Below are 72,089 nucleotides of genomic sequence, written 5' to 3' on the forward strand. Positions count from 1 at the left end.
TTTGTACTTTACTAATAAATTATGGGATCGTATAAATGTAACCAAAAGAGGTTAATGTGTATGGAAGATGGTGATGAAATGTCCTTAAAGATGAGATTGATTTGAAATTGTCCTTAGTATTATATTGATTTAAAGTGTATTGTAAATGATTGAATATGTACCAAATGTTGGGATTCCCTTGTGCTTTCCCTCTCAATTATTCCCAAATTTGTTATAATAAAATAATTTTTGAATAAGATACGGGATTATGTTCTAAGATCTTATTCTCTTGTAAATGATAATTAATTAGGTTTAAATATAGAGGCGTTGGTGGCCGGAAACTAAACTGAAAAATCGATCCTTATACAATGTTTTTAACCGGAAAGATATTTAGCCAAACTATTAACATATTACTCATTGTTGAACTTTACTCTTCATTGTCCCCCCATTAAAAAATTGCCTAGAAAATTGCAATGATATTAAATTACATTATACCCTTATTATATATTCTTTATGTCTGAATTTTTCCGTCACGTTGATTTTTCACGTAATTTTAAGAAATTTTTTTATAATATATATATGATGCAAAATAATTAAAATGATCATTTACTCATTAAAACTTTAACTTTTATTTTTATTTTTAAAAAAACAAGGAAAAAAATATAATTTTTAATAGTTATTAAAACTTTCAAATTAATTTGAATAAGATAATTTAAAAAACAAGATTACAAATTTAGTAAGACAATTATAACAACAACAACAACAAAACCCAATTCCCATATGCACTGGGGTAAGGGGGAGGTAGGGTAGTAGGTTGCCCCCAACGCCAGGTTGAGAGTAATTTTCGTGGAAGACCTCCGGCAGTCAGAAAATTAAAAATATAGATAAAATACAATGCATGTATAAATAAATACATAAATACATAGTTGAACAGTATTCATATGCAGTCATTAATATCATTAATATCATATGCGCGTCTGTAATGGGAAGTAATCCCTACAAATAAATCCCTAGGAAAAAATCTCTGCATATAGACAGAAACGTAAGACCTGGCTAAATTTAAAAGTGAAGAGAATGATACACAGAAGTCAACGATAGGAAGCCCAGTTCTAAGCCTTCATAAATACCGATAACAAAAATGTATAAAAAGTAGAAGTCATGGAAATTACTACAAAGACATTAAAAAAAGACAGAGATGATACACCCTATAGATGTGACCCACACTACTCGACTACCCTAGTCTTAAGTCTCCATACTTTGCTATCAGAGGTCATGTCCTCGGTAAGGGCTAAATCCATCAAATCAGATCTCAAGCAGTCTTCCCACTTCTGCCTTGGTCGTCCTCTCCTTCTGGCACCGTCGACTGTAATCGACTCTACCCTCCTGACCGCATCCGACGGTAGTCGCCTAAGGACATGCCCAAACCACCGTAGTCTTCCCTCCCTCAATTTTTTCGAAAACAGGCACCACCCCCAAGGACATCCGAATAGCAGAGTTTGTTGCCATATCCCACAGAGTCCTACCACATGTCCATCGAAGCATTCTCATTTCTGCGGCCTCTATCCTCCTTACGTGATCCTTCTTGATTGCACAACATTCTGATCCATACAACATCGCTGGTCTTATTGTCGTTCTATAAAATTTTCCCTTAAGTTTTAGAGGCACCTTCTTGTCACATAAAACTCCAGTAGCAGCCCTCCACTTTAGCCATCCCGCCTTTATACGGTGTGTAACGTCATCATCTACACCCCCATCTTTATGTATCATAGACCCTAGGTACTTGAAACAATCCTTTGAGGGGAGAACGTGTCCTTCTATGCATACTTCTACATCTTCATCGTTTTGGTCCCCACTGAAGTTTGAACATAAATACTCTGTCTTTTCAATATTGATCCTTAGACCTTTTTCTTCCAAAGCAGTCTTTCAGGTAGCCAGTCTACTATTCAACTCAGATTTTGTTTCAGCAACTAGGATAATGTCGTCAGCGAAAAGCATACACCATGGAACACTGTCTGGTGTCGCACAATAGATGTCGTCCATAATCATGGCAAAGATGTAAGGGCTAAGAGCCGACCCCTGGTGGAGTCCGATTTCAACCGGTAATGCCTCGGTATCGCCAACTGTAGTCCTGACGTATGTAGTAGATCTACATTACATATCACGAATCGCCCGGATATAAGCAGTTGGGATCCGTCTCGTTTCCAAAGTCTTCCAGATCGTATCGCGAGGAACGTTATCATAAGCCTTCTCAAGGTCAATGAATGCCATGTGAAGATCTCTAGACTTTTCCCTATATTTCTCCGTAAGCCGTCGAAGTAGATGAATCGCCTCCGTGGTAGACCTGCCTGGTATGAAGCCAAATTGGTTTTCCGAAACCATAGTAACTTGTCTCAACCTAGCCTCTATCACACTTTCCCATAGCTTCATGGTATGGCTGAGTAGTTTAATACCTCTGTAGTTATCACAACGTTGGGGATCTCCTTTATTCTTATAGATTGGTATCACCGTAGACTCTCTCCACTCCTCTGGCATCTTGGCAGTCTCTAAAATAATATTGAAGATGTTGGTCAACCACTTAACTCCCTCTTCTCCTAGGGCCAACCACACAGTGATAGGAATTTGATCAGGACCGAAAACTTTGTCCCTACCCATCTTTCTAAGAGCCATTTTGACTTCCTCAAACCCAATCCTTCTTGTAGGGCAGTCATTGGCCGTAGTATGATGGTCGGCTGACCCATCAACGGTACTATCTCTACAGGGAGAGGCACCATCATTAAATAAGCCAAAGAAGTAACTACCCCAAACCCTCTTAATATCATGATCTTTCGCTAAAAGAACACCATTATTGTCCTTAATAAACCTAATGCTACCTAGATCCTTTTTCATATTCTCCCTAGATTTTGCAAGCCTGGAGATGTCGTTTTGTCCTTCCTTGGTGTCTAATCTCTTGTACATTTCCGCGTATGCCTTATCCTTTGCTTTAGCCACCGTTTTCTTGGCTTCCCTCTTTGTCTCCTTGTATCTTTGTTTAGCTCTCGACCTTTCTTCGTTGTCATTGCATTGTAGAAACTCCTTGAAGTAAGTTTTTTTGTCTTAACCTTAGTTTGGACTTCGTCGTTCCACCACCACGATTCTTTATGTTCCTTGGCCTTCCATGTCGACAACCCCGGGGTGTTTTTGCCCACCTCTCTAATGGAATTTGCCATATTTTTCCATAACAAATCTGCATTATTTGTAACTTGATTATTTACTATTATTGTTCTGTTAATTGTAAGCTTTAGTAGGCTCAAATCCAAAGCTTGGAATCATGCCAAATCTGAAGCTCCAGGTTCCCGTGTCATCATTGCTGCACGAGCTCACTCATTCGTTGCCGTTACAACATCACAAATATATATATTTTTTATTAATATAGGGATTTTAGGTGATAATATTCAGAGACGAAATAATCTCGAATTAAAAATTATACTTTTAAATTTTGAGTTTAAATACCTAATAAGTGATTATATTTTTTTAATAAAAAATTAAATATTATGTTCCCTACCAATATTTAATTTTGGCTCCATCCCTAGTAGTATATATTTAAAATGTTTTTTTAATAAAAATTTCAATATTATGTTCCCTACCAATATTTAATTTTGGCTCCATCCCTAGTAGTATCTATTTAAAATATTTTAAATCATTTCACAAAGAGCGCTCAAGTACTCTATAATCGGTGCTTAAACCCAAAACTTCTGTCGGAACCATCTTTCGGTTGGGCCCAGAATTGGGCTTCGACTTAGGAAAATGGGTTAGAGTCGCCACAAACCATTTTAAAACGAATTTAGGTAGGTCGGACACCATCTTACTTGATCTGCGTTGTACCAGAAATATATCGGGTTCGGGAGTCGGTTACGATCAAGGAGTGATTAGCACCCTTTAACCGCCCTTTCAGTACCAATTAATTTGTCGGTTGTCTTGATTGCGAAAAATTAAAAATTTAAATTACCCGATTCAAATTACTCACCTTTGATTGTTTGGAATTCTTCTTAAAAGTCCAAAAAAATGTTAGGAAAAAATAAATAATAAAATAATAAATCAAGGGAAAGAAAGAAAAAGTAAAAAGGAAAAAAGAATTTAATAAAAAATTAAAGAAAGAAAATAATGAGGAAAACAAAAAAAAAGTATAAATCAAAAGAGTAAATCAAAAGAACAAAAAAAGAAAAAAGAAAAAAATATAAAAAAGAAAAAAATATAAAAAATAATATAATAATAATAACAAAATAAATCAAATAGATAAGTATAATAATAATAATAATAATGAAAAAAATAAAATAAAAGAAAAAAGTTTAACTATTAAAAAATAAAAAATGAAAAAATATCACGAAAATAAGTAATAATAAAAATAAATAAATAAATAAATAAACAATGATTAAAATGTGAACATATTAAATTTGAAATCCACATTGAAATGCTGCAAATTAAACTCAATGACGAAAATATAAATACTACAAAATATGAGGATCGCCGATGAGGTTTTACCCATGATATTTGGAGGACTAAGGCGATAATTTACCCAAAGACAACCTTCACGTGGGATTTGCTTTACTTTCACGCAACATTTTCAATTCATTTGCCAAAAAAAACTCATATTGCTTATGGATATTGTTGGATATTTCGATACACAGTACTCCTAGGGATCTTACCAAGAAGAGCGGTTCGAGGCCTGGTAACTTGTAAGAGGATTTTAGGAAAGGATATTATGACAGCAATTAGGAGGCCAATCTCGACAGATTGAAAGATGACTCCAAGAAAGGCTCTCAGACCTTCAAAAAAGGCAAGGTCTTTGCACCGATAAAGGCTATGGCCAAGTATTCGACAGAAAAAGGAGTAAGCTTTCTTCAAATAATTTCTCGTTTTTCCTCCTTTTTTGAATGATTTTCGAATGAGGTCTCTCTATTTTTCTTCGAAAATACCCCTTTTCGTATGTAACTTCTATATTTCTCTCAGATTTTTCCTCGAACAAATCTCTCCTTTCCAGTCCCCCCTTTTGCGTTGGGTTTACAAGTAATTTATAGTTAAAAAATGGCTATTATTATAGGTTGAATCTGTGTAAAACTTGGTTTGGTTGTGGTTGCTTAAAGTTCTCTTAACACACATCTTGTTGTGTTTGTTGAAACAAGCAAGATGGTTGGCGTGCTTGTGGCGTGGAGCGTGTTCGGCGGGGCTATTTCAAACCATAACCCGTTCAGATTCGGGCTGCTCCAATGGGTTCGTGCGGGTCTGGGTCACTGCTGTTGCAGCTCTAGCGGGTCTTGGATGCTCCAAGTGGTTTGGGTTTCTGCTGGGACATTGGGTTTCGTATGTAAATGTTTGGGCCTGCAAGTGTAATAATAAATAAATATATACGTTAAATAAACATAAACATATATATATATATATATATATATATATATATATATATTATAAATATGAGAATGGGACGAAATTAGGTGTCTACAACTGCTCATCTTTGTCATTTTTCATGGAATGAAAAATAGGACAAAGACAAAAGGACACAAATTTCATTCGGTGGAGTTGAAAATTGATTATGATATTTCAATTAAGAATAACTCTCTATCGATTTGAGCTATGGATGGCTCCTCCGTCGCGAAGTCGAGTCCATCTTGAAATGATATGGAATTAAAACTTGGTTTAAAAATTCGACTGGAAATTAATTCCTTGACTCCACCATGTGGTTGATAAGTCATCGAGCTGAATGGAATCGAACTCGAAAGATCTTTGGTGTTTGAAGAGTAACATTTTCAGAGGTTTTTTTTCAAGAGAAACTGTCTCAAGGTAGGCAAAATTTTGTTTCAAGAGAAACATATTCAAAGATTGGTGTTTCAAGGGAAACTGTCTCAAAAGAGACAAAATTTGTTTCAGGAGAAACTGTCTCAAGAGTGACAAAACTTTGTTTTGAGTAAATTAGTCTCAAGCGAGACGACCCCTTGTTTCGAGAGAAACAATCTCAAAGGCGATCGATAATATGCTTGTTCTTGCATGTTAAAGAAATCCTTTCAGAAGCTCTAATCGTTGACTTAAGGAAGTCAAATCTGTGGATAACATGTTTTTTGTGACACTAAATCACTTCATCGGGCACGATATCCTTCTTCGTGAAGTTGAAATCGTGGATGGCTCATTCGCTGTGAAATTGAGCTTTTAATTGGACGTCCTTCGTTGTGAACTTAAAATCCACACTTGTAAATTACATCTCTTTCGAGTTCAATATCTTTCGCTGTGAAGTTGAAATTGACTATAGCATGATTCTACAAAATTATGCACATATGCGATGCTATGGATGCAATGCTCTTATGTATGCCTAAAATGTATATGCGAAATATGCTAGGGTTTGGAGAGAAATATCAATCTCTGGTTGTCAGTCTTGATGACTCTTGATTCTGGAATCTTGAATTTCTGATTCTTGATCTTGGATTCTTCAACATGATTAAATCTGATGTACAGAATGTTGATCTATGAAGGGAATAATTGCGTAAGCAGTCTTCATTTTATCCCTGACCCAGTTTGTCTTCATTTCCACCAGGGTGTACTCTCAACCCAAGACAATTCATTTTCCTTCCCCTATCAAATTTTGCCCCAAAAATGGCTTCCTTTGCCTCTATTTCGATCTTGAGATCCGGAGAGATATTTGTTGAATTCCAAGATATGCTTCCAGAGAACTTATCTTGTTTGAAAATGCTTTTCTTCCTTTGAATTTTCAAAATTTTGAAAAATATCAAAAGGAATTTTGAAAAATATTATCTCCTTCTAGGTTTCACAATTGAAGGAAATCATAAAATAGGAGTTCATTGGATGTCAAAAGAATCAAATTCTCTTTTAAACTTTGATAGTTGTAAATCTTTGACAAATATCAAGATCGAAAAGTTGGTTTAGAGGTGGGCTACCTAAATCCTAAGGTTTGTTTCCTCAATTCGATCATGGCTCGCCCCTCTTTCTTAGTTTGATATTTTAATCGGAGGCGAACAAAATGATACAACTAGAAAAATCAATGGCTAGACCTTTCAGAACACTTCTGTTTCAGTTCTATGAAATATTTCATTTGTTCAAGCTTCGTAGGCTCCTCTAACAAATGCAGTACAGAAATATCGGTCTAAAAATGAAATTCCCTAATGCTCATGTGAAATTGACTATAACAGGTGTTTCTTAACTCTCTTAGTCCATGTTTTACCAAAACTCCTTATTTAATTTGCCATTGTATGGCTAGCTAGATCCATAAAGCTGGGGCATTTTAACCAATTGCTCTAGAGGGACAACTTAATATAATTGTATAGATATTATAATCACTTTTCCATAAAGTTGGGGCGTTTAACCAATTGCTCTAGAGGGACAACTCAAGCTTTATTGTACATTATAATCACCTTTATCAGGCTAGCTGAATCTTATCCATAAAGTCGGGGCATTTAACCAATTGCTTTAGAGGGACATCTTAAGCTTTATTGTGTATATATATGTATATGTATATGTATATAAAATTATAATGTGGGTATACGGATTCAATTTCTTAAGTTTGTTAAAAAGAACCTGTTATAGTCTAGGTGTTTTTGAAAGTCAAGGAATCTCATCTTTAGAGTTCAATTTCCAGACAACTGACCTAAACTAGATTTGCTTACTCGACTATTCCATCTGTGAAAATCATTATCATCACTGAACATCATAAACAAATGTATAAACCAAATAGTTTTGCCATCTCATATGCTAGTTGTCCCATTCTGTTCGCTCCTAACACATACCTGAATACCGAACCTTTGATTGGTTATACATGCGAGGAGAGGGCTAGCTGGGTTCCTGTAAGAGAATGGTATGTATTCTAGTGTATGTTCTGGATCAAAAGTGGTTCTTGTTCTGTAGGGTTCAATCTTTTCATTCGTCAAAAATTTAAAACCTCAATTATTAAATTTTTTTAATTAAGGTTATATTTAAGGAATTCAAGATTAAAATTTACTCATTTCCTCAGAAGGAAACATTTTATTTAAAATGTTTAAACGTCAAGAGACTTAAAAACATTCAAACATAAGAAGTATGAAAAGAAGAAAAAAACAAGTTCAAACAAGATGATATGCTTGAGAATGCGACAAAATTCCTGATGGATGCTCCATCAGACTCTCGATCAGAATGCCCCATTACACATTGAAAGTCAATGCCCCTGAATCGATTAGATCTTGTACCTTACTTTTCAATGCCCCACAGTTCTCAGTGATGTTCCATGAGCTCCCAATATGATAGTTGCATATGACATTAATATCATGGCCTTCAGGATATGGGTCCTCTCTAGGTTTGGACTGAACCGGAGTCACAAGATTCTTCTCAACTAGCGTTGAGAGAAACTCCTCATATGTCATTGGGATTGGACTGATGCGAATCTTTTCACGAAAGACATTATGAGGTCTAATCCTCAGATTAGTCAAGTAAGATTCCCTTTCATTCCTTGGTTCTTTCTGAGTTTGTTTAGAAGTATTGGATGGTTCAACAGTAGTGGTTTTTGAACTTGAGATCGTAACACCTTTGTTGGTGTTATAGGTGTTGACATTGTTGATCTCTCTCTCTTTGTTCATCATGGGAGTATTTTTTACTGGATTCATCTCCCTCAATTTTTTCTTGATTTATGGCCAACTCGATCATCTCACCAGCCATAACTAGATCTGAGAAACTTCCCGATGTGATTGCCACCAGGTGCTCGAAGTAATGTGCCTTCAGGGTTTGTACAAACAGCTTCCGGGTTTCTTTCTCATCTAAGGGAGGATGAACTTGTACAGCCAAATCCCTAAATTTCTGTGCATATTGTCTGAAAGTCTCGTTATGCTTGTTTTCCATGCTTTGTAACATAACTCGATCTGGCCTCATGTCATTAATGTTCTTGTACTGTTCTAGAAATTACTTGGCTAAGTCCTTCCAATTCTTGATATGGGATCGGCTTAGCTGGTTGTACCAACGGATGGTTGAGCCTGGCAGACTCTCTTGGAAGCAGTGGATCAAGAGTTGGTCGTTTCCTCTATATCCTGTCATCTTTCGACAGAACATGGTGATGTGAGCGGAGGGACAACTATTTCCATCGAACTTCTCGAATTCAGGGACCTTGAACTTTGGTAGAAGCTCCAAATCTGAAACCAGGCTCAGCTCCATTGAATCTACTCCATAATAGTCCTGGTCCCCTTTGATCATCTTCATCTAGTCTTTTAACATCCTGATCTTTTCTTCCATCTTCTTTTCCTTATCATCCTCGACAAAATCTGGGATATGATAGTCTTATGGATGATTGTCAGTGTTGGTTGCAGAAGCTTGTATATTTTCACCAGATATGGCTTTCCCCTTGATAGCATTTGAGTCCCTTTGCAGCCCAGGTAAAATCCCTAGTGAGACAAATATTTTTGGGGTTGGTGGTATAGTTACCCCCTTCCAGTGAAACTGCCCCAGACGCGTTGGTCTGTTGTAGACCCAATAACTTGGCCAAAATTTGATCGACCAAGGACTCCTGGTTCTTTTTGATGAACTCCAGGGTACTTTGATTATTTAGAGCCATCTTATCCTCCACCTCTTTCTGCAATTTTTCCATATTCTCTTCGATTTGAATGATTCTGGCCTCCATTTGCTTCTTTTTCAAGCGGGTGTTATGCGGATGGGGTGTGTCCAACGCTTGAGGTGGTGTATCCAGTATTTGTTCCTTTTGATGAGATATTCTTTCGTTAGTTAATGCGAATGCAAAGGAATGAAAATAACAAAATGCAAAATATATCTAAATGCATGATGCATGAAATGTTCGAGGCATTGATCCAAAAAATGTGTCTGTTATTAGAAATAATCCTTATTGGGGACAAAAGTGTTACGTCTGAAGAGATAAAAACTTTTTGATGGTATAGATCCCGAATAGACTCTGACAAGTTGATTTGTCTTCCGTCTTTTTTGTCCCCGGTTTAATATCCTGTTGAACCGTTCCGGCTCCTTTGGCTAAACTTGTGCAAGTGACGAGCTGCTTGCCCCAAAAAAGGTCTCGAAGGACTGCATCTTCGACTTTTTACTTTCTGACGAGCTTGTTTCTAATGAAAGTTCCATTAGAGTCCTTCATCTGAAGTTTATCGGCTCGTTCCTTGAATTTTTCAATAAGGGTCTCCAGCTTAGCTAGGGTTTCTCCATCTTATTCTCGTAGTGTTCGAAAGGACCGTCCGGGTCAGTAACATTTTCCTCGTCTTGCCGCAGCGACCTTCGCCAGCTCAAAAAGTTAACTTTTGGTGTGCATAGTGTAAATCGCAGTCCATTCTGAGTATTCTCTTACCATAGCTGGACTTTTGAGCTTTTCATCTCTTGTATTATAACTCCTTTGTCCACTAATGCGGACTATTTACATTTAACGAACACGTTTTTGGTGGATCAACACCTCTTTCTAATGAGGCAGATGATGGAAATAAAATAAAAGATAACAAAAATGAAAATAGTTAGTGTAATAATAATCAAAATAATCATGAAAATAAAAGTCATACCCCACATGATATCTACCCCACGTGCTTATTATTCCTACCCGGACATGATCTCTATCCCGTATGCTAATTTCAAACAAATCCTAACCGTATACATTTCTAGTTCACATGCCTTGAACATAAAATAAAGCAGGAAAAAAAAACCAAGCAACCTAGGGTTTACAATGAGGTTTTGGGGTGGGCTCTAATTCCCTATACTCTCCCGATTTAGGTTCTAAAAAAGTTACTCGAGTTCTCCTTGTTGGTGGCCCATTGGGCTTGCCAAACCCTTAGTCCTAAGCCCATTACAAGCTTATGTGGACTAAGTTAAACTCGAGAAGATACATTCCCTTATGCCCATACGGAGAATAAATTCACACGAAGACATAAGGTATATGAATCCCGAAGATTACTTGCTAGGCCCATACGGATAATAAATTCCCACGAAGGTGTTGCTTTTGCCCCCACTTAAAAGGGTTTGGAGCTCGGGTATAGAGCTATAGATGACAATTTTGAAAAACTGAAATCATTGGAAAAAAAGTCAGTACAACTATTTATTTGAAAAATAATCAAAGATAAATAATTAGAATCGAATCAATAAATTAAAACTTAAATTTGTAATTTTCGCTTAAAAAGACAAGTTGAAATTAATTTTGGCCCGACTCACTTACATGTCCCCAGCGGAGTCGCCAAGCTGTCGGAACTGTCTTTCGGTTGGGCCCGGAATTGGGCTTTGACTTAGGAAAATGGGTTAGAGTCGCCACCGACCATTTTAAAACGAATTTAGGTGGGTCAGACACCATCTTACCTGATCTGCGTTGTACCATAAATATATCGGGTTCAGGAGTCGGTTACGGTCAAGGAATGATTAGCACCCTTGAACCGCCCTTTCGGTACCAATTAATTTGTCGGTTGTCTTGATTGCGAAAAATTAAAAATTTAAATCAAAATTTAAATTACCCGATTCAAATTATTCACCTTTGATTATTTGGAATTCTTCTAAAAAGTCCAAAAAAAATGTTAGGAAAAAATAAATAATAAAATAATAAATCAAGGGAAAGAAAGAAAAAGTCAAAAGGAAAAAAGAATTTAATAAAAAATTAAAGAAAGAAAAAAACGAGGAAAACAAAAAAAAGAACAAATCAAAAGAACAAAAAAAGAAAATAGAAAAAATATAAAAATATAAAAATATAAAAATATAAAATAATAATAATAATATAATAATAATAATAATAAATCAAATAGATAAGTAAAATAATAATAATAATAATGGAAAATAAATAAAAAACAAACAAACAAATAAAAGAAAAAAGGTTAACTATTGAAAAATAAAAAAAATGAAAAAATGTCACGAAAATAAGTAATAATAAAAATAAATAAATAAACAGGGATTAAAATGTGAACATATTAAATTTGGAATTCACATTGAAATGCTGCAAATTAAACTCGATGACGAAAATATAAATACTACAAAATATGAGGATCGCCGATGAGGTTTTACCCATGATATTTGGAGGACTAAAGGGAGAGTTTACCCAAAGACAACCTTCACGTGGGATTTGCTTTACTTTCACGCAACATTTTCAATTCATTTGCACAAAAAAACTCATATTGCTTCTGGATATTGTTAGATATTTCGATACACAGTACTCCTAGGGATCTTATCAAGAAGAGTGGTTCGAGGCCTGGTAACTTGTAAGAGGATTTTAGTAAAGGATATTATGACAACAATTAGGAGGCCAATCTCGACAGATTGAAAGATGACTCCAAGAAAGGCTCCCAGACCTTCAAAAAAGGCAAGGTCTTTGCACCGATAAAGGCTATGGCCAAGTATTCGATAGAAAAAGGAGTAAGCTTTCTTCAAATCCTTTCTCGTTTTTACTCCTCTTTTTGAATGATTTTAGAATGAGGTCTTTATATTTTTCTCCGAAAAATGCCCCTTTTCGTATGTAACTTCTATATTTCTCTCAGATTTTTCCTCGAACGAATCTCTCCTTTCCAGTCCCCCTTTTTTGTTGGGTTTACAAGTAATTTATAGTAAAAAAATGGATATTATTAGAGGTTGAATCCAAGTAAAATTCGGTTTGGTTGTGGTTGCTTGAAGTCCTCTTAACACATGTCTTGTTTTGTTTGTTGAAACAAGCGAGATGGCCGGCGTGCATGTGGCGTGGAGCGTGTTCGGCGGGGCTGTTGCAGAGACGGAGGCACGTCATTGTTGAGATGCTGGAAGCAAAGTGTGGGTTAGGGTTTCAAACCCTAACCCATTCAGATCCGGGCTGCTCTAATGGGTTCGCGCGGGTCCGGGTCACTGATGTTGCAGTTCCAGCGGGTCTTGGATGCTCCAAGTAGTTTGGGTTTCTGCTAGGACATTAGGTTTCGTTTGTAAATGTTTGGACCTGCAAATGTAATAATAAATAAATATATACGTTAAATAAACATAAACATATATATATATATTATAAATATGAGAATGAGACGAAATTAGGTGTCTACAACCTCTAAGAATAACAACAATTCTTTTAACCTCTAAGATCGTTTGATTCGTACAAAAATATTTAAAAAAAGACACTTATATATTATTATTAATAAAATTTTGTAAGTTGATAAATATAAAATAAAATTTCAAATGTAATCATAAAATGAATCATTAATAAATTTTTTTTTAAATTTTAAGATATACATTTACTTATCTTAAATAAATCATGGATCCATCGTCAAATTCTAGGCATTCATCATCTTCATTCACCCTTCCATCACTCAAGAACCAAATTCACTGATGTTCACCATCTTCGTCTGTTTCTCTTAAAAGAGCACCGTTGAACCTTCCGGTTCATCTCTGTCTCGAACCTTCCGGTTCACTTAAGGATTTTATAATTTCCTTTCATAAAAGATGGTTTCATAGATGATCAATTAGGGATGGTAAAAAAATTTGAATCCGACGGGGAAAATCGAAAATCGAATTAAACGGGGATGAGAAAAAATTGTTTATGCTAAATGGGGACGGGAAAAAACCGTTTATGCTAAATGGGGACAGGGATGGGTATGGTGATACCCGGCCCGATACCCGGCCCGATACCCAGCCCGATAAATATTAAAAATAATTATTATATATATAATATTAATAAATTTAAATTAAATTAAAAAATATATATAATATTTATATATTTAATTTAAATATATATATACTCGGCCCGATACCCGGCTCGATACCCGTTTAAATAACCGTTTATGCTAAACGAGGATACCCGTTTCCCCGCAGTTTTCTCCGATTACCCGATGGAGATCCCCGTTTAAATCTCCGCGATTTTTTAAGCGGGGACGGGTATGAGTTTTTTAAATGGGGACGGAGACGGGGGGACCAATACTCGGCCCGAACCCGGACCGTTGCCATTCCTATGATCAATAGTAACTAGTAAAAAGGATTAACGACGATTCAGTCCTTTTTTATATTTTTTTGATAATTTCTCAAACGATTCTTAGAAAAGTTAACGACATTATTAAATACAAACAAGTTTAATTGAATTTGATAGTTAGTAAGTAATCTTCAATCATTATAAATATAATAAAATTTGATTTAATTAATAATTATGATTTAAATAAATATCTAACTGCACACACGTACAATCATATTTAATTTATCCTAAAAGACTTCAATAAGAAGAAAAAAAAATCTATGAATGAACGAAACAAGAAAAAAGGTTTTCAAAGATCTCTCCACTCTGGTCCTTTGAACAAAAATATACAAATTTTAGACCTTAATTTTCATCTTAAAAATTGACTGAACACTTCGAGTTGGGATAAAAATGGAGATATCACATCTGCTAGGAACCGATGCATCAATCTTCAACAAATTAAACATGGTCACCTTCCCATGCATCGTTGCAACCGACGAGAAGTTGACCGAACCCGACAAAACATCCGCCCAAAACGTAGCGTTCATAATCAAACGCTCCACCTTGAAATCTGCCACCGTGCTGATATGCAGCTTCCCGCGTCTGGGAACCGACGATTGTTCGATCGGAACAGTCGCAACAACACCCCCATGATAGTTTATAAAACCCACGGTGTCCTTGAACTTGAAGCTCCGGTAAAGTTTATCGTGCTCGCATTCAGAATCATTCCCAGACTAAAATCGATGTTGTCGAAGCCTTGAGGGTAAACTGTGATTTCAGGGTTCCTTGGCTTGAAAAGAGTCAGGGCCAAAGCAGTGAAAACGACAGCAACGATGAGTATAAGAATTGCAGTCATTCCACAGCATATTTTGAGACCTCGAGAACCTCTGGCCTTGCCCATTTTTTTAGGGGGAAAAACTTTGGATTGAAGACTAAAATTTGATGAAATTATGATGATAATTACGATTCGTTTGATAAAACGGAGTTTTTAAGAGGAACAATTTAATAATAAAAAAAGGATGTGCTTGATTTGTACTGAAAGTTGAATGCTCTTTGGACTTTGGGTAGAAATCTATTTTGAATCAACTTCTTTGCTATTTGATTTGTTTCCAATTCTTCTTGTCAGTTTAATGGTATTTATAAACTGTTTTTCTTTTTTAGTTAATATTTAATAACTAGATAATCACATCATGACATCTATTAATGAGACAAATATATATACAAATTTATTTTTTTCAATTACTTTTGAGACCCGATAATTCATATTTACCTTATTAAATTTTATTAGTATTATCCCTTTTTTTATTTAGTATTATCATTTATCAAATGACAAAACAACTCAAGTGGAAAACGTATACTCAAGATGTGTTGTGTTTTTATTTAACGTCTTACTTAATATCCACTACGACTAACAGTGCCTCTGAAGGCATAGAGGCAATCCCCATTCTCAACACCATGCCACCTTAAGCTACAATTCTCGCGCATGATCCTTTGCTTGTGTATGAACAAATAATCGTCTTGGGGAAGAATTTTTCTGCTCAACAACAACTCTCTTAATTCGTTAACCGTGTCGCAATCCTTCATTTCCAACGTAATCGCGGCGGCATTCAACAGGCTCGAAGACATTTGCACCACTACGTTCAGCTTCTTCGACGGAGGGTCTTCCCTCAAACGATTCATGGTTTTCAAGAAAACAATGATTTCCGAGGATTCGGATACCCCGTATTCACTCAGGTTCCGGAAATCGTATGTCATTTCTTTTCCGGAGAAAAAGAGTAGCATTCTTTTTATCGGTGTGCCATCGATGATGTGGATTTTTTCTTTTAAGCTGCGAACCGTCTCCGTCGTATCAACTTCGATGGCGATCTGCTTAGCCAAAAATTTCACAATGATCTGCAGTTTACTGCAATGATTAAATGGTGGTGAAAGTGGTTTCATCGCGGTAAGGTTGATTTTGGTACCGTGTGTGACGATCGGATAATCCTCCATGTCTAATCCGTCGACGAGCTCCCAACCAGAGACCGAAAGTGTTTGTGATCCTACTGGAATTCTCAGGAACTGTTCTAACTTTCTTTTGATCGTTAAAACAGGTTCCTGGAAACCGATTTCCATGGCGAATTCTCGTCCCCAGGCAACAATGGTTACTCTCATTGTGCCAAATCCGAAATAAAGGAGTAGAAGAAAACTTACAGATTTCAGTACTAATCAATGCATGGAATATTTTTTTATAGAGTTTTTAGTTTATTCTTGGTTGGTTTGTGATTGGAATTTGAAATGAAAAATCATGTAAATTGGATTCAAGAATATGAGTGATGGATCACGTTTGATGAATGAGAAATCATGCAAATTGGCAATTAAAATTAAGCATGACTGATTTTGCAATTTTGACGGTTAAATGCCTGTTCATTCCTCTTACATTTTGCAACTGAGTTGAAGCATGAGTGAATAAAAAATATAAATTTTGCCAAAATAACACAAATTAAAACATAACTGTTGTTTATCGCATTTTGCAACCATAGAACAAATTTACTACAAGTTATAATTAGTTTTATGTTGGTAATTTGTATATGAATCGAACTTGAATAAATAAATTTGTGCTTGTGTTCGTTTGTTTTTTTCTCAAGGTGTTCTTATTTGGTCCGTGTTCATTTAAATTTTTAATGTCATACATATTCGTGTTTGTTTATTTATTGTTCACAAACATATTCATTCAACATTTATAAAAATGTTTATTTATACATTTATGAACATGTTCGTTTAGTGTTCACGAAAGGAGCAATTTCAAACAAAACTTTTTTTCTTTCCCGATGAACATTAGGAGCATATGTGTTTGAGTATACTAATTAAGCAGAAGGAATAGTGGAATCAATTTCTTTTTGAAATATATTCGATTAAAAAAATTTAAATTCAAATTAAATTATAAAATATATTTAAATATTTAGTAATTAATTGATTGATTTTCAAGTTCGTGTCAAGTTTCTCAATTCTATATTATATATGTATATCATATATGGAAAAAATATATATTTATATCATATATAGTTTTAGAAAATCTTTTAAATTGAAATCAAATAATATCATAATATTATAAATATTTATAATTTAATTTAAATAGAAATTCGAATAACTCTACTCAATTCGAATTTTATAAACTTGACTAAACTAAAATAATTTTAAATAAAATTTGAGTTATAAAATAAAACTCATCAACTTGACTAACTTAAATTTTTTTACTCAACGCGATTAAACTCTTACTTCTACTTATCTAATTGCAAACACCAGCATTGGATTTATGATCTTAAAGGACGATCGACAATAATTAAAAAATATACTTTAAATACATAATGTGAATACGTAATATAGTTTAGAAACATAATGTTAATTAAAAAAATTCTATTTTTTTAAAAGAGGATAAGAGATCTAAGGGTAAATTATGCATTTAATACTTAAACTATCAGTTTTGATTTTGTTTTAATACTTAAACTTTAATTTTTTTTAAATCATTCTTAAAGTTTAGTTTCTGTTTTATTTTAGTACCCATTAAAAACTTAACGTTAAATTTTGAAAAAAATTGAAAATTTATGTACTAAAACGGGACAAACTGATAGTTTATGTGCTAAATGCGTTAAGTTTTTTTAATTGTGGTATCCTAAAATGAAACAAAAATTAAACATTAGGTATGCTTTTAAAAAAATTAAAAGTTTAAGTACCAAAATATATCAAAATTAAAAGTTTAAATTCTATAACGGAGTAAAACTGATAGTATAGGTACTAAACATATAGTTTACCCAAGATCTAAAAACCAACCTTTGGAGTGTATTTCGAAAGAGCAAAACCCACACTCTGGTTCTAAGTTTCATATTTGGCATTCTCCAATCTCCATCCCTGGCCCTGCCACTCGTGTCTTTGGATCACTGCTAGTTTCAAGCTCAGACATTTTTCCTTCGATCCCACTAACTTTCAAGACATGGGTAAGATTAATTCTTTATTAACTGTCCGTTCTATTGTTAATGGTGGATGGAATCTCTCTATTTTCCACTTTTCTTTTTCTTCTCCTTTTAACACCACCGCTACTCACATTAAAGCTTTAAGCAAGGCTTCAATGCCTGTGAAGGGAAACCCTCAAAAGCATGATGGTTTTGATAATGTTAATGATGCTTTGGTTTTCTTTAATAAGATGATTGTGAAGTACCCAAAGCCTTCAATTGTGGATTTCAATAAACTATTAGCAACCGTTGTTAGATTGAAACACTATGCCGTTGTTGTTTCTACGTATAGCCAAATGGAATTGTTTGGAGTTCCTTTTGATGTTTATTCATTCAACATCCTGGTTAATTGCTTTTGTCAATTAGGTCGAATTGATTTCGGGTTGTCTGTTTTGGGGAAAATGCTGAAGTTAGGTGTTGAACCTAGTTTCGTAACCTTTTCGACTTTGATTAATGGACTTTGCAAACAAAGCAAGTTTCCTCAGGCTGTGAGTTTGTTTGATGAAATGGTTGAAAAAGGGTATCGACCCGATTTGTTCATTTACAGTACAATACTCAATGGGTTGTGTAAGATCGGCTATACCGACCGAGCTGTTTGGCTTTTAAGGATGATGGAAGAAAGAGATTTCGCACCCAATGTTGTAATATATGGCACTGTCATTGACTGTCTCTGTAAGAACGTGTTGCTGAAGAAGGCTCTCGATCTCTTCTCTGAACTGAAGGCTAAGGGACATCGACCAAATATCGCTACTTACAATTGCTTAATTCATGCTATGTGTAACTTGGGCCGGCAAAAGGAGGTAACAAGGCTTTTGAATGAAATGAGGGAGAACAATATTTCACTCAGTATTATCACATATAATACCTAGGATGATAGGATTTCTGAGGCTATGGATACCATTGACGCAATGAGGAAGCAAGACATTGAGCCTGATGTTGTCACTTATAGTATATTGGTTGATACCTATTGCAAGCGGGGAATGTTTTCTAAAGCTGAACATATTGTCAACACACTGAGAAACCAAGGCATTGAGCCTAATGTTGTTACCTATAGTGCATTGATAGATGACCATTGCTAGCCAAACGAAATGGATAAAACTAGTAGAGTATTTCAGTTTATGATCCAGAGAGGTTGTGAACCTAATATGCGGATTTACAACATCGTGATCAATGGATATTGCAAAGCTAAAAGGTTTGATGAAGCAATGTAACTCTTTCATGAAATATCTCGAACAGGTCCAACCCCGAATATTGTCACTTACAACACTCTAGTGCAAGACTTGTGTCATTTCAGGAGAGTTTCTACTGCATGTGAACTTTTAAAGGAGATGCTTGGTTCTGGAGTAGTTCCAGATCCATTGACCTATTCGATTTTGGTGGATGGCTTATTAAAAAGTGGTAAACTTAAAGAGGCCTTGAAATTATTTCAGGCAATACGGAATAGTGGGTTGGAGCTCGATATTATCTTTTATAATATCGTAATGGATGGCGTGTGCAAAGCTGGGCATATTGAATTTGAAAAGAAAATGTTTAATGAGCTGTCCGTCAATGGTTTAAAACCCACCGTGTCACGTATAATATACTGATTAATGGATTCTGTAAAGAGGGGTAACCAGATGAGGTATACCAGTTGCTTTGCTTAGGAGCACGGAAGATAATGATTGCTTGCATTGCCTAATAGCATCTTTTATAATGTGATGATCCAGGGGGTTTCCGAAACAGTTCTACCTCAAAGGCAACCCAACTCCTTGCGGAAATGGTCGGCAAGGGGTTTTTCTGCAAATTTATGGACTGCCATTGTATATGTTGATCTACTCTTACTACTTGATAAATCAATCTTGATTTAAAAGGTTGGATTGTTAGTGTAACAATCATTTGTTGTGAATGATTAGTGAGATCTATTTTCAGATTTAGTTGACGTGTACCTTAACATCAAGGTTTATTTTGTTATATTAAACTTGTATATTTTCTGCTATAATTTTTTTATCATGTTTAAATTGGACTAATTTTATACTAACTGGTGACATTACCTTGTGTTTGTTTCCAGCATCAATGCCTTGTATGGGGCTGTGGTATAAAATTCCCTTTCGGTTTTACGAGTTTAGCATGCTTTCCTTGAATTATTTTGTGTGTGTGTGTGATGATTAATGGTTTTCAAGGCAGTCAGCAAGAAATGTTTCATCTGGTGGCACTTGTGCTTCGACCAGCCTTCTACTGCATGCAACTACGGGCATAAGCATGCCAAATGCGTATAAACCAGTGCTTGTGCTTGCTTGCAAACTCAGGAGCCATGGTATCCAAGTGTGCCTGCTACATGTGAGGTTAGAGGATTGTGAAAATCTCGCAATCAATCGTACATTTTACCTGTGTATTTGCACATTGGAAGGCTTGATATCTGTGTGAATGATCACTTGCACCCATTGCTGGTGCAGATAGAACAACGCCATAACTATTATCTTTGATGATCTTGAACCAATTAAGGTTGCTGTTTTGGATCACATTCCTGCAATGTGAAAATGGGAGTGGAAGCCATCCAGAAATTCAAAGCAAGAATCTCATTCACCAGAAAACAATTGATCCACGCCATGTCCTGTTTTGAGATGAAAATTGGAGGTAAGGTACCATAAAAATTCATACTTCACCTTAAGATAGTCATCCAGAATTCTCTCATTCCCTTAAGGCATCTTTGAATTTGACAAAAGCAAAGGTAAATTTCTTGTATTTCTTTTCTACATTCAAATCAGCAACGTACACATCTAACGCAATACCATCGGCTACAAACACTCAGAAACCAATGGGTTTACTCGGACCTGACACTCCCCATCTTCTCTCTCTTAACATAACATTAGCTTCAACATTTAATCATCACATTATTATTTTCTATTCATTTTATATCATTTTGATTCATATGATAATAAATTTAACTTTCAACATTTACAAACTATGTCGATTTGATCTTGATTCTAAAAGAATTCAATAAATTCAATTCTTAACACTTGCATAATGCTTAAATTATGTATAGTTCTTTTAGAATTATTGTCAAATTGACAAAATGTGAACACTAAATTAAATTTGTTATTGCATCAATCAAAATTAGTAGGTACTAAATTGCTTCTCTCTTTTTCTGCTGGATCAATTTGCTCACTTTCAAATTAATGAGATCAAATTCCTTCTCTTTTTTAGAGGGATCATTTTTATCATTTTCCTAAATTAACTGGGTGCAGTTTACGTTAATCGTCGGAAAACAAATTGTGGATTGCTCCTTTATTGCAAATGAGCATATTGATGATTTGTCTCGAAGAAAAAGAGATGTGTTTGTATTCAAAGTCGATTTCAAAAAGGCCTATAATTTGGTGGATTGGGGATTTTTGGATCTAACTTTAAAAAAATGGATTTTGGGAAGAAATGACCGTCATAATGACCTTCTGCGGGCCAATGAAGAGTTTTGAAAAAAATGTTATAAAAATGAAAGTCCATCAAATATTTTTATGGATTAAACCACATAAAACTAAATAATTTAAATAAAATTTTGTTTTAATAAATTACCGGTTTTGGTATGCAAAATCAAAAAATGGGTTCGAGAGTCAATTACGTGTTGGAAAGGATTCACATCCAACAACGTCAAATTTTGGTACATAGTTGGTTACCCATTATTTTAAAATAAAAATTATGAATTTAAAATTTTATTTAATTTTTGACACATTATGTATGCAAGTTTGAAAAGGCCATTTATATAATTAGAAATTAATAATAATAATCCCGGACACGAGTGAAAGTCCTATCAAATAAATATTGCCTTAGTTTAGAAATCATGATGCAAGAATTTGAAAAGGATGTCGATTTATTTCGGGAGATAATAATGGTCACCCTCGAGCACAAGGGAAGGATACACTATTAAAACTATAATAAATGAAAAATACCTTTAATTTTTTAAAAATGAATTATGCAATCGAACAACCAATTTTGAACCTAATTAGGTTAATGGGTTAATTAAGGCTTCATCTAACTAAATGTTAAATTATTGATTTTAAAGGACTTAATAAAACTACTCCTAAAATTGAGGCTCTAATATTAAACCTAAAATATTTTAATATCCTCTCGGTTAAGCTAATTTAAAAAATATACAAAAAAAAAAGAAACCTAAAATTAAAGGTTTCATTGAAGTCGAGAATAAATTATTTAATTAAAGAACCTAAAGCTAAAATTGAGACTCTAAATATTACTCATATATAAATTTTAACATTTTAATCGAATAATTAAAAAAAATCCCGAACACAAGCGAAAATTACTTAAAAAAGTATCCTAATTACTAAATTCAAGTAACCTAAATTCAAGACTAAATTAAACAATAAATGGAATCATAGATTGAGGGGGGAATCTGGAAAATATAAAAAACACAAGTAAATAAATAGATACATATAAATGTCAAGGTATTAAACAAATAAGAGGAAACGAAGTAAGAAAATACAAAAAGAAAGTAAAAACATGGAAAAGAAAGTGCAACTCAAGCATATTTAGGAACAAAAGAAGTCAAATTAAAATCAAATAAATAGCCGGCTAGAATAAATTCGTAACCTTTAAGAGGAATTTACATTGAAAATGAAACAAAATGAAAAAAATGGTCTGTCAGATTTATAGAATCGAGGGATGTGGTTTTTAAAACAAAATAAATTTAAAATATGTTGAAATTAAAAGGAAAGTTTAATTTAAGAAACAAAACCCAAATCAAAGTTTAAGAAGATAAAAATAATTTAGGAATTATAACGGGTCAAATATGTATATTATAAAAAAGGTATTATGAAAAAAAATTAAATATGTATAAAAAGAAACAAAATCAAGATAAAATAAGGAAAAGTACGACAGGTTTAAAAAAAATAAAAGTGTGATCATATGAAAAGGATTAGAATGAATTTTAAATAACACTTTTAGGGGCCAAGAGAGTAAATTTACCCTACCCTTTTGTCAGGCGAGATCCAAGGGGCTCAAATGGGTCTTCGGGTCGAGTATAAAACATAAAATGTAGGAAAACAATTTCAAACCTTACTTTCTTATTTTCTCTTAACATGTTCTTCATTTCCTGAAGAACGTTCAATCGAAGTTCAAAGGGGACCTAAATTATGGTGGTACTTTGCCTCATCGTCCATCGTATATCGGCGTTGACCACTGATAACTCCGTAAAAAGGTTATATTTAGAGCCTTTTCACTTAAGTTATTTGTTGTCTTAGGGCACATTTAGGTTCATATAGATGCATTTAGGACCATGTAGTTGCATTTGGCGGATTCAAATTGTCGTGGCATTCTATTTTGCAACTGGTTCTACTTAATGGGGAATGTAGTGTTGGATGATTTTGTGTAGGTTCATGGACCCAAAGGTGAGCAAGGAGAATTGCCGTAACAATTTGGGATGATGAAGCATGGGGAGAATGCTGCGGCGGCTACGACAACATTTCTAAGCACAGGAAAAGACAAAAAAGTTTAAAATTTTTTTTATAAAAGAGCTAGCTTTCCATCCCACACGTGATTCATGTTGCCTGTCACCTAAGAGGGGACCACTGCCACCTTTTACACCCTTTTACGTGTGGGAATGTTACCTAGGGTACTAATGGAATTTTGGAACAAAACCCTAGGACATTCCCTTAGTATAAATAGAACATGATACCACAAAAATAAAAGAGTTTTTTTTGGGAAAAAGGGAGAGGTACGCAATAGTGAAAGGTAACTACAAACCTTCCATTTTCTTCCTCTTTCATATTCTTTGTGGTGACCTCTATAGCCAATCTCAAGGGAGTGGCGAGCTAAGCATCCGAGAGAAGCTAGCGTTGCTAAGGTGGTTCGAGGTGTCTCGAGGGAGCGCACAGCAGCGCGTGTGTTGGGAGTTTCGTCCACCTTTGTGCTTTCATTTCATTTTTATTTTATAAGTTGTTTTGGAACAAATTATTTCTTTGAATGATTTGTAACCCACCATTAACTAACCTTATTTGGTGTGGGTTGACTTTGGATGATTAAGTGTCTATTTTAATGGATGGTTTATGTTTTTATGTTTATTATTTGCTTTGCTCATTGTATTTATTTACTTAGGATTGTAAGAGCTATGAGAGTAGCCGTTTCTTAGGTTCACTACTTAGTTTTCGAGAGAAACTAGGTGGTTCAATACTTAGTGTTCGAGAGGAACTAGGTGAAGATCAACATGAGCAATGGGTTTTAACTACTAACTAAAACCTAATATGCCATTAGAGATACAGTTAGGATTTCAACGACTAAAAGAAGTAGTGCTTAATTGATAGGTTTAATGCCACTATTCACACCGAGAGGTATTACCGTGTCATTTTTGTCTGTTAGGTTCTTTACTAGAGATATCATATGAACACTTTTAGTAAACTTCGTCGAGCAAATAGGCCATAGAGTTTTTAACCATTCTAAAAGACAAGACTTAGGATTCCATAGTAACCCCACCAATCATTACCATTTTATCTTGTCTGTGTGAGGTTGCCAGTTATCTTATTCATTCCTGGATTATCAATTTAACATGCTTTAGCATTTTTAATTGGTTACACTTAATACATCTCAGTTTTTCATAACATTTCCATTTGCTACCTTTCCACATTACCATTGAAGTTCCATTTGCATACATTTCATCTTGCCACAACATTATCATTTGTTCATACCATTCCACTAACTATACTTAGATAATTTAGTTTAGTGCTTTAACTTATCTTTTGATTTCCTCTCATCCCTGTGAAGACTATACTTACTCACTACTATAATACTTGTTCGATTGTGTATACTTGCACATAATTTTCACGTAAATTTATAAGCACACCAAATGCGGACAAGTTTTTGGCGCCGTTGCCGAGGATTGACAATTGATGTTTAACAGTTTTGTTATGACATTTTTATTTTACTTCTTTGTTTTTGTATAGTTATAATTGTTATTTTTGTTTACCTTTTTAAGGTGTATCACTGTTGCATGACCCGATGAAGATGTGCCCAAGGAATCATGTACGAAGTTCGAAATCAAGTAGAGGATCTTGCAGATTTAAATGTTGCATCAATTCGCAATGATGGGGTTATACTTTGACCATGAACTATTAGAGATTATTTAGCACCCACCTTGTACAATCTCAATCCCGGGATTATAGAACCAACAATTCAGGCAGCTCACTTCAAGCTCAAATTGGTGATGTTCGACACATTGGACTTGGTTGGACAGTTTGGTGGTGAACCTCATGAGGATGCAAGGCAACGTGTTCGAGCATTTTTAGAGGTTAGTAGTTCATTCAGATAAGAATGAGTACATGAAGATGTGTTGAAGCTAAAGTTATTTCCTTACTCATTTTGTGATTGTGCAAGAGCTTGGCTAAGTGGAGTTTCATCTGGCTTGTCGGAGTCATGGTCAAACCTATACAAAAGCTTTTTTTCTATGGTATAATCTGCCTAGTATGAACACTTAAATTCAAAATGACATAGCATCTTTTCGTCAAGCTAATGATGAGTCAATGTACAAGTGTTGGGATAAATATAAAGGATTGTTACGTAAGTGCATGAACCATGGATTCCATGACTGGATACAAGTTGTGATATTTTACAATGGTGTTAATGCTCCCACTCGGATGATGTTAGATGCCTCGAAAAATGTAAATTTAATAGACAAGTCACCTAAAGAAGCCTTTGATATTCTTGATCGGATAACAAAATAATGATTACCAATTTTTGTCTTCAAGGCTAGGAACAGGGTGAAAGGCTCAAGGGACCTTTGAATCGGATGCTAAGGACTCTTTATCAGCTCAATTGTCCACCATCACCAACATGTTGAAAAATCTTCAGTGCCCTAGTGAAGTAAGGGAGTAAAGGTGGCAAACTCAACATGTATTTTATGTCGTGACAATCACCAGGAGAGTGATTGCCTAGACAATCAAGAGTCCAACAACTATGTGGGAAATTTCAACCAAGGCAATAACAACCCCTACTCCAACACCTACAACCTAGGATGACGTCAGTAACCTAACTTTTCATGGGGAAATCAAGGAGCCTTCAATGCTAGTCACTCCACGAGGCAACAAACTATGAACGAACGCTCAATCTTCCAACAAAATTTTTCGTGGTAAAACTCTAAAAAAGGGGATTTATTTTCGTCAAATACCAACTCGTTTGAAGTTTCTTTACAGGATTTCATGGAAACTACTACGGACTTTATGGATTTGACAAAGACCTTGTTACAAGATCTTTCTACAACCATTAAAAACCAAGGATGTTTGTTACAAAGCTATAGCTCATCGCTGAAAGTCTTGGTAACTAAGTTGAAAAAATTATCACAATATTACAAGAACGTCAACTAGGTTGTCTACTTAGTGACATTGAAGTCACTAAACCACATGGCAAGGAGCATTGTAGTGCATTCACCTTAAGGAGTAGCACCCAGATCTACAAAGAAGCTAAGTTTGGGGGGAGACACTAAAAAAAACCTAGCAATGAGATTGTACATGAAGATCTAAATATGAAAGAAGATTTACCTTTGATGGAAGACAAGCTTGAAGGTTTAACAAGTGAACCCAATGAAGATAGAAAGCATAATGCCACAAAAAACGATAAACCCCCACCAACATGAATGGATGTCCAAAGGGTAACTATCAATGTCTTCAACATTATGAAATATGTTCATGATTTTGGAGAGTCTCCATTGCTTCAGCATTATGAAATATGAGCTCGAATTGGGTTGTCTGAATCTTGGAAGCTATAATAGCAGGTTGTAGGTCATCCAAGGTAGGAGTTAAGTAATTTCTAATAGTTTGTGGTCGAGCAGTATTCCTAGCATTTGGAATTGTCGTGGCATTTTGAACTGCAGAATCATTCACTTGATTTTGAACAACATGAGCCTCAGGTTCTATATGAAATAATGGTTCTTTGGGTCTTTTACGTGTCATGCGAAAACGTAACACCTGAAAAAGGTAAACACAAAAACAAGTAACTATGTACAAAGAAAATAAATAAAATGGTGCAACAACTAAACTCAACATCATCAATTGCCAATCCCCGGCAACGGCGCCAAAAACTTGTTTGCGTGTTGTGAGTACTATAAAATATACGCAAATAATGTGCAAGTATACACAATCGCTCAAGTAATAAAGTGATGAGTGAGTATCGTCTCCACAAGGATTGGAAGGATATTGAGTAAAGTTTATGAACTATTCTATCTAAGTATAGTTAGTCTTGATATATACAAATGTCATGGCAATGGATATGTGTATACTGGTGAATGTGGATTGATGGTGTGATGGTGTAGCAAATGGAAATGCAGTGGCAAGAACAGATATTCAATGTTGGAAATGGTGAAATGTCAAGGCAATGAAAAATGGTAAAAACAGTAAATAAAAGATAAATAAAATAAAAAGAAGATAATCCTCACGTGACAAGCTTCCAATGAAATGAATGGTAGGGATTGATCTAAGGATGCTAAACTTATCTCTCAGGCAGATTTAAGCTATCTGGTCTTTACTTACTCGACAAGGCTTTCCTAAAATGTTCTCACAGGAACCTAACAGAATAGGATGCCAAGGCATCTGCTCTCACTCAACGATATTGGATAGCCTACCCTATTGATAAAGACACCCTTTTTAGTCATTGAAATCCTATCCTAGTCTCTTCCGAGATCTAAGGTATTAGGTTATAATATTCCTAGGTCGGTTCAAAGCCCCTTGAAAATACTATAACCCATTGCTTATGAGGATCTTGTCTTGCGTTTCTTCCGAATACTTACAAGTATTTTTAGCTTAGGATTCTTTCGAACACCTAACCTTCTCTAAGAAATGGACATTTCCATGCCTCTTACAAGCCTAGATGGTGAAGCATTCATAAGTAAAGCAAATAGAGAACCAAGATAAACTTAAATATACCATTAAAAATAAAGTTCAAACATCCATTAAACCAACCACCACCAAATAAGTTAGTTCATTATAGGGTTCGAAATATCCATAGAAAAATCCACAAAATATTCGTTCCAACAACCCATAAATAAAATAAATAAAATAACAGCAAAGGGAAGTGAGAAAGAGCCTTCGACGCGCGCCACCGGAGGTCTCCTCGGCTACCACGAACCGCCTTAGCTCGCTAGCTCCTCTCGGCATCGAGCTCGCCACTCCTTGAAGTTTTATCAATGGAGGAAAACCCAAGGAAGAAGAAAGGAAAAGGGAAAATAAAAATCTTATTTTTATGCTACAATATGCGTCTCTTTTCTTCCACACACTCTCTTTCTTGAGAGGTGTAATATATAATAAAAATATATCTAGGGGTAATGATGAGGTTGTTGGGATATTATTGGGTGCAAAATACCCCTCATACCCCTAGAATCACATGTTATGCATGAACCTTATCCTCCAGGTGTCAATGGTCCCCTAACAGGCTGTTACAGCCATCATTTCACGTGTAGAGCCAGTTGTCCACGTACAGCTGTATATTTTTGTCGTTTTCTGTGCCAGAAATGCTGAGGCATTTCAATCTACTTCAGCAACGTGTGATGCCGCGACATTACTTCCCAACTCGCCTATTTTGCTTGTTGTTTCCTGCACATCACTAAAAACCACACCCTTCCTCCTCATATAGTACCTTAAGCAAATAAAATGACACACCCACCAAAAATGCAATTATATGCAGCTACATACATCTAAAATGACCTATATGTACCCTTAAACAAACAATAACTTAAGTCAAAAGGCCTTAAAAGTAGTCTTTTTACGGAGTTATCACACCCCCAAACTTAAGCTATTGCTTGTCCTCAAGCAATGGATAACAATTAACACAATCAAAATGTCATGGCAATTTTCAACAGTAGGACAACAAGACAAAAATTGAATTTCAACCCTTAGAATAATTGGCTTCAACATGCTAGACATATCAAGAATTCAAGTACTTTTCCCTAGGTCAAGATCCTTTATGGTGTTGTGTGTGTGATTTATTGTATCTAATCTATACTTAACGAATTTAGGCAATTTCTAATTGAGTTCCCTAGTTTTGCCACAGCATTAACTCATTCATTAAGCACATTTATACTCCCTTTTCACTTACTACACATTTTTTTCTTATTTTTTTCACTTTTTTTCTTATTTTTTTTTATGCTGCTACGAAGGGAGTCAGCTCATCACACCTACCATCCCAAACTCTAGGTGAAAGGGAGCATAACTTCCACCCCCAAAGTAGTCAGATAGAGTCATCCCGTGACTACTTTCATTCACTCGTATGCGCGTGGTTGCCATTTATTAAAGAGAGTTCCAAGCAATGCCACGACAAAGAGGAGTGTCCCTCTACAGCTATGCCGAAGCATTTATTCACGATTAAACAAAATTCAGAGATAAGGGAGTTTTTTTTAATTGATTTATCATTTAAGCATAATACCATATTTTAATGCCAAGGCTAACCAGAGTTCTTTCATAAAAATTTCCTAAGTTCATCAAGTATAGAGAACATACAAATCGTGTAATAATAATTCACAAAGAATCAAACCCTAGAGTCAGTTCTATCATTCTCAATAGTCATTTACATTCAATTTCTAGCCTAAAAAGTTCATCTTCATTAGGTATCATCAAAACATTTCATCTAACTATCCTACCATTTACTGATGCCATGGCATAACATTATGCTAATATTATCATGCACATGTTCTACAAAGAACACTACCTCCCCCAAACTTGAGAGAAACATTGTCCTCAATGTTGAATAAAAACTAAGTTAAAACAAGACTACATGCTATGTGATGCGATGCAATGCAATGCAAGGTACCTTGTCTTCCTAAGATGGTGGTGGAGTCGCGCTGGCAGTGCTAGTAGTATTACGTCTGGTGCACTTCCTCAGTGATGTGGGGCTTTTGTCAGGATCAGAACTGGGTTCAACAGGTGGTGTGCTAGGGCCTTCAATGTGCTTAGATGTTGAGGTCTTCATACGCCCAATAGATGACTTCAGACGTCATCTAATCCATGTTTACTAGGTTAGCATCCTCTGCTTGGGTGTACTGTCTTGCTGAGTGACATTTGCAAATGTCGTGGCATCCTCAAATGTTGGCAAGATCTTGTCCAGGATGACCGGAAGATTATAAGCCCAATGTGGAAGTATCTCATTTTGAACAGGTGCCACGATTGCGTCTTGTTAAAGCCTCAATTACATCTAGCTTTGCCGTGGCATATTGGTTTGCAGCAGCCTGTGAAGTTCCCTCGTGAGATTTCATCATATTCATCATTCAAAACACCCTTTGTCCTAAAAAAAGTACTATTAAAATTAAAAATATAGAAATAAAACAAATAAAAATAAACAAACAAACACTCATGACAAAATAAAACTTCCAAAACATAAATTAAAAAGGGTTCAAAGGATGCAAACTCCAAAATATCATGAATTGTTATGGCATTTTTGTCGCGTTCGATTGGAGCACCAGTATAGACCAAAATGCTCCACATATATAACAGCGCCACCTTTAGTGTAAGTCGATAGAACCCTATTTATAGGACCTTTGCAGTAGTCCTCTCTTTTCTCTCCCCGTTGCCGTGGCATCTTTTAATTGCTTGGGCAGCAAAGTCTTTGAAGAAGTAGGGGTCATCATCTTGCATCAACTTGTTCTTTCCTTGGCTATTCAAGTATGGAAGCAAAACACCACTAACGAGAAAATTAAAAATGTCAGCATACCACGACAATGTCGTGGCAAATAATAATTTCTCATCAGGGAATTTTTTCTCCATTTTAATCTGTAGTTCTTTCACAATTTCTAGCCTAGAAAAAATGGGCAACTACTTGGGGTTTAGGATGAGTAAATTCAATGAAATCCAAAGGTTCAATTTTTGTACCTGGTCTAGCTATGAGTAAGCTAGACTGACCCACCTCCTTTGAAATATCCTTAAGCTCATCTTTATCTTCTTCATCGAGCTTTAAGTACTCACAAGTGCCTACAAAATTGTCATGGCATGATTCTGCAGCTTCCCTTTGGTCATCAACTTCTGCTAGTGGGGGTTTTTCGTTTGCCGTGGCATTATTTTGCCTGCCATCATTGGGTTTACTCATTTAACCTTCAACGTTGTTCTCCAGCGAATGTGAGTCCTCTTGCAATTGAGATTCTTTATGCATAATCTCATAGTTGGGTTATTCGAGTATTTCCCCCCCAAACTTAGCATCTTTATAGATATAGATGCCACTCCCTGAGGTGAATGTACTAAATTGCTCACTGCCTTTAGCCTTAGTGACTTCAGTATCACTAGACAATCTGTCTGGATGGTATTCTTGTAATGCCGTGACAATTTGATCCACTTGCATTTCCAAAGCTCTCAAAGATAAACTATGACTTTGTAACCATGCCCATTGACTTTGTAATAATTCTTCTTGACTCTTAATAGATGCATCATGATCTTCTAATAGAGCCTTTGTAGTTGACATAAAGTCTTGCATAGTGGCCTCTAGAGAACTTGTATTAAGTGAAGATGTTGTCCCTTGATTATGCCATGGCATATTCGTTTGAAAGGCTAGGGGCTCATCTATATATTGATGCTGAGCAAGATGACTGACATTACGAGCTCTTTGATTTTCCCATGATAAATTTGGATGTTGACTCCATTCTTGGTTGTAGGTGTTAGAGTAAGGGTTGTTATTACATCCATTAAAGTTTCCCGCATAGTTGATGGACCTTTGATTGTTCGGGCATTCACAGTCATGGTGATTACCTTGGCATAACAGACATGCCAAGCTATCAACCTTCACTTCTTTCACATCCTTAGAATTTTGCAAATTCTTCAACATATTGGTGATGGTAGAGAGTTGGGCCGACACTGAATCTTCAACTTCCAACTTGAATGTCTTAGATGCCTTTCTTCGAGTTTCAAACCTTGAAGAGGGAAATTGGTAATCATGGTTAGCGATTCGATCAAGAATGCCAAAAGCCTCTTCAGGTGATTTATCAAGCAAATTTCCATTTGTCCAGACATCTAGCATCATCCTCGTGGGTGCATTGGTTCCATTGTAGAACATCACGACTTGAGTCCAGTCGTGGAATCCATGGTTGGTACATTTGTGAAGCAATTCTTTGTAGCGGTCCCAACACTCATGCATTGACTCGTCATCAGCTTGGTGAAAAGATGTTATGGCATTCCTAAGATGGTTGTTCATATTCGGTGGAAATAACTTCAATTTCAGCACATCTTCATGCACACCTTCTTGTCAAAAGGAGTCACAGACCTCCAAAAATTCTCGAACATGTTGCCTTGCATCCTCATGAGGAGCACCACCAAACTTTTCAATCAAGTCCAACATGTCGAACATAACCGGTTTGAGCTCGAATTGGGTTGTCTGAATCTTGGAAGCTATAATAGCAGGTTGTAGGTCATCCAAGGTAGGAGCTAAGTAATTTCTAATAGTTTGTGGTCGAGCAACATTCCTACATTTGGAATTGTGGTGGCAATTTGAACTGCAGAATCCTTCACATGATTTTGAACAACATGAGCCTCAGGTTTTATATGAAATAATGGTTATTTGGGTCTTTTACGTGTCATGTGACAACGTAACACCTGAAAAAGGTAAACACAAAAACAAGTAATTATGTACAAAGAAAATAAATAAAATGGTGCAACAACTAAACTCAACATCATCAATTGCCAATCCCCAGCAACGGCGCCAAAAACTTGTTTGCGTGTTGTGAGTACTATAAAATATACGCAAATAATGTGCAAGTATACACAATCGCTCAAGTAATAAAGTGATGAGTGAGTATCGTCTCCACAGGGATTGGAAGGATATTGAGTAAAGTTTATGCACTATTCTATCTAAGTATAGTTAGTCTTGATATATACAAATGTCATGGCAATGGATATGTGTATACTGGTGAATGTGGATTGATGGTGTGATGGTGTAGCAAATGGAAATGCAGTGGCAAGAACAGATATTCAATGTTGGAAATGGTGAAATGTCAAGGCAATGAAAAATGGTAAAAACAGTAAATAAAAGATAAATAAAATAAAAAGAAGATAATCCTCACGTGACAAGCTTCCAATGGAATGAATGGTAGGGATTGATCTAGGGATGCTAAACTTATCTCTCAGGCAGATTTAAGCTATCTGGTCTTTACTTACTCGACAGAGCTTTCCTAAAATGTTCTCACAGGAACCTAACAAAATAGGATGCCAAGGCATCTGCTCTCACTCAACGATGTTGGACAGCCTACCCTATTGATAAAGACACCCTTTTTAGTCGTTGAAATACTATCCTAGTCTTTTCCGAGATCTAAGGGATTAGGTTATAATATTCCTAGGTCGGTTCAAAGCCCCTTGAAAATACTTTAACCCATTTCTTATGAGGATCTTGTCTTGCGTTTCTTCCGAATACTTACAAGTATTTTTAGCTTAGGATTCTTCCGAACACCTAACCTTCATCTAAGAAATGGACATTTCCATGCCTCTTACAAGCCTAGATGGTGAAGCATTCATAAGCAAAGCAAATAGAGAACCAAGATAAACTTAAATATACCATTAAAAATAAAGTTTAAACATCCATTAAACCAACCACCACCAAATAAGTTAGTTCATGGTGGGGTTCGAAATATCCATAGAAAAATCCACAAAATATTTGTTCCAACAACCCACAAATAAAATAAATAAAATAACAGCAAAGGGAAGTGAGAAAGAGCCTTCGACGCGCGCCACCGGAGGTCTCCTCGGCCACCACGAACTGCCTTAGCTCGCTAGCTCCTCTCGGCGCCTAGCTCGCCACTCCTTGAAGCTTTATCAATGGAGGAAAACCCAAGGAAGAAGAAAGGAAAAGGGAAAATAAAAATCTTATTTTTCTGCTACAATATGCGTCTCTTTTCTTCCACACACTATCTCTCTTGTGAGGTGTAATATATAATAAAAATATCTAGGGGTAATGATGAGGTTGTTGGGATATTGTTGGGTGCACAATACCCCTCATACCCCTAGAATCACATGTTGTGCATGAACCTTATCCTCCAGGTGTCAGTAGTCCCCTAGCAGGCTGTTACAGCCATCATTTTACGTGCAGAGCCAGCTGTCCACGTACAGCTGTATATTTTTATCGTTTTCTATGCCAGAAATGCCGAGGCATTTCAATCTGCTTCAGCAACGTTTGATGCCGCGACATTACTTCCCAGCTCGTCTATTTTGCTTGTTGTTTCCTGCACGTCACTAAAAACCACACCTTTCTCCTCATATAGCACCTTAAGCAAATAAAATGACACACCCACCAAAAATGCAATTATATGCAGCTACTTACATCTAAAATGACCTATATGTACCCTTAAACAGACAATAACTTAAGTCAAAAAGGCCTTAAAAGTAGTCTTTTTACGGAGTTATCAAGTAGCACCCAGATCTACAAAGAAGCTTAGTTTGGGGGGAGACACTAAAAAAAACCTAGCAATGAGATTGTACATGAAGATCTAAATATGAAAGAAGATTTACCTTTGATGAAAGACAAGCTTGATGGTTTAACAAGTGAACCCAATGAAGATAGAAAGCATAATGCCACAAAAAAAAGATAAACCCCCACCAACATGAATGAATGTCCAAAGGGTAACTATCAATGTCTTCAACATTATGAAATATGTTCATGATTTTGGAGAGTCTCCATTGCTTCATTATGAGGAACTTTTGATGGATGGGGAAGCTGTAAAATTTTACTGCATCAATATTTTGCAAAGTGGTGGTTACTTGAAGCTTGATAAAGAAGACAATGAAGAGCATGAGGAATATCCAAAGGACATGAATCAATCTAGCTTACTCATAGCTAGACTAGGTACGCAAGTTGAACCCTTGGATATCTCTGAATTTACTTAGAGAAAAACCTTACTAGTGCACTCGCCCGCTTTAGAGTTATTATTCTTACCTTTACAACTTAACTCAAGGAATGAAATAGAGATTAAGGAAGAAATTCTTGATGAGAAATTATTATTTGCTGCGATAATTTTGTGGGATGCTGTCATTGTTAATTTTCTTCGTTAGAGGTATTTTGCTTCCTTACTTAAATATCCAGGGAAAGAACAAGTTCATGCACGATGTTAGATATTGTCATTGGGATGACCCCTACCTCTTCAAAGAATTTGCTGCCCAAAAATTAAGAGATTCCATAGCAAAGAAAAGTGAAAAAATATCCTATTTCACTAACATTTAGCTTTATGTGGAGAGCAATTTGGAGAAGACTATTGCAAAGGTCCTAATTATGAGTTCTATTGGCCCACACTCTTCAAGGATACCCAAGAATGTTATAAATCTTGTGATAGATGCCAAGGGATGATGAACATATATGGAAGACACAAAATGCTCAAGTAAAATATATTAAAGGCGAAACTGTTAAATGTGTGGGGTATTTTTGGTCTACACTGGTGCTCCAATCGAACGTGACAAAAAATGCCATTTCAATTCAGGATGTTTGTGAGTTTCATCCCTTCAACCCTTTTTAATTTTTACTATAGCATTTTTAATTTGTTTTTTTTTTGTTTGTTTGATTTATTTGTATAATTTTTTTAGTAGAACATATTCCCAAGCATGTTTTCCAAGGACAAAGCCCCCGTGGATGCTACACCCACTTAGAAAAATAACTCAAATGTTGTTGGCATAAACGAAGACATTGTTGATGGTGTTCACCCTCCTGCACAAATGTCACAACAAATTGCAACACCTCAAACCAAGCAAGCACAACCGACAAAGGCCCAAACTACTACTGAGGAACCTACCAACGAGATGACCCGACAAGCCAAAATACTACAACATTCTTCTCCGTGCATGACCCCGACATCATATGGTAACCACTACTCCACCACCACAGATAGTCAAGGTACCTTGTGTTGCATTGCATGGCATTTAGTTTAGTTATTATTTTGTTTTCATGCTTTTAGGATAATGCCTCTTTCAAGTTTGGGGGAGGTAGTGTTCTTATTTGGACATTTGCATTAATAGTGTTAGCATAATTATTTTTGCTATGTCATAGTAAAGATTAGGATAGTTTGTTTGGAATAAGTTGTTGATGCCCAATGATGATGAATTCTTTATGGCTAGAATTGAATGTACATGACTGTTGAGAATGATAGAACCAAATTTAGGACTTGATTCTTTGTGATTTATTAGTACACAATAATATATTTTATATTCTTAAGGAACTTATAATTTTTTTATGAAAGAACATTTGCTTATGCTGTAGCATAAAACTTTGACAATGAGCTTAAATGTTAAATGATTGCTTAAAGGCTCAAATTTGACTCCCCTATATTTTGAATTGTGTTTAGTTACAAATAAATGTTTCGGAATAACTATATAGGGACACTCCTCTTTGACATGGCATTGCTTGGATACTCTCTTTTAATAAATAGCATCCAGGGCATACGAGTGAATAAAAGTAGTAACGGGATGACTCTATTCAATAGGCTAGGGAATGGGGTGTTTGCTCCACTTCATTTTTAATTCTAGGAAGGTAGGTGTGATAGGCTGACTCCCCTCGTAGAAATAGTAAAAAATGTAAGTGTTAAGGAAACGGGAGTAAAAGTTGTTCTTAAAGGATAAATAAAATGCTATAGAAAAACAAAAGTGCCTGAGTAGAAACTTTCTAGCTTTGTTAAGCATAGCTAGATAGAATCATGCACAAACACATATAAAAGATCTTGCCCTAAGGAACAGTACTTGGCCTCCCAATTTGTTTAGCATATGAAACCAATTTTTTTAGGGCTGAAATTCTATTTTACATCACTAACCTGATTTGAACTTTGTCGTGGCATGTTTCTTTTGCTGACTATTATCCATTTTTAAGGACAAGTAATAGCTTAAGTTTGGGGGTGTGATAACTCCGTAAAAGGCTATATTTAGGGTATTTTCACTTAAGTTATTGGTTGTCTTAGGGCACATTTAGGTTCATATAGATGCATTTAGGACCATGTAGTTGTATTTGGTGGACTCAAATTATCGTGGCATTTTATTTTGCAACCGGTGATGCTTAATGGGGAAGGTAGTATTGGAAGATGTTGTGCAAGTTTATGGAGCCAAAGGTGAGCAAGGAGAATTGCTGCAACAATTTGGGATGATGAAGCATAGGGAAAATGTCGCGGCGGCTAAGACAAAATTTTTTGGCACAGAAAAAGATAAAAGAGCTGAAGATATTTTTATAAAAGAGTCAACTGTCCAGTCCACACTTGATTCCTACTGCCTGCCACCTAAGAGAGGACCACTGCCACCTTTTTACTCCTTTTCACATGAGGGGAATGCTACATATGGTACTAATGGAATTTGAAACAAAACCCTAGGAAATTCCCTTAGTATAAATAGAACATGATGCCCAAAAAATAAAAGAGAAGTCTTTTGGGGAAAAGGGAGAGCTAGGTAAGAGTTAAAGACATCTACAAAGCTTCTATTTTTCTTCCCATTTCATATTCTTCATGGTGATCTCAATAGCCAAGCTCAAGGGAGTGGCGAGCTAAACATTCAAGAAAAGCTAACGTCACTGAGATGGTTCACAGTGACCTGAGGGAGCTCACGGCAATGAACGTGTTGAGAGTTTTCTCCACCTTTGTGCTTTCATTTCATTTTTATTTTGTGGGTTGTTATGGAACAAATTATTTCTTTGAATGATTTGTGCCCCACCATGAACTAACCTTATTTGGTGTGGGTTGATTATGGATGATTAAGTGTTTGTTTTAATGGATGGTTTATGTTTTTATGTTTATTATTTACTTTGATCATTGTATTTATTTACTTAGGATTGTAAGAGCTATGAGAGTAGTAGTTTCTTAGGTTCACTACTTAGTGTTCAAGAGAAACTAGGTGGTTCGATACTTAGTGTTCGAGAGAAGCTAGGTGAAGTTCAACATGAGCAATGGGTTTTAGCTGCTAACTAAAACTTAATCTGCCATTAGAGATAAGGTTAGAATTTCAATGAATAAAATGAGTAGTGCTTAATTGATAAATTTAATGCTACTGTTCATGCCAAGAGGTATTGCCATGGCATTTTTATCTGTTAGGTTCTTGACTAGGGATAGCGTTGGAACAATTTTAGTAAACTCTTCGAGCAAATAGACCATAGAGGCCTAGACCATTCTAAAATACAAGACATGGGATTCCTTAGTAACCCCACGAATCATTCCCATTGTACCTTGTTTACGTAAGGTTACCAGCTATCTTATTCATTCTTGGATTCTCAATTTAACGTGCTTTAGAATTTTTAATTGGTTACACTTAATACATATCAATTTTTCATATTCCATTTTCTACCTTTCTACATTACCATTGAAATTCCATCTGCATACATTTCATCTTGCCATAACAATATCATTTGTTCATACCACTACACTAACTATACTTAGATAATTTAGTTTAGTGATTTAACTTAACTTTTGATTTCCTCAAACCCCTGTGGAGACGATACTCACTCACTACTATATTACTTGCTCGATTGTGTATACCTACACATAATTTTCGCGTAAATTTATAAGCACACCAAACGTAGACAACCACCGTTCATCGATGCTAAAATCAAACATTCTTTACATCATTCGAAAGCTCTATCTCCCTTCTTTCCAAATACCTTTATGGTTTTCATCAAAGTGCCTCGACGAGAGTGAAATCTAAAAAAGAATCTCACGATTCTTACCTCTGATCCTCAGGCCTTCTCTACCGATAAGTCTTTGAAATCATAAAACAAGGAAGATAGAAGGCCAATAGCTGTGTATGCAAGCCCAAAGGGAATAAAAAAATACCTTGTTTTTATTTCATTCTTTCAAAGTTACAAGTTTTTTTATTCAATCTAACCTTTTAATTTAATCTCTTATTATTTTGATTTTTGTAGGGATTTATAGATATAAAGATCTCATTTTGATCGATTTGGAGTTTTATTTTGAATAAAATGCTATTTCATTTTCCTTTCCTTGATTTCCTGAAGATAATTTCCCACAAAAAGATTACTTCTTTGAAAAAAAACCAAAAAATCAGATTGAGAGACCTTGTTTGATACGGTTAGAATAAAGGTTTTCAGAAAACCCTAAAAGATGTTTAATCGAGACCATCAGATTACACTCTAATCCAATGGACAACATCATGCAGTTCTAAAGGAAAAAAGATGAAACCCTAGCTCCCATAGGGCATTGACACGTGGGCCTTTCCCATATTAGATTTTGATTGCTGGGCCTAGTGGGAATTGCTTGTTAGATTTGGTCTTGAATTAACTACAATGGACCTACAAAAATGAAATAATAATAATTACATAAATAATACTATATAATAAATATAATCTAATATAAAATGTGATACATAACATATTTATAATATATAATATATGATAGAATATGTATAAATAATAATAAGTATTAATATAATAATAATAATACATTAGTACTATATAATATAAATAATAAATTAATTTCAGACAAAAAATGTGTCTACAACTGTGCATCTTTATTCTTTGTCATGTTACGAGAATAGAACAAAGATGAAAAAGACATAATTTTTTGTTCGAAATCCCATCAAAATGTATAAATCTTGAAGTTAATAAATTTCTTTCATTAGGAATTTTTTACTCGCTTACAAAGATTGATATGCACTCTTATTTAGAAAGGTTGAATATGTTCTTCTCATTATGCACTTTTATTCTTCTCAAAAAGGGTTATGCTACTACCAATATGTAAGATTAGGCAAGCTATTCTTATTATGAACTTTCCATTAAAACTGTTGATCCACCTCCTACTGTGATGAATTTGAGTGAAAGTTCAAACAAGCTCCTCTCATTATGAACTTATTCTCCCTCCATGGGCGAATTCTTCTCAATATGAACTCCTTATTGAAATGCTAATCCACCTTCCTTCTGCGATGGATTTGAGCGAAAGGTCGAACAAGTTATTCTCATTATGAACTCTTCACTAGAAATTGTTAGAATTTTTTAATCTCAATTGATCAATCGAAATTGTTTCCAAGAGGGGGAAATTGGCCTTTTTAAAATTTTGGGAATTTAGGAGAAATGATAGGAAACTTTTCTGAATTATTTATAGTAGTTCAACTTCCTCAATGAAGTCTACATCCACTACCTTAGCTTTTCACTAAGGATTTCTAACAAATTCACTAATTTGTTCTTTCTTTTTTAAAGGATCAAGAGTAACATTTACAAATTCCCTATCTTCTACAATGGCTAAGATAAAACCAAAACCCTTTTTAAATAAGCATAAATGATTGTAAACAAGAAACCTCTCAAAGGAAGGTGTTTACACAATTTAGCTCACTAAAACACTCTATGCACAAGAGAAAAGGAAAAATAAGATTGAAATAGTATTTCTCTTGATTTGGATTGCTTGGATAGGTGTTGTAACCTTCTTCAAGTTTCCTTAACTTGTTTTTATATGTTGGAATGAGTTTGTAGCCGTTTCTAACCGTTGGGGGTGTTTTGGAGGCGTTCAAACCCTTAATTTTAAGCATTAAATACTCACTTGCAACTTTGGTATCGATATCAGGAAGTTGAGAGCACGAACATGAAAAATATTCAAAATTATAACCATTGAGGCCTCGATATCGATACTGTTTGAAGGAGTATCTATACTCACCTTCCAGTATCGATACCAACACCATGATACCGATACTAGAAAAGCCTTCTGGAATATCAGTCTCGAAATTATTGGTCTCAAAATTGGCTAGGGTTTTTGGAAAATTTTAAGAGTTTTGAGCTTTAGAACAATATTTAAAAGTTATCTAGGACATATTTTTCAAATTAATTTGGACTTTTAATTATTTTTGAATTATTTGAGCAAATTCAATTTAGTCCAAAAACATTTTTCCCTTATTTGTTATATCAAAATATAGGTTCAACAATCTCACCCTTTTTGGTATAACAAAACCTTTAAAAATAGATTTTGGCAAAAGCTCTCCCTTATTAAAACAAGGGTTGAATAAGAGAATTAATATGGAAAATATTTATCCTCCCCTATTTTATTCTTGAAATTGAAATTTTCAAACCAATATTTCTCCCCCTTTTAGTTATTTCAAAAATAATTCAAACATTTAGGTTCGAAAATAACAATGGAGAGTAAGTAGAAAACTTAATATAAAAACCATTTGAAAAATTAAAAGCTCCCTCTCAACAAATGCATTCCAAAAAAATTTTGACTTTAAAGGCTTGACAAGTAAAAAGAATTGAATTTCAACAAAGTTGAACAAACATGTTAGTAACACATGAAATTCAATAAATCCAAGTCTATATTACTTTATGCAATATTAACATGAAACATTAATGTTCATATGCATAAATTTATTCAAAAATGTCATGCATTTGAAAATTTTGATATCAATTGTTAGAAAGATATCATTTTCGACAAGCATACATGCATAGACATTTAAATTTAAGGTCAAAAGTAAATTTTTGTGAAAGAAAACAAAGCATTAAAGCAAATTTGACCAAAAATCGTTATTATGAACCAAAGAAAATCTTTGAAACTTTAAAATGTACACCATAACACATTTTAACATACATGAGATGAAAAACAACATATAATCATTTTGCTCAAAAACTCATGCATGTATAAAACAAAATAGGCAACCAATTATGCAAAATTAAAAAAAAATTAAGTTTAGAGCTTACCCATTCCTCATTTTGTGTGGCTATAGCATTTGAATTTAATCACTTTTGTCACCATTGCTCCCACACACCTACAAGAGACATTTACTTTGTTTTTGGTACCCAAATTTCTTTGGGTCCTTGAATGTTAGTTTCAATGCCACTTGTTCCCTTAGGAACCCATACTTGTCTAATTTTAAAGCTTTTTTTTCTTTATAGGACAAGCATGTTCCATGTGACCATGAAAATAACAATGTGAGCATTTTGCCATTTTTAAACATGATGAATTGTTTTGAGAACTTATTTCTTTTTCTTTTATTAAGAATTCAAGTTTAACTTTCAAATCAAAACTTTCATTTTCTAAATCATTGATTTTGATTTTGAAATCTCAAAATCATTGTTCAAATTTTCATTTTGCTTTTTAAAATCCAACTTTGCTTTCAAAAGAAAATCATTTTCAACTTTAAATTTTGAAATCAATTTCTTATATTTGGAATTAATGGTCTTAAATTCCAAATACAATTCATTATAGGATTCTTGTAGCTCTTTAAAAGAATAAGAATTTAAATCACAAGAGTTAGAAGTTACCCTTGAATATTCTTCGATGACCATGAGACATAGGTTGGCTACTTTATCATCGGAGTTGTCTTTATCACTCCAAGCCACGACAAATGCCTTTTTTTTTGCTTGATCCTTTCTTATTTAAAAAATGACATTCATATTTAATATGTCCCATTTCTTGTATTCAAAGCACACCGAGGGATCTTTCCTTTTACTCGATTCATGCTTCACTTCTTTTCCTTTGGAAGACATGAATTTAAAGAATATTTTGGAGAGCTTGGCCATATCTTCTTCTTCACCATCTTCTTCACTTGAGGTGCTTTCATTTTGGGTAGAGGCTTTCAAGGTAACATATTTTTTTCTTTTCTTCTTTCTTCTACTCTTCTTGTTCTTCCTCCTTTTCTATCATCTCATGAGTGAGAAGGGATCTAATAAGTTCATCAAGCGAGAGAAACTTTAAGTTCTTCCCTTTGATGATCATCATCTTCTTCGATTACCAAGACTTTGGAAGAGAATATATCATCTTCCTAACAAGCTTCTCATTAGGGATGATCTCTCCATATCCCTTGGGACCATTGACAATTATGGAAAATCTATTCGTTATAGCTTTGATGTGTTTACCCGATTTCATCTTGAAATTATCATAGCTATGGTTGAGAAGACCGATTTTAGTTTCCCTCACTTCATTGGTTCTTTCATGAGTGACTTGAAGCTTGTCCAAATTTCATTGGCATTGGAACAAGAGAAGACTCTTCCATATTCATCCGGGCATAATGCACAAAATATGATGTGCATAGCCTTGGCATTATGTTGGAACTTCTTCGTTTCTTCTTCACTTCAATCTTGCATCTTATTGGTTGGAGCTGAGTGACCCATTAGGATAGAGTTCCAAGCATTTAGATTGGTGGCTTGAATCAAAAACATCATCATACTCTTCCAAGATGCATAATTTGCTCAATTGAAATAGGGTGGCTTTTTGATCAGTTGAGAATCTTTGATATAGTAAGCACCGAAGGAAAAAGTCATCTTCTCGATTGAGTCAAAAATTGATAGAGCTTTTCTAGGATCTTCACAAGGTTTTTAAAATGTCGACTGTGACCCGTTTTGATACCAATTGTTAGAGTTTTTGAAGCTCAATTGATCAACCAAAATTTTTGCCAAGATGGGGGAATTGGCCTTTTTGAAATTTTGGGAATTTAGGAGAAATGATAGGAAATTTTCCTTAAGGATTTATAGTTGTTCAACTTCCTCAATGAATTCTACATCCACTACCTCAGCACTTCACTAAGGATTTCTATCAAATTTACTAATTTGTTATTTTTTTTTCGAGGCTCAAGAATAACCTTTACAAATTCCCTATCTTTTATAATGGCTAAGATAGAACCAAAACCCCTTTATAATAAGGATAAAAGATTGAAAATAAGAAACCTCTCAAAGGAAGGTATTTACACAATTTAGCTCACTAAAGCACTCTATGTACAAGAGAAAAGGAAAAATAAGATTGAAAGAGCTTTTCTCTTGATGTAGATTGTTAGGATAGGTGTTGTAACCTTCTTCAAGTGTCATCGACTTGTTTTTATATGTTGGAATGAGTTTGTAGCTATTTTTAACCGTTGGGGATGTTTTGGAACCGTTATAACCCTTAATTTTGAGCATTAAATGCTCATCTGCAATTTTGGTATCGATATCGAGAAGTTGGTATCGAGATCGAGCATGAAAAACATTCAAAATTATAGTCATTGAGGCCTCAATCTCGATACTTTTTGAAGAAGTATCAACACTCACCTTCCATTATCGATACCAACACCATGATATCGATACCAGAAAAGTCTTCTGGAATATCGGTATCGAGACTGCCATGTTGGTCTTGAGACTTGCTAGGGTTTTTGGAAATTTTCAAGAGTTTTGAGCTTTATAACAATGTTTAAAAGTTTGACAAAGTTTAGAAAACATATAGGACATATTTTTCAAATTAATTTGGACTTTGCATTATTTTTTAATTATTTGAGCAAATTCAATTAGTCAAAAAAACATTTTTCCCTTATTTCTTATATCAAAATATAGGTTCAACAATCTCTCCCTTTTTGATATAACAAAACCTTTGAAAAATAGATTTTGGCAAAAGCTCCCTCTTATTAAAATAAGGGTTGAAAAGGAGAATCAATATGGAAAATATGTAAGCTCCCTCTATTTCATTCTTGAAATTGAATTTTTTAAATCAATATTTCCCCCCCTTTTTGTTATTTAAAAAATAATTCAAACATTTAGGTTCAAAAATAACAAAGGATAGTAAGTAGAAATTTTAATATAAAAATCATTTGAAAAATTAAAAGCTCCCCCTCAACAAATGCATTAAAAATGTTAATTCACCTCATTTTATGATGGATTTGAATGAAATGTCGAATACGTTCTTCTCATTATGAACTTATTCTCGCCCTATGGGCGAGTTTTTCTCCTTATGAACTATCCATTAAAAATGTTGATCCAACTCCTTCTGTGATGAAATTAAGTAAAAAAAAAGGAATGGTGATCCACCTCCTTCTATGATGGAATCGAACAAAAGGGTGATGTTGATTCAACTCTTTATGTGATGGAATTTAGCAAAAGGGGAATGTTGATTCATCATCTTCTGTGATGGAATCAAATCTTTCAAGCTATTATAATGAACTTTTGTGGGCCGATGATGAAAACTACCTTGCAAATTCTTCCCAAGGCCTTTACCAATATTGACTATTCCCAAAGTCTTTCGATCAATCATTTTAGTACAATCAAATAGAAGTGGGTGAGGACTTTTATTACCTTTAACAATGAAAGTAACATTTATGAACTCTAGAACTCAAAAGGAACACTTTAAATCATCTTCATTTTTCTCAAAATATAGAGCATCAGTTGTTACAGAAGAAACGATATCCTCTTCCGTCCCAATACTTACTAATTTTCCCTCAATGACGAACTTCAACTTTTGATGTAGAGATGAAGGAACAACCCCTACAGAATGAATCCAAGGCCTTTCAAGCAAGAAGTTATAAGTGGGTTTGATATCCAGCATCACAAAATCATGTTATAAATTATCGGTCCAATCAGAAATGGTACCTCAATATTTCCAAGCACACCCATCTATTTTCAATCAAAAGCTCTCAGAACATTCTGATATGCCTTCATATGTGAACTACATACATCATTTGTATTGTAGCCATGGGTATCACATTTAATGCAGACCCATTATCAATTATAACTCTATGTAAAACATGACCATTACAATGAGTATTAATGTTCAAGGCCTTCACGGACCCCATACCTCCTTCTTGGATTTCATCATCACTGAAAGTTGTATTATATACTATACGATCCAACTTATTCATCGATATACCATCATATACAAATGTTTGATTAAAAACCTTTGACAAAACATTGTGGTATACCTTAGAACTTAACAAAAAATCCAAAACTAAAATTCTTTCTTGTTGTTTATGATGTTGTTCAATGATGTTATACTCACTATGCTTCAAAAACTTTAAGAACTCTTGTGCTTATACTTCGGTTACAGGTTCATTGAGTTTTGAAGGAGGTTATTCTTCAAATGTTTTCTCTATTGATATAATTGCTCTTTCTCTTGTTTTTTCTCAACCTCGTTAGATGTTTAAGAAGAATAATATCTCCCACATTTTTTTGAAATGACTGACTTCACTCACTACTTCAATCGCAGACTCCTCTTCATTTGAATTTATTTATTCTCTTGGTTCTTTGGATAACTTTGATGCTTCAATTATGGAAATGTTAGCATTAGAATTCCATGGAAACTTTCGAGTATCCTTGAATAGCAATGGTGAAGGAGAAGTAATCACAACTTTAGGATTCACTGACGCTGGAGTTCTTACTTTTGGTTTTACTATTATTATCACAGGTTTGTTTACTCCATATACAACCATGGAGCTCTCAGATGTGCAAACATCCACTTATTTCTTTCTTTCTTTCATCAATCTCGAAGAAATCTATTTCCTTGTTGTTCATCATGACTTGAATCAAGTTTCTAAACTCGGGGCACAACTGAATCTCGTGAATGCTTTCTTGATGGAACTCACAATAGGTTCCGTATTTGATATGCTCTGGATTTTAACCCTGTTTGACTAACCCTACTTTATAGAGCTGCCTAAATACCCATCTTAGAAGAGACTTGATTTCTGAAATATCCACCCTCACCCTTCTACTATCTCATTCTTGATTTGCATTTACACCATGATTCAATAATGGATTAGCTGCCACACCTGGTGAATTAAATTCTAGCATACTAGAGTTTATCATATTTTGGATAACCTTCTTAAAGGCAACACAATTTTTTATGGAATGTCCTGTGACCCTTGTACGATATTCACGTTTTGCTTTTGGATTATACCAACGAGGATATGGGGGGTCCAAGAGGAGTAATATGACATGAACGAACTATTTCTTCTTTCAACAATGAGGCATACACTTCAGTATATGGTACCAGTAAGGGTGTGAATGACATCTTTCTGTTGCAACTGCCCATCTAGGTGAAAAGTCAACTAGTTACGACGATGGAGTTTTTGAAGTGATATTGAAATGAAAAGTTTGGAGTCGCCACCAATCGTTTTAAGGTGTGATTGGAACACAAAAAATCAAGTACTTTTAATAAAACATTTTATTTATAAAAAAATACCAAATTTTGGCCTGCGAAAACCAAAAATCGAGTTTGGGAGTCGATTACGCGTTGGGGAGGATTAGCATCCCCACAGCGCCCTGAAATTGGTAATTTAAAAATCATTGTGGATGTCATGTTTGGAAAAGAATGTCGGATTAATAAATCATGATATGATTTTTGAAAAGGATGTTGATTTACATCGAGAATTACCAGTGGTCACCCCCTGAGCATAACGTGGAGGATACACTATTAATTCCTTGATAAATGAACATTGTCTTATTATTTTTAAAATAAAAAATGCAATCACACAACCATTTATAAACCTAATTATGTTAGGTGGGTTAATTAAGGCTTCCCTAACTTAAAGTGTCAAATTATGTAATTTAAAGAATCTAGAAGACTAAACCTAAAAATGGAGGCTCTAATATTAATCCTAATTTGTTTTAACCAATTATCGAATTGAATAATCAAAACGGTCCTTCAGGCATTTTAATGCGAAAACGAAATTGAATTATTTCCTAAATTAAGGGACTAAAGTGAAAATAAGCATAAGTTGGAAGCTCTAATTATTGACCTAATTAATTTTTACCAATTGTTGAATCAAATAATCCAAATGGACCCTCAGACATTTTACGCGAGAGCCGAATCGAATTATTCCCTAAATTAAAGAACTAAAATGAAATTAAGCATAAAGTAGAGGCTCTAATAATAATCCTAATTTATCTTGACCAATTATTGAGTAGAATAATCAAACTAATCCTTGGGTATTAAGGCGAGGATCAATTTAATAATCTTCTAACTAAGTTAAATTTGAGGGCCTAATTTAAAGAAATAAAGTCTAAAGATTCTATCTAAGTCAAAGAAACTTATTCTAGGATTAAATTAAAAAAATAATGCCAAAATTAAAAGTAAATTAAACAAGTAAAAAGATTATATTACTAATTCTAGAATTATAATCTTGAATTAATAAATATAAATACTAATGCAGGGATTGAAATATAAGGAATTCAAAATTAAATGACAATAAAAAAATGATAGAAACTTAAAGGCAATCACCTAAACTGAGAGAACTACAATAAACATTACGAAAATTAAGTGTTAAAATTTAAATAAAATAATAAATAAATAATAATAATCGAGTTACAAAACATCCAAACGGAGCATTTAATGACTTTAATAATAATAGTAATAATAATAATAATAAGGCATATTAGCTACAAATTCACGACAGTAATACAATTCCCTAAGCAAAACTAAAATTAAAAAAAAAATCTCATGGAAACCTTATTGATTAGGGTTCCAGTGAAATCAAATGGTGCCACCGCGCTTCACATGGCCATTCCCGGGTGGCCCTTCTCCATTTCTAACAATCAAAGGCACAAAGAAGGAAGTCCAAAGCTTCACTTCGCCTTAGACCGCCTTGGAAAAACCAGATAAATTCGGAAAACTCTAAAGCACTCTTAATTTACTTGGGTAAGGGAGGCTAACTTCGAATGGAGCCTTCTATTTTGGTTTTCCTTTTTGCTTTCTTCTTTGTTATTCTCCACTAAAACTCTCTTTTTTTTTGGAAAAAAAAACTGTATTTTAATTTTTAAAAGGAATAGCTTAGCTTTGTATTTCTCTGTGAATCGAAGGGAAAAAATGAACCGAGAGCTTGATTCCTCTCTGGAAAATGTTGGTTGTTTTTATTTCCTTTCTTTGAAAAATTGGAGGAAGTTTTTACATTGCTTGGTATTCTCTTTGTGAATTGAAAAAAATGGGGGAAAAGAAGAGTACCCTTACAATGTTTGTTGTGGGATTTTATATCCGTGTTACGAAACGAAAATCCCCAAAAATTACAGCTCTTTTCTTTTTTACCATTCTTTTTTATTACAAAAAATGTCAAACTGAATAACCAAAATTATTCTCTTCGCATGCATTGTTGGAATTCGGAGCTTGACGTAGAGAATCTTGGAAGCTGCTGGAATATGGCACAGTTGGCAGCGACAGATGGTTAAGGTTTTCCCCAAACTTTTGTAGTGTGGGCTACTGTAGTAGGGCTGATTGACTCTAATGGGGTTAAAATTGTTTTTGGTTAATGGGTTGTAATGGGTTAATGGTTTAATGGGTTTAGTTTGGGTTACGGAAATTTGGGTCTGTAATGGGTATGGTATAATGGGTAAATGTTACCTTGTAAAATGGACACTTTGACTTTAAATTTGGGTCCTTATGTAATGAGTAAATGTGAAGGGGTTTATTTAATGGAACTGTTATGGTTATTTGGTTTTAAAAAAGGTACAAAACTTAGGGTTTGAAGTATTTTGGGTTTCTAATAGCCCCCAAAGATCACGATTAGGCCAAGATGAGTTCATATTCAAATTTCAATGCTCCACAAAATTTCACGAACAATTTTACCGCCAATGCCCTCACTTTCAAGTTGCCTTGGATTGTTATCAATTTGATTTGAATTCCCCATAAAAAATTAGGGTGCGACACTTTCCAGTCTCCTTTCTCAAGCCGTCGTTTATGCAGGAACTATGAACATCGTTAGTTTTTGTCGGCTTGATTGTCATACTCTTTGAAACTATTGGATTATAGGTACTTGTGTCATTTACTTCATTTTCTCTCTTCTTAAACACCTTTTCTCCGACATCTATTCTCCCACTTTTTATCGCAGCTTCAATCAGTTCACCAAAGTTCACCATGTCAGCATAATTTTTTGTTGCACTTCCTAAGATTCGATCTAGAAAGGGTCTTTTAAGAGTCTGAATAAAGAGAATTTTCGTCTTCTTCTCCAATAGATGTGGTTGCACTTGGCTGCTACATCATGCCATCTTTGAGCATACTGACAGAAACTCTCATTAGGCTTCTTCTCCATATTCTATAGAGTTCACCGGTCATGAACCATGTCAGTAACATAACGATATTATTCCAAGAAAGCTTTTAAGAGATCTTTCCATGATTTGATGTTAACCCAACTCAATTGATAATTTCACCTAGCAATTCAGTCACTTAAGTTGTCTTGACAACAATGAATAAGTAGGTTCTCATCTTTTAAGAATGTTGACATTTTTCAACAGTACATGGTAATGTGAAAAGATAGGCAACTAGTTCCGTCGTACATTTTAAACTTCGGGGCCTTCAGTTTTGAAGGTAGAATGAAACTAGAAACTAAACTCAAATCGTTAGAAACTATCCCATACTCATCTGTGACTTCCATGGCCTTTATCTTATCATCAAGCATCTTATAGCGGTCCTCATATTGTTTAGCTATTTCAGCTTTGACTTTCTCGAATTTTAGCGGATTGAAGTCTGGTACACTTTTATCATAATGATATGTTGAATTTCCTTCCAAATCTATTGGATCATTTGGAGATAATCCAGTAGAGTTGAAGTAAACATTCTGTTAGGGTATTACTATTTTGGGTTGAACCTTCGTATTAGATGAAGTACTCCCTTGATCTTCACCATTATACGTCCCTTATTGCGTCTTCTCATTTCCATTATCATGAAATCCCAACAAAACAGAAATTTGACTCACTATTTCTTATTGAGATTGAGCAATTTGATCATTCACGTTCTGCTCAATGTCTCCTAATCAAGTTTCAAGGTCATTTTGCGCCTTCTCGAGATTAGTCAATCTTTCATCCATAGTCTTAGATTTTCTTCAAGTATAATAATGGTATGGGATATTGTGACTAAAATATTTTCCAAAATTTTATTTTTTATTTTTTTGTTGTCCTCCTGATTCCCAAGACTTTTTCTTGACTAATTCGGATTGACTCGGGTCACACACTTGACTTTGTTGGGTAAGTTCCTGAGCCATCAGTATGTCTTTCGAACATGATGATTAAATCCTCTAAATCATCTATAAGACCATCTATAAGACCTTTGAGCATGATGTTTTCATATGATATTTTTGAGAGAAAAAATGAGAAAGTGATTTTTAAAGTTTCTCATTTAATCTTTCAAAAACTTCATTTTAGAAAAGATTAAATGAGAAACTTTGAAAATCACTTTCTCATTTTTTTCCCCAAAATTATCATATGAAAACATCATGCCCGAAGGTCCTATAGATGGCATGTAGGACTTATCATCTTGCTTAAAGACTTATAGATGACCTAGAGGATTTAATCATCATGCTCGAAAGACCTACTGATGGCGCGGAAGACTTACTTAAGCAAGAAATTTTTTAAATTTATTTGAAAACCTCATACTGATTGGGAAATGTTCCCCACTTCAAAGTAATGATTCTTCTATGGATTAGGCTCCTCGATTCTTGATGTTTGACCACTCTGAACGTAATTTCCTCAATTTGAGGTTTAAATTCTGATTTTATCTTTTTTTCCTTTTTTCCTTAGAAGATTTGAAAGAATTATGCATCAATGTATGAAAATATGAATGTTGTTAAATGAATCTAAATGTAATGCATAACTCTCAATGTATACAGAAATGATGATCGTTAATATTCTTTTAGCTCTAAAGTGGATAACTCAATCTTCATTCTCTTGATAACTCTTGAATAAACCCTACCTCGATATCTTTTGTCAGTTCATGCTTACATTTCTAAAGAACGATCTGATTATCTTATGTCTTCACGTCTTTCTTGTCTTCTATCTTTTGGCTTTTTCATTAAAATCTTAGAATAAGTGCTTTAACTTTTGATGAACATTTGATTTGAATTATTATCATATTCAATTATATGGTCGCGACATTTTCCTTATCTTCAAACTTAATTACACTATGAAAGTTGTTTCCTCAAGACTCTACTATCGATTGAATCAAGAATGGTTTTCTCTTCAAGATCAAATCTTCTTGTTTTCATACTTTGCTCTTGACACTCCAAGCGGTGAGGCTCATCTTCAATGTCTTCTTGATATAATCCTTGTTATATTAACATGATATGAGTATTTAGTATTTTGGGTTTCTAATAGACCCCCAAAGATTACGATATTCAAATTTCAATGCTCCACAAAATTTCACGAACAAATTTCCCACCAATGCTCTCACTTTCAAGTTGTCTTGGATTGTTATCAATTTGATTTGAATTCCCCAGAAAAAATTACGGAATGACACTTTCTAGTCTCCCTTATCAAGCCTCTAAAGTCGTTTATGTTGGAACTTTGAACATCGTTAGTTTTTGTCGGCTTGATTCTGATACTCTTTGAAACTATTGGATTATAGGTGCTTGTGTCTTTTACTTCATTTTCTCTCTTCTTAAACACCTTTTCTCCGACATCTATTCTCCGACATTTTATCGCAGCTTCAATCAGTTCACCAGAGTTCACCATGTAAGCATAATTTTTTGTTGCACATCCTAAGATTTGATCTAGATATGGTTCTTTAAGAGTCTGCATAAAGTGAATTATCGTCTCCTTCTCCAATAGATGTGATTGCACTGGGCTGCTAGATCATGCCATATTTGAGCATACTGATAGAACTCTCATTAGGATTCTTCCCCATATTATATAGAGTTCACCAGTCAGGAATCATGTCAGTGACATAACGATAATATTCCAAGAAAGCTTTTCAGAGATCTTTCCATGAATTTATGTTAACTCGACTCAATTGAGTATACCACCTAGCAATTGAGTCACTTAAGTTGTATTGACAACAATGAATGAGTAGTTTCTCATCTTTTAAGAATATGGGCAACTAGTTTCGTCGTACTTTTCAAACTTTGGGGCCTTCAGTTTTAGAGGTAGAACAAGATTAGAAACTAAACTCAAATTGTTAGAATCCATCCCATACTCGTATGTGACTTCCATGACCTTTACCTTATCTTCAAGCATCTTATAGCGGTCGTCATATTGTTTAGTTATTTCAGCTTTGACTTTCTCGAATTTTAGCGCATTGAAGTCTGGTACACTTTTATCATAATGATATGTTGAATTTCCTCCCAAATCTATTGGATCATTTGTAGATAATCCAGTAGAGTTGAAGTAAACTTTCTGTTAGGGTATTACTATTTTGGATTAAACCTTCGTATTAGATGAAGTACTCCCTTGATCTTCAGCATTAGACGTCCCTTATTGCGTCTTCTCATTTCCATTATCAGAAAATCCCAACAAAACAAAAAAATTGACTCACTATTTCTTACTGATATTGAGCAATTTGATCATTCACGTTCTGCTCAATGTCTCCCAATCAAGTTTCAAGGTCATTTTGTGCATTCTCGAGATTAGTCAATATTTCGTCCACATTCTTAGATTTTCTTTAAGTATAATAATGGTGTGGGATATTGTGACTAAAATATTTTTCAAATTTTTTCTTTTTCATTTTTTTGTTGTCCTCCCGATTTCCAAGACTTTGTCTTGACTAATCCGTATCGACTCGGGTCACACACCTAACTTTGGTGGGTAAGTTCCCGTGCCATTAGTAGGTCTTTCGAGTATGATGATTAAATCCTTTAAATCATAAATAATTCTTTAGAGCAAGATGATAAGTCCTTCAAGTCATCTATAAGATATTTGGACATGATGTTTTCATATGATATTTTTGAGAAAAAAAATGAGAAAGCGATTTTCAAAGTTTCTCATTTAATCTTTCAAAAACTTCATTTCGGAAAAGATTAAATGAAAAACTTTGAAAATTATTTTTCTCAGTTTTTTTTTTCAAAAATATCATATGAAAACATCGTGCCCGAAGGCCTTATAGATGGCATGTAGGACTTATCATCTTGCTCAAAAGACTTATAGATGACCTAGAGGATTTAATCATCATGCTCGAAAGACCTACTGATGGCTCGAAAGACTTACTCAAGCAAGAAATTTTTTAAATTCATTTGAAAACCTCATACTGATCAGGAAATGTTCCCCACTTCAAAGTAATGATTCTTCTGTGGATTAGGCTCCTCGATTCTTGAGGTTTGACCACTCTGAACGTAATTTCCTCTATTCTAGATTTAAATTCTGATTTTATTTTTTTTTCCTTCTTTCCTTGGAAGATTTGTAAGAATTATGCATCTATGTATGAAAATATGAATGCAGTTAATGAGTCTAAATGTAATGCGTAACTCTCATTGTATACAGAAATGATGATCATCAATATTCTTTTGGCTCTAAAGTGGATAACTCAATCTTCATTCACCTGATCACTCTTGAATAAACCCTACCTCGATATCTTTTGTCAGTTCATGCTTGCATTTTTGAAGAACGATCTGATTATCTTATGTCATCACGTCTTTCTTGTCTTCTATCTTTTGACTTTTTCATTAAAATCTTAGAATAAGTGCTTTCACTTTTGATGAACATTTGATTTAAATTCTTACCACATTCAATTATATGGTCTCGACATTTTCCTTGTCTTCAAACTTAATTACACTATCAAAGTTGTTTCATCAAGACTCTACTATTGATTGAATCAAGAATCGTTTTGTAACACCCTAAACCGTATTCGACCCGAATACGAATCCGAGGTGTCACATTGACTTTTCAAATCCTTTACTTTTACAAGATACTGAAAAGTTTCAATTTCTCATTTAAAATAAAATTGAATAATTTGTATTAAATAAAAACAAATGGTTTTACAAAACCTATTAGAGCATATCTGATTTTAATCTTTCATTTTCATGCCAACTACTTTAATTAAACAAAATAACATATTATTGTCGGAACCGTCTTTCGGTTGGGCCCAGAATTGGGCTTCGACTTGAATGAATTAATTGGGTTAGAGTCGCCACCGGCCATTTTAAAATGAATTTAGGTGGGTCGGACACCATCTTACATGATCTGCGTTTTACCAGAAACGTAGCGGGTTCGGGAGTCGGTTACGGTCAAGGAAGGATTAGCACCCTTGAACCGCCCTTTCGGTACCAATTAATTTATCGGTTGTCTTAATTGCGAAAATTAAAATTTAAATTGAAATTCGAATAATTATCTTTGATCGATTGAAAATATCCCTAAAAAGTAAAAATGTTAGTTTTGAAATAATAAATATAAATATTAAATAAATTATAGGGAAAATAATAAAAAATGAATAAAGTGGGGGTGACAGTGTTAAGGCCACAAAACATTTGTTGCATGTGACATTTTATATGTTGCTCGGTGAACTTGATGCCAGGAGTTGCTGCAAGCCTCGCAGGATCATGGTCCATGTACTCGAAGACAAGATACAAGCTGCTCAACATCCTTGAAGTGACTATACACAAATGCTTCACAACATTAGGATGGTCAAGCCTCTGTAAAATGATGATTTCCTTAGCCATAAAGCGGACCCTTTTGGGATCCATATTGGAAAATTGAACCTTCTTCATCTTAGCAAATGTCTCATCATTGAGGATTTTATTAGTAGCAGGGGTTAGAGGCATGTGCAGAGAAATAAAGTCTGCGGGTTTAGTGGAGTAGTTCAAGCTTACTCTCCCAGGTATAATATTGAGAAAGTTCATTGCTAAGTTGGTATTTTTCATTAAAAATCTAGACTAAATGACACTTAATCTCGAAACAAGATACTGACAAAAAAAATGAATTTGAAAAGAAGATATCTCTCCAAGTGAAAAGAAATGAGCCCATAGTTATTACATAATGATGATAAACTACTATGTAAATAAACACTCAAAATCGATAAGGCCAGTTGAATCATGCTTGATGACATGTGATATAAAGAATAGACACAAGTCCATAAAATTTCCATCTAGAGATAAATAATGAAAGAATGTTTACCAGTATATCAATGCATCATTCAACTTACTCGAAAAACTTATCATGTGACATTATGCCAATTGAATGAAAAAAGTCTACCACATGCAACTAAAAAAATCTGCTATCATGACTACCATTCACTTCATTGGCTTAGATGGAACCTGTCAACATTCCTTTTAAGGAACCATAAAATTCCAAACCAGACTAAAAGTGCAAATAAAAGTGTATGACATAAAGAGAGAAGTTACATCGGATGACTTGTCTTGAGGTTCATGCCACTCAACATGAGCTCTTGACACGTATGAAAGTTCTGCTGCATTCAAGCTACCATTGTCCGGTGAAGATAAACCTTGTCGTGGAAAAGAAGCACGACGCCAGCCTCGTAGAGAACGCGTGCAAAACTGATGGCCTCATCCAGATTTTTGGTAACGCCCACGCTCTCGCAGGCCTTGAGTAACTCCGAATAGCCGATCACCTCTTTGCCTTCTGTCTCTAGCTTTGTCTTAAGTGATTCCACATTGGCCAGCTTCATCAGCTTCTTCGCCTCTGCCAACGTTACGCTAAATAAGAATGGTGCTTCTAATAGGATCTCGGGACGCGCTAGAGCGGGTGGTCTAATTGTTGAAGTGGATCCACGGGAAGTCATCGATATGTTGCAAGAGGAAGAGACAGAAAACCCCAAATCAAAACTTATTTTAAATGATTGCAAAACTTTTATGAGAGAAAGATTGGGGTGAACGAAATAAAGCATATTCTAAAATATAGAAATGGATGCGCTGATGGTTTGGCCAAACTGGAAATAAATGAAGAAGAGAAGATAGAGAGGGAAGTGGATTCCAAGCGATGAGAGCCCTTCTTTTTTTCTTCTCTCCAATTTCGGATAAGCCAGGTAAATATCCTCCCCCTGATTGCCAATCTAAAGTTGAAATAAATAACTCTGCCTCCTGCTTCCCACTTTCCTTTTTGAGAGAAAAATAAGGAAACATATGTGGGTTTAGTTGAGACGTGTGAGGTGGGGTTGGTTATGAGATAATGGTGGGTTGTTGGATCCTTGTTGGATCTATAAACAAAAAAAATATATATATATATATATATAATATATATATATATATATATATATATTATAATAAATAAATAAATTATAATAATAAAAATAAATATATAAAACCCGGTCAAAAAAGAGTGTCTACAGTTGTCCCTCTTTGCACATTCTTGTGTTAACAAGAATAGGGCAAAGACAAAAAAGACAACCAGTTTTTGTCTGGTCTTCTCAAATATGATTGAGCTTCCTGGAATTGGGCCTTGAATTGGATATCCTTCGTCGTGAAGTTGAAATCCAATGAAAGTTGTGTTGTTTCGAGTCCAATATCCTTCGGCGTGAAGTTGAAATTGGATCTAAAACTGGAAAGTTTATTGACAGACACTCATTCCTTGAGTTGGATATCCTTCGTCGTGAAGTTGAAATCCAAATTTGGAGATGGATGCTTCTTGTGTGCACGATTCCTTTCGTCGTGAAGTTGAAACTGTGGATGACCCCTCTGTCGTGGAGTTGAGACTGGTAATTGGATATCATTCGTCGTGAAGTTGAAATCCAAGTAAGTTGTATTGCTCCGTGTCCAATATCCTCCGCCGTGAAGTTGAAATTGGCTCTGGAACTGGGGAAATTGTTTGTTGACAGTTAGCCGCCCATTCGTTGTGAAGTTGAGCTTGTGTTGTCTTGAGTCCAATATCCTTCGCCGTGAAGTTGAAATTGGCTCTGAAATTGAGACATTGTTTGTTGACAGTCAGCCACCCCTTCGCTGTGAAGTTGAGCTTGTGCTGTCTTGAGTCCAATATCCTTCACTGTGAAGTTGAAATTAGCTCTGAAATTGAGACATTGTTTATTGATAGTCAACCACCCCTTCGCTGTGAAGTTGAGCTTGTGCTGTCTTGAGTCCAATATCATTCGCTGTGAAGTTGAAATTGGCTCTGAAATTGGGAAATTTTTTGTTGACATTCAGCCGCTCCTTTGCTGTGAAGTTGAGCTTGTGCTTTCTTGACTCCAATATCCTTCGTTGTGAAGTTGAAATTGGCTCTGAAATTGGCTCTGAAATTGGGAAATTTTTTGTTGACAGTCAGCCGCCCCTTCGCTGTGAAGTTGAGCTTGTGCTGTCTTGAGTCCAATATCCTTCGTTGTGAAGTTAAAATTGGCTCTGAAATTGGGAAGCCCCTTCGTCATGAAGTTGATCCCTGAATGGCACGATATCCTCCATCGTGGAGTTGAAATCGTGGATGTGTGGGTACGATATCCTCTGTCGTGGAGTTGAAATTGCGGATGACCCCTTCGTCGTGAAGTTGAGCCTTGACTTGAATATCCTTTGTCGTGAAGTTGAAATCCAAGTATTGTATGTTACGGGTGGACACGATTCCCTTCGCCGTGAAGTTGAAACCGTGGATGACCCCTTTATTGTGAAGTTTGGCTTCGAGTTAGATATCCTCCGTCGTGAAGTTGAAATCTACTCTCGAGCAAATTGTATCGTTTCGAGTCCAATCTCTTTCGCTGCGAAGTTGAAATTGATTCTAAAAGCTGTAAAAAATTATGTGTGCTAAAAATGATAAATGTGATGCTCCTAAGTATGTATAAGATGCATGCAACATGAATGAATTATGTTTTATCTCTTGGATTGGAGTCCCGTGTTTTGTTTGCCAATATGATCCATGGAATCGATCGTGCCCCATTTGCTTCTCGAGCTTTGGCTTTACCGACCTTTCATATTTGAGACTGTCCTGTTTGAAAATGTTTTTTTTTTCCTTTTTCTTGTTTTAGGAGGGAAAACAATTTTGTAAAATATTGTTCGCAATTGAATCAAATTGTAAACATGAGTTCAAAGTATATCAAAGGAATCAATAGCTCTTTTTAATGCTTTCAGAGTTATTACTCTTTGACAAATGTTCAAATGGATGAGTCGACTATTAGGTTGACCTAAGGTTTCATCCATAAAAAGATCATTTTATGTTTTTGCAACTTGCTTTTTTTTGGTTTGGCATTTTAATTGGGTGCGAACAAAATGACGCAACTAGCATGATCAATTACTAGACCTTTTTTTTCGGTCCTCTGAAATCTTCCATTTGTTCAAGCCTCGTAAGCTCCTCTAACAAAGGTAGTGCAACAATATCAGTCTAAAAATGAATTTCCTGAGTGCTCATGTGAAGTTGACTATAACAGGTGTTCCTTAACTCCCTTAGTCCATCATTACCAAAAATTTCTTGCTTAAATAAATTTGATTTAATTTGTCGTTATCTAGCTAGTTGAATCCATAAAGCCGGGGCGTTTAACCAATTACTTTAGAGGGACAACTTAACATTATAATCAGTTTTATCAAGTTAACTGAAGGGTTCATCTCATCACAAAGTCTTCGACTGGACAATAGCAGTGGAGCAAACACTGAATTGCCAAGTGTTCGAGCAATGTCATGGTTTGAATGCAATCTATTCATAAAGCCAGGGCTTTCGAGTTTCCTCTGTAACCAATTACCGTAGTGGAATAGCTCAGCTTTACGGATTTAATTTCTTAAGATTGTTAAGAAGAACCTGTTATATTCTAGGTGTTTTTTAAAGTCAATGAATCTCATCTTTAGAGTTCAATTTCCAAACAACTGACCTAAACTGGATTTGCTTACTGGACTATTTCATCTGTAAAGATCATTATCATCACTGAACGTCTTAAATAAAAAGCATAGTAATGTCATATGCAAAAGGATGTCCCATGTTGTTCGCACCATATGAAAGGAAAATGTTATATTGGTTAATTGTAAGAGCAGGGTATGGTGTTTGAGGGTATACTCTAGGTAAGGTCAAAGTCATTGGTTTTATCAGCTTTTAATCGTATTACTTCATCAAAGATCTATAACTCTGAATCATTTGCAGAGTTTTTTAACTCAGTTGATATTCAAAGAATTGCAAGTTTTCAAATGTGATTCATTGCTCGTCATCATTAAAGTAACATAAATTTATTCAAATGTTCTTACAAAAACTTGAGAAAAAATGAAAAACAAACTCAAACAGAATGCCTCAAATGATGAAATGATCTGCCTCACTTGGATGCCCCCGAGTTGTTGAAGTTGATACAATTCTTGTTATGTATTTTCTGTACGATTCTCTTGAATGTGGAGTAGGTCTCGATAGTGCGCCCTGGACACCGCTATGATATTCGCAATGAGCGTTCTCATCATACTACATGGGGTACGGGTCTTCATGAATTTCTATAGATATGGTGACACCACATGTGCGTCAAACAATTATTGGTAAAGGTCCTTATATGTCATAGGATCGAAATGTTCTCATTTTGTATGAGACATATGAATGTAATAAAAAAAAGAAAAGTAATGCGAAATATGCAGGAATGCATGAGCATGCAATGTTCGAGGCATTGATCCAAAAAATGTGTCTGTTATTAGAAATAATCCTTATTGGGGACAAAAGTGTTTTATCTTTTAAGAGACAAAAATATTCTGATAGCTTCTAACATGTTGACTAGTCTTCCGCCTTAGTCCGTCACCAGTTGAATAACCTGTCGAACCGCTCTAGCTTCTCTGGAAGAACTGTGCAAATGACGAGTTGTTTGCCCCAAAAAAAAGTATCGAAGGACTGCACCTCCGGCTTCCACTATCTGCTGATTCTGTTCCTAACGAAAGCGCCATTGGAGCCCTCCATCCGACCCTCCATCCGAAGTTTATCGGCTTGTTTCTTGAATTCGTCAATAATGGTCTCCAACTTAGCTAGGGTTTCGCCATCTTGTTCTCGTAGTTTTCGAAAGGAGCGTCCGGGTCTGTAACCTTTTCCTCGTTTTACTCTGCAACTTTTGCCAGCCAGTTCTCCAAAGATATACTTTCATTGTGCTTGATGTAGACTCGGTTCATTGAGTCCTTTATAATGCAGTATAGTGATATACTCTTCAATTGTGGGCACCACGTCTTCTGGATTAAATGTGACACATAGTCTCCTTGTAGACTGTCCTCTATATTTTTATCTCTTGTAATACAACCCCTTTTTCCATTAATACAGATTATTCATGTTTAACAAACACGTTTTTGGTGGATCAACACCTCTTTTAAATGATACAAGTGTTGAAAATAAAATAAAAGAGAGAAAAAAGAGTTAGTGAAGTAAAAATAATAAAAAATAATCATGAAAAATAAAAGTCCTACCCCACATGATATCTACCCGAACATGCTTAATATTCCTACCCGAACATGATTTCTATCCCGCATGCTAATTTCAAACAAATCCTAACCGCATATTTGTCTAGTTCTCAAGCTTTGAACAAAAAATAAAGCAGGAAACAAAATAACCTAGGGTTTGGAATGAGGTTTTTGGGTAGGCTCTAATTCTCTGTACTCTCCCGGTTTAGGTTCTAAAAAAAAGGTACTCGAGTTCTCCTTGTCGGTGCCCCCATGGGCTTGCCAGACCCTTAGTCCTAAGCACATTACAAGCTTATGTGGACTAAGTTAAAGTCGAGAGGATACATTCCCTTATGCCCATACGGAGAATAAATTCACACGAAGACATAAGGTATATGAATCCCGAAGGTTACATGCTAGGCCCATACGGAGAATAAATTCCCACGAAGGCGTCACTTTCACCCCCACTTAAATAGGGTTCAGAGCTCGGGTATAGAGCCTTAGATGAAAAAAGTTAAAGATCTGAAATCATTGAAAAACATCAGTACAATTATTTACTTGAAAAAATAATCAAAAATAAATAATTGGAATTGAATAAATAAATTAAAATTTGCATTTTTCGCTCAAAAAGATAACCGAAAATTTAATTTCGGCCTGACTCACTTACCTGTCCCCAGCAGAGTCACCAAGCTGTCGGAACTGTCTTTCGGTTGGGCCCGGAATTGGGCTTCGACTTGAATGAATTGATTGGGTTAGAGTCGCCAACGACCATTTTAAAATGAATTTAGGTGGGCCGGACACCATCTTACCTGATCTGCGTTTTACCATAAACGTAGCGGGTTCGGGAGTCGATTACGGTCAAGGAAGGATTAGCACCCTTGAACCGCCCTTTCGGTACCAATTAATTTATCGGTTGTCTTAATTGCGAAAATTAAAATTTAAATTAAAATTTAAATATATTCAATTCGAATAATTATCTTTGATCGATTGAAAATATCCCTAAAAAGTAAAAATGTTAGATTTGAAATAATAAATATAAATATTAAATAATTTAAAGGGAAAATAATAAAAAATGAATAAAGTGGGGGTGACAGTGTTAAGGCCACAAAACATTTGTTGCATGTGACATTTTATATGTTGCTCGGTGAACTTGATGCCAGGAGTTGCTGCAAGCCTCGCAGGATCATGGTCCATGTACTCGAAGACAAGATACAAGCTGCTCAACATCCTTGAAGTGACTATACACAAAAGCTTCACAACATTAGAATGGTCAAGCCTCTGTAAAATGATGATTTCCTTAGCCATAAAGCGGACCCTTTTGGGATCCATATTGGAAAATTGAACCTTCTTCATCTTAGCAAATGTCTCATCATTGAGGATTTTATTAGTAGCAGGGGTTAGAGGCATGTGCAGAGAAATAAAGTCTGCGGGTTTAGTGGAGTAGTTCAAGCTTCCTCTCCCAGGTATAATATTGAGAAAGTTCATTGCTAAGTTGGTATTTTTCATTAAAAATCTAGACTAAATGACACTTAATCTAGAAACAAGATACTGACAGAAAAAATGAACTTGAAAAGAAGATATCTCTCCAAGTGAAAAGAAATGAACCCATAGTTATTACATAATGATGATAAACTACCATGTAAATAAACACTCAAAATCGATAAGGCCAGCTGAATCATGCTTGATGACATGTGATATAAAGAATAGACACAAGTCCATAAAATTTCCATCTAGAGATAAATAATGAAAGAATGTTTACCAGTATATCAATGCATCATTCAACTTACTCGAAAAACTTATCATGTGACATTATGCCAATTGAATGAAAAAAGTCTACCATTCACTTCATTGGCTTAGATGGAACCTGCAACATTCCTTTTAAGGAACCATAAAATTCCAAACCAGACTAAAAGTGCAAATAAAAGTGTAAGACATAAAGAGAGAAGTTATATCGGATGACTTGTCTTGAGGTTCATACCACTCAACATGAGTTGTACACGTATGAAAGTTCTGCTACATTCAAGCTACCATTGTCCGTATGAAGATAAACCTTGTCGTGGAAAAGAAGCACGACGCCAGCCTCGTAGAGAACGCGTGCAAAACTGATGGCCTCATCCAGATTTTTGGTAACGCCCACGCTCTCGCAGGCCTTGAGTAACTCCGAATAGCCGATCACCTCTTTGCCTTCTGTCTCTAGCTTTGTCTTTAGTGATTCCACATTGGCCAGCTTCATCAGCTTCTTCGCCTCCGCCAACGTTACGCTGAATACGAATGGTGCTTCTAATAGGATCTCGGGACGCGCTAGAGCGGGTGGTCTGATTGTTGAAGTGGATCCACGGGAAGTCATCGATATGTTGCAAGAGGAAGAGACAGAAAACCCCAAATCAAAACTTATTTTAAACGATTGCAAAACTTTTATGAGAGAAAGATTGGGGTGAACGAAATAAAGCATATTCTAAAAGATAGAAATGGATACACTGATGATTTGGCCAAACTGGAAATAAACGAAGAAGAGAAGATAGAGAGGGAAGTGGATTCCAGGCGATGAGAGCCCTTCTTTTTTTCTTCTCTCCAATTTCGGATAAGCCAGGTAAATATCCTCCCCCTGATTGCCAATCTAAAGTTGAAATAAATAACTCTGCCTCCAGCTTCCCACTTTCCTTTTTGAGAGAAAAAGAAGGAAACATACGTGGGTTTAGTTGAGACGTGTGAGGTGGGGTTGGCTATGAGATAATGGTGGGTTGTTGGATCCTTGTTGGATCTATAAACAAAAAAAATTATATATATATATATATATTATATAATAATAATAAATAAATTATAATAATAAAAATAAGTATATAAAACCCGATCAAAAATGGGTGTCTATAATTATATACATTGTTTCTGATCTGATCTTTCTGTATGGATATATTGTATTGTATGATCTTAGCTTTGCTCTTCCTGTTTCTTTAAACCTGCGTGTGAAATACTCGCACGCTAATTCTAGGACTTAGTGAGGCATAAAATGCATAAATGACATATTGAAGCATGTAACTACATACTTTCACAACATACAGACACGTCACATATTTACTCAAACAGAACATATATCAGCATGCATTCAACCATCAATAACGTATAACTTGATGCATAGTTCATTCATTTTATTTCATTTATTAGTCCATGGTACATTAGTGAGAATTAAATTCTGCAACCACTTAATATATATATATATATATATATATATATATATATCATAACCTCATATCAAGAAACCATAGAATACCTCATATAACAACAACATATATGCATATTTATACATATCATCATCATCAACACAACTATCATTATCATTATTATTCACTGTTCATTTATATCTTTTCTTTTAATAGCCCATGTATATCATTGAAAACTTAAGGTATATGAGTGCATTGAGGTTGTGCACAAATACTGTCACCCCAACTCGTATAAATTGCACTGAAGTGCCACGTATAAATTGCACTGAAGTGCCACATATAATGTCTTGAAGGACCACATAGATGTCCCGAAGGACCACGTAGAATTGTTACGAAGGACTGCATAGAACCCTCAACTCTTGTAATGACAATTATACCCTTAGCTCTCCTATCACATACTATGGGCTTTACCATTTATATTATTTGTTATATCTTATTTCACATACCTTATATCTTATGTTCATGTAATCACGTAGATCATGTCACATAGCTTATATATTGTTCTCATATGATCACATAGAGCATATATCACATAAAATAACATATAACACATAGCTTATGTATAATGATACATATAACACATAAACTTTTGCATATACTTATGTACCCATTTTCATATAGTCTCGTAGTTCAATGCAATATAGCTTATCTCACGATTTCACATAATCACTTATATTATATCACATAATTTATATCCTAGTTTCATATATTCACTTAGTTCATTTTCATATAACTTGTTACATAGACATGTATTCACCTATATCATATTCACATAGCTTATACCTTATTATCATATATCCACATAGATCATGATCACATAGTATAACATATAACACATAGTCTATATATAATCATGCATATAACACATAGATCTATGTTTGTATTCATGTACACACACAAACCATCTAAAAAATATGCTTGTATTCATGGAATCGTGTAACCAAAACATTGAAAATAGACTCATTGCAAGTCTTTTTTCCATAAACACCATATATATATTAATATGCACTCACCTTGGCCTCACTAGCCAAATCAACACTTATAACTCTTATCTCTTACTTGATCAACCTTATTTCGTTGACTCGTTTGATACTTTCATTCGATATCTACAAGATACATATAATCGATATGAATGTCTTAATTCGAATCACTATTAATCAATCGTATATAGCATGAGCTATACAAAGTACTTAATTCATAATTTTCATATAAGTAGTATCGGTACCCAAGGTACAATACCGATACTTCCTTACTGTGGTATTGATACTATACTTCAGTATCGATACCCTATTTATATACTGGAATTCGTCTCTCAAAATGGTATCGATACTTAAAAATTGGTATCGATACCCCTAGTATCGATACTTCTTAAAGATTTAATTCACTTTTACCTTATGGTATCGATACTGTTCATCTAGTATCGATACCTAGACCAAGATATCACCTATTTTTGCCTTGAAGTATCAGTACTATTTTTCTAGTACCGATACCCCTTGCCCAGAACTTACTTATTTTACCCGAAAATTTTCCAAAACTTTGCTAAACTCCTCAATTTACTCTCTTTTCAAGCCTTTAAACTCAACTACACTTATCCAAATCAACTTATATCACTTTAATACATCTAAACATCCAATATCTCATTAGAACACTTGAAACTAAAAATATTACCAAATATTCAACTTTGTTATTATTCCTCTTTAACCTCTTTAATCTCTTATTCTAACTGATGAAAAGTCAAATATGACTTCTAAATTCATTTACAAACTCTCTTAACAATTCACTTAAAAACCCCTTATTTTCAATCTTTCATAACTTGCAAATCTTTTAGTTTTTACTTCTCTTTAAACTTCCTTAAGCTTTCCTAACACTTCAAGAAACAAAACCAACCTAAAAATGAAAGGAAACATAAACTTGAGATCATCTTACCTTACCAATGGACTCACAGGAAGAGAAGAAGAAGATAGCTCCAAGTTTCCAGATTTTTCTTTCCCCTTTCATTCTTTTTTTCCACGTGGATATAAAGACACCTAAATGTATTTTTAATTCATTTATTATCAAACGAACATTTTTCCCTTTCCACTTCCAAACTTTGCTATTCACCCCTGCTACAATTTAGTCACTAACCCAGTTTTTGGGATGTTACAGGCTTTCTCTTCAAGATCAAATTTTCATACTTTTCTCTCGACACTCCAAGTGGTGAGGCTCTTCTTCAATGTCTTCTTGATATAATCCTTGTTATCTCAACATGGTATGAGTATTTATTAATGCCCTAATTTGAGTGCCAAAAATTTTCAACATCGAATGGTCTCATCCTCGTGTTATTTATCAACAACCAATACCTTCAACTTGGGTTAATAGAAGTGTTATTAGAGGTTTTTCTTCATTTTTCTTCTGATATAAAAGCTCTGGGGCTTTCCTTTTATAAGGTCTCAAAACTAGATAGGCACTCAAGAAGTGATCAATACTTTTGACAAGAATGCCTTGAATCTTTTCTATGAATTGCAACATTAAAAAATATCAAAATAAGCCATGTCCATTCTTATTAAGGTGATCATCTACCACTTTATTGATTATAAATATTAACAACATCACAAAGAAGCGTGAGACGTTTTATCTTTGAGTCTTTTGATCTTTCATACTTTATCGTTTGAAAATCGAAGAATGTTTTCATTGTTATTGTATAGCTTATTTTTCTTTCTTTGACTTTTATTTGTTGTCTCACTTCTTCATTTGAGGTAAAATAAGCCTCATCAACTTCAAGGACCTCTTTCACTCTTGAGAAATTATCCTATTTGAAAATGTTTTACTCCTTTCTACTAATTTTAGAATTCAAAAGAATGAAAAATATTATAAAATAAAATGATGCCCCTTACTTTAAGCTCACAATTGAAATAAATCATCACTTTAATGAATATCCAATAAATCAAACATTTTGATTATTTCAAAAATCATAGCCTTTTGACAAGTGTTAAGATCAAAGGATTGGATTTGGGTTGGCTTTTAGTATTCTAAGGTTTCAGTCATTGAGACATCATTCCTTTCTTGGTTTTTGCAGACATCGTTCCTTTCTTAGTTCTTGTAGACATCGTGACATGCCCCTCTATCACGGCTTAGCATTTCAATTGGAGGCAAAAAAATGAAACAACAATTATATTCAATTACTAGGACTTTTAGAGTACTTCTATTTTCGTTCTTTGAAATCTTCCATTTGTTCAAGCTTCATAGACTTTTTTAGCAAATACAGTGTAAAAATACCGATCTATAAACAAAATTCCTAGGTGCTTGTGTGAAGTTGACTATAACAAGTGTTTCTCAACTCCCTTAGTCCATTTTTCACTTAAAATCACCATAAACCTTAGGCATTATCGCCTTTCTTGGACTACCTAAACTTATTATCATTATTTTTACCTCAACCCTAGGCATTATTGCCTTTATTGAACTCATCATCATCATTTTTTCTCTCGTTTCTTTCCCTCCCCTCGGGGAATTCATCATATCACAATTAATGTCACAATTTGAATATAACCACTCTTCATGAAGCTCATACTTACCTCAATAGTTGCTTGAAATTATTTCCAAGTTATCAGCTTAATACTTTCAGCAGCGCGGCCCCCTTTTATTAGACTCGCCTAATAACATCTCATTAACTTTTTGAGTACTCAACTTCAAGATTTCTTAAGCTCATCAAGAAGAACCTGTTATAGTATAGGTGTCGTTGAAAGTAAAAAAAAATCATCTTTAGATTTCAATCCTGACCTAAACTAAATTCATTTACTCCACCATTTCATTTGTGAAGATTATGACCATCATTGAACGTCCTCAATAGAAGTGTGATCTAATCAGTTTTGCAATGTCATACACAAAATATGTCTTGTTTTGTCTTCTCCTATATATACCTGAATATCAAGCCTTTTGATCACTATAAGGATGAGGTTATCTTTAAACCTACAGAAAAATGGTATAATATTAAAATGCAACCTCTGAATCATAAACAAGGATACTGTTTTACAAGGGTTCAATCTTGTCACTTGTTAAAACTATAAAATTATTATACACATTAAACTTCAAAAAGATATTTGTTTCATTGCTCAATAATCTGAAGATTAACATATATTTGTTTAAACATCTTTAACAAGAAAATTGAGAAATGACAAAAACAAATTTAAACAAAACAAAATGCTTAAAGTGTAACTATGTTTGAAGTTAGATTGGATGATTTATTCTCGATTCACATCAAAATGCCACATTACTCATCAAATATTTGGGTGCTCAACTGGACTGGATCTGAGACCTTATCCTTTAATGTCTCGGTTTATCCTCATTATTCAATCAACTCTCATCTTAGAACTTCATTGTCATCAAGTCTTTCTATCTCTTCCATCAACAGTATGCACTTATCAATGGGATGTCCCAATGCCCCATATAAACATCACAAGCACTACTTGGGTTATAGCCATAAGCAGACAGACTAGTCATCATTCTCAAAGGCCTTGGGGTGAGATATCGATCCTTAATTAAATGAGTCAACAGGTCTGAAATGGGCACTTAGAAGATTTTAAAGGTTTTATTTTGCCAAGACATCTTTCGCGACCATACTCATATTACTTCTAATTTTATATCTCTTCTGCCTTCTTCTCTCATTTTTCCTTTTTCTTCCCTTCCACCATTAGAGATATTTTGAGATACAAATCTATCAACTCTGTCTCACATGCCTTATTGTCTTCATTCATTTCATTTTCTTCCTTTTATATGCCATTTTCTGTTAGATTCATCCTGGTGACTGGTTTCATAATGTTTGACTAAAACAGAGTAATTATTGACATCCAATTCTATTAGTCCACAAGCTAGAAGGTCATGAACTTGTCACTTGAAATTACCACATCTCTCGATAGAGTGTCATCGGTCCTAGTGTGATATTCACTAAAACATTTCTCATTATACCAACTTGGATAAGGGGATAATAGAGGTTTAGCAAGACATGGAGTAATCAATTGAGATTCAAACAACTTGGGATATAACTTGCTACACAGTAATGAAGAAAATGAAAAAAAGGCTTTTTAGATTCATTTTCTCCTTACCATCATCACGATCAACCTGAATATCTAGTGAGGAGTCATTTTGAGATGATAAAGATTTTAGATATTGATTTTAAAGGCTCAACTCTTGACTCGGAGCTTGCGGTTGACTGAAACATTGGCTTGAAGATGTTTGGTCTCGATTCTCTTTCTCCTTTGGTTCATCGATAAATTTTGAACTTCTAGATAGCTTAGGTTTCCCATCTTCAAATCATAGTAATCCTTCTGTGATGAGTCTTCGAACCTTTAATATCACAATCCCTCAATCTTCAATAGAGTGCCTAAAATCACCAAAATAGTTTCTATATAAATTTTTCATACCCTTCTAATCTGGACACAAGTAAGTATTGGGACATGGAGGAATAGGCGATAGAATGACACTCTTAAAGAGAAATGGAAACAAGTCTGAATATGAACCTAAGATTGGAACAAGTGGTTCCCTCTTCTTTTTCTTCTTGTTATTTTTAGCTCTCTTTATTGGCATTTGAATTTCCTCTATGCCCCTCTTTTTGGAGTGAAACTCAACTTTCATATTAGAAGCTTCATCCTCAATTATCATTTTTCCCAGTATGGTCTCTTCTATGCTCTCCGGGACCATACATGATTTTTGAAGTTGACTTGGATTATCATGCTCCTTAACAGTATTTTGATCATCTGTTGATATCACTATGGCCTCACAACCAATATTCATATCCTCATTCAAAGTCTTAGTTTTTTCTTGCACAACAGGATCTTCTAACGACTTTTCCCATATATCATTATAGTCATCATGCTCATCAAATTAGACATTTGAACTCTTGATTCCTGATAAATACGTAAAAAAAATTATTTTAGGTCCTTTTACTTGAGTTATTGATTGTCTAAAAGTCATGGACATAGCATTTTAGTTGTATATAGTTGTATTTAGGACATATTTTTATGCGGTGGATAAGTTTTTTAGAGGCAAAGTTTATTTGATTAAACTGATGTTGCTGATGAGAAATGTTGTTTGTTGATTATGATTATGCAAAAAATGAGTGAGGAATAATTTATTTGTCGAGGCAAATTAATATGCTAGGGATAGTGGAACGATGACGACGATAGTGAGGAACCAATTTTCTTGCCAATGTGAGTTTTATTACACCAGTCTAATGCAATACGAGACAAAATTGCTGATGTCACATGGCCAACTGTAGAATCTACCTCACGTGCAATTATGCCCTCATCAAAGAATTTGAGACCATCGTAAATTGCTATGTTATTCAAAAAAATGGTTTAATTTCAAGGGTATTTAGGGAATTTTTAATGTCGCTAAACCCTAAAAATTCTCACTATAAAGTGTTCAGAATCATATAGAGAAAATACCCTAGGCTTGGAAAAAGACGGTCACATCGTCCTTTTTCCACTGTTCCCCACTCGTCTGTCCTTGGTGCCCTTCATATCCAGGCTTCTTCAGAGAATCGACCATGCCCTCGAAAGAGGTTGATGCGCTAAAGCAGTCATGGTGGTGGTCTGATGTCACGACAAAGCTCTGTTCTGGGAGTTTTTCTTCCTCTGGTTCTTCATTTTCTTATCTTTTAAGGGCTTGTACTTAAAGATTGATTTTTTTGGGATGATGTTAACCACACCATAAACTGTTTTATTTGGTGTTGGAAATATTTAGATGATATTTTATTTTAATTTTAATGAATGATTAAAGTATGACTTTGTTGAATGTTGTTTTGTTCATTGTTTTAATATTTCTCCTTGACACTGTAAGAGCTTTTTAGAGATTTCCTGGTGCCACTGCAAAACATTCCTAGTCTTTGTAAGAGCTTTCAAGAGATTGCCATTTTTCTAGGAGTTGATACCTAATATCGAGAGAGTTAGGTTAGATCTACGTGAACAAGGGAACTAATTCAGGATTGTGAGGTTCTAATCTACCTTAGAGATAAGGATAGGGTTTTATTCGACTAGAAAAGGTAAATACTTGAATAAGATAGGAAAAAAGCTACAGTTTACGCTTAGGGGTATTGTCGCAGTAACAGTTTTACAAACCAAGGATTGTAGTTCACGCCGAGTAGTATTGCCATAGCAAAAGTCCTAGAATACTTTAGTAAATCTTGTCTGGCAGCATAGGCATAGCATATTAGATCATCCTAGACATATAATAATTTCTCGTCCTAGCAAAATCCAACCCAAGTGCTCTGTTAGAAGTCTGATTTTGTGAGGTTGCCAGTCTATTTACAGAGTTTTGACAACTTTAGCCTTGACAACTTTTATTTGTTTACCTTTGCATATTTTTCTTGCCTCGACAAAACATTTATGCTCACTTCACTTTACAATTTTTATTGCCTCGACCATACTTTTTCCCATTTGTTCATACCATTTGCCACTACATAATTTCCTTATTTATATCATTAGACTTATATACTCAGGATTAGTTAGTGACACCTATTCCTAGCTGTAACAATCTTTTAAAAGCCCTCTGATTCTTGTGGAGTCAATACTCACTCACTACTATATTACTTATATCGATTGTGTATACTTGCATAGATTTGTGTGCCATAACACACACTTATACACAAGATTAACTCCTCTTGAATTTTTTTTATTTATCGATCATTTCTTGTTGAGTGTTGAAAAGTTGTTATTGGATTCTCTCAATCCTATTGACTTGTTCTAATAACTCATTCATAGCTCTTAATCTTTCCTTAAGTACAATCAGGTGGCTTCAATTTCCTTTCTAAATTTCCATCATGGAATCATCCAAGAATTAATCCCATATTTTTATGTTAGAAGACTCGAATCAACCTAAGCTCTGATACCACTAAATGTAACACCCTCAAACTGATGCGGGTGACCCGATCTGATACGAGGTGTCACATTAGGCTACCAGAGCGACCCACAGTAAAAATCCAGGAATACTTTAAAAGTTTTTGTTGTAACGTGTAAAATCATAAAACAATTTATAAATAAAATACAATCTTATAAAATCATTCATATATTACAAACAAAATTAAAATCATACAAGTTTCAGACTCAGTATACAAAAAAATAAATGTGACTTACATGCCCCCTGATTACACATTGTATCATACTCTGCAAGCAAAGCCAATAGAACTTCCAATGCTGAAGTTGTTAGCTGCACTAGATCAATTCTTTTAACTTGAAATGGTGAGTAAAGAGTGAACTTTGGGAAACTCAGTAATACAGAACTACCAGATTAATACAATAGGCGATCAGATATAAGTAAAGCATGAATTTTCTTAACAATACAGACATCATCAGGTTCTACCGACGAGCTCAGATTTCATTAATCATTTCTTCAGGAAATCAAAATCTGTATGAAATATTTAGAGAGAGACTCTGAAGATAGATATGAAGAGTCTAGTGTGTTCCCTCCAAACAAAAATAAATGTAATCATAGTTTAAAAACATTAGTGGTT

General features: G+C 34.7%; 3 protein-coding genes and 1 pseudogene across 3 annotated transcripts; 2 read left to right on the forward strand and 2 right to left on the reverse strand.

Annotated features, from left to right (window-relative positions):
* Window positions 1-15,247: 15,247 nt before the first annotated feature.
* On the reverse strand, window positions 15,248-16,006 carry LOC120187760. The gene has a single exon (XM_039191388.1). The coding sequence runs from the start codon at window positions 16,004-16,006 to the stop codon at window positions 15,248-15,250; it is 759 nt and encodes a 252-aa protein (XP_039047319.1).
* A 1,816-nt stretch (window positions 16,007-17,822) lies between these two features.
* On the forward strand, window positions 17,823-18,710 carry LOC120187625 (pentatricopeptide repeat-containing protein At1g63150-like). Its single transcript, XM_039191305.1, has one exon. The coding sequence runs from the start codon at window positions 17,823-17,825 to the stop codon at window positions 18,708-18,710; it is 888 nt and encodes a 295-aa protein (XP_039047236.1).
* Window positions 18,709-19,444, forward strand: LOC120187443 (annotated as a pseudogene).
* Window positions 19,445-52,230: 32,786 nt separating this feature from the next.
* Window positions 52,231-54,899, reverse strand: LOC120187626 (serine/threonine-protein kinase bur1-like). Its single transcript, XM_039191306.1, has 2 exons — window positions 54,620-54,899; window positions 52,231-52,496 (listed from the first exon to the last, which is right to left on the reverse strand). The coding sequence occupies exons 1-2, from the start codon at window positions 54,897-54,899 to the stop codon at window positions 52,231-52,233; spliced, it is 546 nt and encodes a 181-aa protein (XP_039047237.1).
* Between the last annotated feature and the right edge of the window lie 17,190 nt (window positions 54,900-72,089).

This window comes from Hibiscus syriacus, unplaced genomic scaffold, assembly GCF_006381635.1.
Source record: "Hibiscus syriacus cultivar Baekdansim isolate YM2019G1 unplaced genomic scaffold, ASM638163v2 tig00113725_pilon, whole genome shotgun sequence".
Classification (NCBI taxonomy): Eukaryota; Viridiplantae; Streptophyta; class Magnoliopsida; order Malvales; family Malvaceae; genus Hibiscus; species Hibiscus syriacus.

Excerpts from the sequence above, each read along its gene's own strand:
- LOC120187760 (XM_039191388.1), bottom strand. The coding sequence starts at position 16,006 with ATGAGAGTAACCATTGTTGCCTGGGGACGAGAATTCGCCATGGAAATC.
- LOC120187625 (XM_039191305.1), top strand. The coding sequence starts at position 17,823 with ATGGGTAAGATTAATTCTTTATTAACTGTCCGTTCTATTGTTAATGGT.
- LOC120187626 (XM_039191306.1), bottom strand. The coding sequence starts at position 54,899 with ATGCCTCTAACCCCTGCTACTAATAAAATCCTCAATGATGAGACATTT. Across the intron at positions 52,497-54,619 it reads CACCGAGCAACATATAAAAT|ATTTGGGAGGAAATTCAACA; the intron begins GTCACATGCAAC and ends ATGATCCAATAG.